The 71,005-nt window shown below is 39.6% G+C and overlaps 5 protein-coding genes across 5 annotated transcripts in view; all 5 read left to right on the forward strand.

Annotated features, from left to right (window-relative positions):
• The window catches only part of LOC307074723 (myosin heavy chain, fast skeletal muscle-like), a gene marked incomplete at both ends in the record, with an annotated part of 9,847 nt that extends 9,769 nt beyond the window's left edge, over positions 1-78 (forward strand). The window contains one exon of the mRNA XM_079734996.1: positions 58-78. Within this exon, the coding sequence (XP_079591122.1) occupies positions 58-78 (21 nt within the window). The remainder of the gene's footprint in view (positions 1-57) is intronic.
• Positions 79-5,425: 5,347 nt separating this feature from the next.
• Positions 5,426-15,347, forward strand: LOC307074725 (myosin heavy chain, fast skeletal muscle-like; the record flags this gene model as incomplete). The annotated part of the gene is made up of 39 exons (XM_079734999.1): positions 5,426-5,632; positions 5,746-5,889; positions 5,996-6,152; positions 6,245-6,272; positions 6,376-6,490; positions 6,579-6,671; positions 6,760-6,823; positions 6,918-7,016; positions 7,339-7,442; positions 7,538-7,676; positions 7,799-7,917; positions 8,030-8,179; positions 8,324-8,494; positions 8,628-8,928; positions 9,069-9,139; positions 9,267-9,354; positions 9,479-9,596; positions 9,687-9,810; positions 9,890-10,026; positions 10,116-10,371; positions 10,458-10,700; positions 10,806-10,982; positions 11,090-11,235; positions 11,328-11,418; positions 11,563-11,952; positions 12,053-12,179; positions 12,312-12,430; positions 12,514-12,710; positions 12,796-12,979; positions 13,075-13,240; positions 13,325-13,449; positions 13,539-13,847; positions 13,965-14,168; positions 14,250-14,375; positions 14,455-14,625; positions 14,705-14,809; positions 14,907-15,002; positions 15,084-15,215; positions 15,327-15,347. The coding sequence occupies 39 exons, from the start codon at positions 5,426-5,428 to the stop codon at positions 15,345-15,347; spliced, it is 5,814 nt and encodes a 1,937-aa protein (XP_079591125.1).
• A 13,707-nt stretch (positions 15,348-29,054) lies between these two features.
• On the forward strand, positions 29,055-39,023 carry LOC307074726 (myosin heavy chain, fast skeletal muscle-like; the record flags this gene model as incomplete). Its single annotated transcript, XM_079735000.1, has 39 exons — positions 29,055-29,261; positions 29,375-29,518; positions 29,625-29,781; positions 29,874-29,901; positions 30,005-30,119; positions 30,208-30,300; positions 30,388-30,451; positions 30,546-30,644; positions 30,967-31,070; positions 31,166-31,304; positions 31,427-31,545; positions 31,658-31,807; positions 31,952-32,122; positions 32,256-32,556; positions 32,697-32,767; positions 32,895-32,982; positions 33,107-33,224; positions 33,315-33,438; positions 33,518-33,654; positions 33,744-33,999; positions 34,086-34,328; positions 34,434-34,610; positions 34,718-34,863; positions 34,956-35,046; positions 35,191-35,580; positions 35,681-35,807; positions 35,940-36,058; positions 36,142-36,338; positions 36,424-36,607; positions 36,703-36,868; positions 36,953-37,077; positions 37,167-37,475; positions 37,593-37,796; positions 37,878-38,003; positions 38,081-38,251; positions 38,331-38,435; positions 38,532-38,627; positions 38,710-38,841; positions 39,003-39,023. The coding sequence occupies 39 exons, from the start codon at positions 29,055-29,057 to the stop codon at positions 39,021-39,023; spliced, it is 5,814 nt and encodes a 1,937-aa protein (XP_079591126.1).
• An 8,545-nt stretch (positions 39,024-47,568) lies between these two features.
• LOC307074727 (myosin heavy chain, fast skeletal muscle-like) lies at positions 47,569-57,338 on the forward strand (the record flags this gene model as incomplete). Its single annotated transcript, XM_079735001.1, has 39 exons — positions 47,569-47,775; positions 47,880-48,023; positions 48,119-48,275; positions 48,361-48,388; positions 48,486-48,600; positions 48,722-48,814; positions 48,906-48,969; positions 49,046-49,144; positions 49,438-49,541; positions 49,639-49,777; positions 49,902-50,020; positions 50,135-50,284; positions 50,401-50,571; positions 50,665-50,965; positions 51,106-51,176; positions 51,302-51,389; positions 51,512-51,629; positions 51,720-51,843; positions 51,923-52,059; positions 52,149-52,404; positions 52,493-52,735; positions 52,841-53,017; positions 53,125-53,270; positions 53,363-53,453; positions 53,544-53,933; positions 54,034-54,160; positions 54,293-54,411; positions 54,495-54,691; positions 54,777-54,960; positions 55,056-55,221; positions 55,306-55,430; positions 55,520-55,828; positions 55,944-56,147; positions 56,229-56,354; positions 56,432-56,602; positions 56,682-56,786; positions 56,883-56,978; positions 57,061-57,192; positions 57,318-57,338. The coding sequence occupies 39 exons, from the start codon at positions 47,569-47,571 to the stop codon at positions 57,336-57,338; spliced, it is 5,814 nt and encodes a 1,937-aa protein (XP_079591127.1).
• An 8,287-nt stretch (positions 57,339-65,625) lies between these two features.
• Positions 65,626-71,005, forward strand: part of LOC307074060 (myosin heavy chain, fast skeletal muscle-like) — a gene marked incomplete at both ends in the record, with an annotated part of 9,761 nt that continues 4,381 nt past the window's right edge. The window contains 22 exons of the mRNA XM_079734053.1: positions 65,626-65,832; positions 65,937-66,080; positions 66,176-66,332; positions 66,418-66,445; positions 66,543-66,657; positions 66,779-66,871; positions 66,963-67,026; positions 67,103-67,201; positions 67,495-67,598; positions 67,696-67,834; positions 67,959-68,077; positions 68,192-68,341; positions 68,458-68,628; positions 68,722-69,022; positions 69,163-69,233; positions 69,359-69,446; positions 69,569-69,686; positions 69,777-69,900; positions 69,980-70,116; positions 70,206-70,461; positions 70,550-70,792; positions 70,898-71,005. The exon at positions 70,898-71,005 is cut by the window's right edge and continues 69 nt beyond it. Coding sequence (XP_079590179.1) covers positions 65,626-65,832; positions 65,937-66,080; positions 66,176-66,332; positions 66,418-66,445; positions 66,543-66,657; positions 66,779-66,871; positions 66,963-67,026; positions 67,103-67,201; positions 67,495-67,598; positions 67,696-67,834; positions 67,959-68,077; positions 68,192-68,341; positions 68,458-68,628; positions 68,722-69,022; positions 69,163-69,233; positions 69,359-69,446; positions 69,569-69,686; positions 69,777-69,900; positions 69,980-70,116; positions 70,206-70,461; positions 70,550-70,792; positions 70,898-71,005 — 3,036 coding nt within the window. The remainder of the gene's footprint in view (positions 65,833-65,936; positions 66,081-66,175; positions 66,333-66,417; positions 66,446-66,542; positions 66,658-66,778; positions 66,872-66,962; positions 67,027-67,102; positions 67,202-67,494; positions 67,599-67,695; positions 67,835-67,958; positions 68,078-68,191; positions 68,342-68,457; positions 68,629-68,721; positions 69,023-69,162; positions 69,234-69,358; positions 69,447-69,568; positions 69,687-69,776; positions 69,901-69,979; positions 70,117-70,205; positions 70,462-70,549; positions 70,793-70,897) is intronic.

Below are 71,005 nucleotides of genomic sequence, written 5' to 3' on the forward strand. Positions count from 1 at the left end.
TCATACAAATGCCTTTTAAACATCCAAATCCTTCATTTGTTCTGTATTGCTCTTTAGGTGAAGGACAGTGCTGAATGATTCTGTTCCATGTGAAACATTGCATATACAAGTCATTCAATATGACGCATTTGGGAATATAATTCAATAAACTATGCACCAACTGTCCATCTTGTAATGTGTAGTTATTTGTTTAGCTTTACTCCCTTTGTATTGGAGTACTTGAGAAACGCACAACTAATGCAAAAGTTTCCTTCCCTGGTGTTAACCCACGTATTCCCTGTTCATGATTTGGGTTCTAATACTAAAAAGCTCACACTACACGATTGCAGCCAGATTTTCCAGAGAAAGAAGGACAAGAAAGACACGATTTTGAAATAACAGACAAAAAAACAGCTTGGAGTAATATCTTAGACAACAAAGATAGCTAGGATAAGATGCTACACACAATAAGTGTGTACATTAAGTGCCAGGACCTACAACAAACAATAAGTAGGATGTTGGGAGGGGATGGCTATGCAGATTATCGGTGAACTCTGAACAGATGAGTCTTGAGTCTATTGCAGAAGCTTTTGAGCGACTCTGTTCACCACTCTCCACCACTGCGATTCCAAAACAGAGAGGAGTTGTGATTTTGATGATTGACTTTTGCTTGCTATTAGCGATGGCAGTACCAGAAGTCCAGCTCACGTGTTTTTCTGACGTAGTTTTGAGCCCAGACAGACTCATCGCAAATGTATCCTCGTGAGACAGCTTGTATTGTGTGACCCCCCTGTCGGCTATAAGTCATTTATTTTGAACCCCACAACAACTTCAAGATACCGGATTACAAGACAGAGAGTCATGTAATGTGTGCAGTGCAGCGATAGCATACATACATATTAAAAAAGCCTCTGGCCAATTGGCAACCCACTGCTAACAAAGGGGCAGCAGTGAAGACACTGCAAAACTACAACAATACCCAATAAATATACATCTCTATTAAAGCAGCTAAAAATTATTCTCTTTGCTATAAAGCTTCTCACTCTTCAAAGTAAAGAATCAGACCACATGTATTTACAACTGGTTTGTGTAGCAGGGCGAGTGCCTTGCGGTCATTGGCTGCTAACCATTGGATTCTGGCCTGGTTTAGTGGTCATCGGCACTTACACATGGGCCCAGCTGGCCCATGTTCAGACAAGAGGGGGCTGTGCTCTGGGTCAGAGCTGTTGCTGTGTTATGCGTAGCTGTGGTAGAATGATAATTGTTGGCTTTTGTCACCAGAAGAATGTGAAGAGGAGATGCATGCAGCGCTCAACTATTGTTCATCTTAGGCTTTCTTTCTTTCTTTCTTTATTATTCTGTACACATTTTGTGACCCTACTCCTTCCCAAACTTTTTTTTTTTCACTTTTAAAATGTCAATATTAACTTGGAATAGCGTGCTACCATTCATAGTTTTTAAATATTTAATATTTAATACTTTTAAGATATTCTATTTTTAAAATATTATTTTTTACAATGGGAGGATGGCGAAGCCATCCGCCCATTCTCTGACACTTTAACCTCTTCAGACTTTGTAACCAATTTTTAACTATTAACCTTTGTTAAAACATTATACAAATCAACAATTTAATCTTCAAATATTTTTTTAGTTACCGGTCTATCAAAAGCAAAATTTACCGAACAACATCCTGAGGCTCAACAATGCGTTGCAGAGCCCTGAGAGATATCTAGCAGGATTAGTATCTGGACCTGTCAGGGAGTCCAAATCCTGCAGTGTGAAGCGACTGTCAATGACAGTAGAAACCTTCATCCAACGAGAGCGCGAGGAAAACATTGGGAGGAATCGATTGCTACCAGAAGTGATCTGACGACTACGAAGGTCTTGTAGTGTAGGGGCAATAAAAAATGAGTGCTGAGGATCCTACTATTGTCAATCTTAGAATAGTATTCATGAGATTGCAAATATGTAGATTGCTACTCTAAAAACATACCATCCAGCAGAATGTCTGGATGGTATGAGGCTTAGTTATGGTATGGCCCAAGGCTTAGTTATGGTATGGCCCCAAGCTTGTCTGGCTTGCAAGACTTTCATCATCCCAGCCACCCTCAGCCTACACACTTCCTCTTCTCAAGTAATTGGCCTTAAACTTGGTCAGAATAAAAACCTTCCAACAGGACAGAAACATATGGCAGAACAATAGGGAAAGTTAGTCAGGGATGAGGGTAGCATACACAAATCTTAAAACAGCCTCTGGCAACGCAATGCTGCAAGATGGAAAGCAGTGAAGAGACCACACAACTACAACAAATAAACTGTGTTCTCTTTCCTATAACGCTACACACTCTCCTCTGAAGGTCCGGAATCAGACCACATGTATTTATAACTGTTGTGTAGCAGGGCACGGGGGAGAGTGCCTGGCGTTCATTGGCTGCTCAACAAGCATTTTGGCCTGGTTAAGTGGTAATGGCATTTACATGTGCACCTCATACTCTAAGGGCTGAGGAGTGCAGGCACATGTTCGGGAATACGGGGGGAAGACTCAGGGTTAGCTGGGGTAGACATGAGAACTGTTGGACATACATCAACATAGATAAGTGAGAGGAAAAGTAGACTTTTTTTAATAATAATCTGAATAGACAATAGTTGATTTAATACTGGGCTTAGGCCTTGATCAAAAACAAGTGGTGCATTGAAATCGTATCTCCAGAGATCACACAGAGTTCTCTACATTCTTTGGTGGATTATAAATAAGGCATCTGCAATGAAGTTAAATATCTAAGACAATTTTAGATATGATGTGTTGAAATGCTGTATGTATATGGGTGCCAATATAAATATAATTGCTTTGACTGGTTACACATGCAAATAAAGTCTCTTCAATCTTAATGTCCTTTCTGACAGCCAAATAGGAACCAATGTGCCACTGGTGTATTTATGTGAGGTCAAGCTAGCGGATACAGTGTAACATAAACAACTTTCCATTATGAAGACATCAAACATAAAGTACAACAACAAGTAATTTCAAATAATTGAATAAGAGGTTGATCACAAAGTAGAATTATTTTGGATATAGATATATGCCAAAAAACAAGTGGACATCCTGTTGGTTGTTCATGTCAACTTTTGCACATTAGATGTAATATGTGTTCAGTTTAAAAGCAGTTGTAAAAAAATATATAAATACATTTGACACTATTCCTTGTTCCTATTCCACTATTCCTATTCCCAAGTTGAAATACTCTAACCATGCCTATAGCGGTTATCTGGTAGAAGTTGCAATGTGGACTTAAATTAGGATATTTATAGAATCTCAAACATCTTTTATTCTGTAAAATAAATTAAATGATACTAAAGATAGTTTTGGAACAGCTATGCACGTATCTAATAATATAGGGATAGGGACCATGAGCGTCTTTGCATCTGTGCCTTTTGGCACAGCAATTAGTATGGCTATTGAAAAAGAGGTTATGCAAAAGTTTTCACTACATTTCAGAACTAAAGCAATGTTACACGAATACAAGTTTGCATATACATAATTCATGACAGAGTCCAAAGGCCACATATTGCTCTCTGTCTATCCACCAATGCTCCAAATCAATCCTCCTTGCAACAATAAAAAAGTATTATTCGGCTGTACTTCAAAAGTCATGTAGATTAACACATACGTATGATGTATACAAGCACTTAAAACATCTGTTAGGATATTAGCCATAACAAAAATGTGGAGTCTTTTTTATTTTCCTCATCATGATCAAAAACAGTTCTAATTGTATTCTCTGGCATTCTGCCAGCCACACCCTTCAACCCTGTTCCTTATGCAGTGTGTTGGGCAGCCTCCAGGGATTTGATACATGATGCATCTGAGGTCAGGCTCTTTTCTTCATTGCACATGATACAAACACCCACCCACTCACCCTTTTTTTTTTTGCTCCATAACATAGATGATATTATTGCTATATATACAAATATGCTTTGAAGAAAAGAAAAGATTAGTCACAAAGGTTGATGAAATAATAACATTAAACCTAGTAGCAATGAAAGCAGTAATAGAAATGCACTCCAAAAAAGATATTAATACATGCAACCCTATACCGCCCAGTACAAGGGCCTGATTGAATCGTATGCCATGGCATTATGTCATTAAATTTGTTACACTCTAACCAAGCCAAAAAAACAATCCTTGCTTAGAGTTGCAATTTAGCATGTATAGGTATTAAACTTTGATGTGAATTATTTATAGATTTTTTGAAACTGGTAGTTATGTAAATTATCACAGTCTGCAAGGAAACAAAATACAATATATTATATATTAACACATTATAGTATGCAAATGCAAATATGAATAACATATTTTAAGTTTAGAATGCACAATAAACAACAATTATATAGTATTCTATATAAAAAATAAAATAAATCATAATAGTAACTGTTGGAAATGTATTGAAGTTGGAGTTAAATTATTGAAATATGTCAATATCATACATAAACTTTATATACATCAGTACCATGAATGTTTAAGTATCAACTGATGAGTGACACATCTGTTGGTAATCACGATATGTGCCAATGAACGCATTAAATGCAAAGCTAAATAAAACAGCCATTTGAAGATCTGCCCTTATTTAGTTTCTGCCTGGACTGCAGAACCACCTCTATATAAGATGCCAGAAGAGGAGATGGAAAGACTGCAGGGGATTTCAGGTTATTGCAACTGGTGGTAAGTCAGACTGATTCTTCAGCTGCTGTGTAGTGGAGACCATTGAATTAGAGTGGAGATCATACATGCTTTTTCTATGCAGGTTATTTTCATTTATTGTAAATGTTCCTATTTACCTATCTCTTATGAAAAGAATCATGAAGAATAGTTTCCATTTAGATTTGTTTTATATACAATTTAGGATCTTAAATTACTACCTACTGTTCTTTACATTTCTATATCTTGTTTCACTTCATTATTATTTTAGTCATTAGAGTGGACATTTGTAGGTGTTTTTTTATCTACATCATATAAATTCTTGATTTTTTATTGTTTTGTTTTTTTAACATGATGAAATATTGATATACTTCTGTATAGATCTATGTTATAGGTAAATACACATAATCAATTGCATCTTTCCTTGCACTGTTATGTTTAAATTGAATTGTGATGTATTGAAAAATAAATGTTCTTTCAATTTATCCAACAAACTCATTTCAAATCGACAGCTAAATAAATGTATGATTTTAGTCATTCAAATTATACTCTGTTACTTGTACACATGACCTAGTAACGTCAAAGATGTTCTATTTTAAAGGAACAATTTCTTCTGCGGTTAAAGGGAAGAAGACGGTAAGAATAATTTAATATCAAATCAACGAGCAAGATCTCAAAACCCTCTTGACGCCATCTATACAGGTAAAATAAATAATTTGTTTGCTTGTTTTCAAGAAATAAGTCTCCATCATGAGTACGGACGCAGAGATGGCCGTTTACGGCAAGGCTGCAGTTTACCTCCGGAAGCCAGAAAAGGAGAGGATTGCGGCCCAGAGCGCGCCATTCGATGCGAAGGCTGCTGCTTATGTGACTGATGTTAAGGAACTGTACGTCAAGTGTACCATCACTAAGAGAGACGCTGGCAAAGTCACCGTCACAGTTTTGGCTACAAAGGAGGTAGGTAGAGGTTGATCATGGCAGAGGCTAATCTGTTGGTATCAACAGTACGAAAGGGAAAATAGCAGTAGATGCACTGGTAAGAAAACAAAAAATGGGTTTCCATATTTTAGGAGAGGACAGTCAAGGAGGACGATGTCACACCCATGAACCCTCCCAAGTACGACAAAATTGAGGACATGGCCATGATGACCCATCTCAATGAAGCCTCTGTGTTGTATAACCTTGCAGAGCGTTATGCAGCATGGATGATCTACGTAAGTTATTCAACCTACTAAATTAAAATATATAATATATATATCTATAGTAATATGATAAATAAATTGCTTTGAAATTACATTCTCTCTGTCTGACCTCCTTCAGACCTACTCTGGGCTGTTCTGTGCCACTGTAAACCCCTACAAGTGGCTCCCAGTGTACGATCAGGAGGTTGTCAATGCCTACAGAGGCAAGAAGCGTATGGAGGCTCCACCCCACATCTTCTCTGTCTCTGACAACGCCTTCCAGAACATGCTCACTGGTTTGTCAATTCAAAGTTTCAAATCCCTATTCTCATCTAATTTTATTAATAAAAGCCTTACTCATGCAATGTTTGATAAATTTGGTTTACAGATAGGGAGAACCAGTCAGTCCTGATCACGTGAGTTTGATTCTGTCAACATGATATATAAATATAATAAAATGAATCATTGGAACATTGGAAAACATGTCAAAATGTACTTTATTCTTCTTTTCATACCCAGTGGAGAATCCGGTGCTGGAAAGACTGTGAACACCAAGCGTGTCATCCAGTACTTTGCCACCATCTCAGTGGGTGGAGGAGAAAAGAAGAAAGATGCAGGCGCTGGAAAGATACAGGTATGTTTAAAAATATATATTAAATCAATGAATCAATACATAGAGAAATTAAATAATAAGGTTCAAAAACGATTTGATTTGGTTATAGGGGTCACTGGAGGACCAGATTATTGCAGCCAATCCCCTGCTGGAGGCCTATGGTAATGCCAAGACTGTGAGAAATGACAACTCCTCCCGTTTTGTAAGTTTGAGATGAATTCCTCCCTAAAAACGTTACTTAGTTAGTTACTACTATTTTGAGGATGTTTAAAGTAATTATTTCCAAACAGGGTAAATTCATCAGAATTCATTTCCACGCAACTGGTAAACTGTCCAGTGCTGACATTGAGACATGTAAGTAAAAGATATGTGCATTGTTTAACCAAGATTAATAGTGGAATAGGTTTTGATTTATTAATGGGCCTTGCTTTTTCTTTTTGATTAATAGATCTGCTGGAGAAGTCCAGAGTGACATTCCAGCTTCCCGATGAGAGAGGCTATCACATCTTCTACCAGATGATGACCAACCACAAACCTGAGATCGTTGGTGAGATTTTGATATAGCACGAGATGTACTTAACATTCATGCCAGATGAATGGTTCCCCAGAGTCCCCATCATCTGTTTTAATATGACTTTATACGTACATATGACTTCTGAAGTTCATTTATTTTGAAAGGGTCTTTTTCTGACTCAAAGAAATGTTTTTGGGAAAAGACAATATCTGCAATGGAAAACTTTGGAAACATGCGTAGCATGTAAGTGCTAAACTATTTTTTCTTTTCTTTTTTTTTAAAGGTAGCAAAATATAGATTAGAAACAATACTGACAAAATCTGAGCAGAAAAATGACAGATATTTAATCCCTCAGAAATGACGCTCATCACCACCAACCCCTACGACTTCCCCATGTGCAGTCAGGGTCAGATCACTGTGGCCAGCATTGATGACAAAGAGGAGCTGGATGCAACTGATGTCAGTAGTTGTTTCTAACACTTAATATATTTACCATATATATTACTATATTTATGTTCTGAATTGTTTGTAATATTAGTTTTTTTTTCATACAGACTGCTATTGATATTTTGGGCTTCAACAATGAGGAGAAGATGGGCATCTTTAAGTTCACTGGTGCTGTGCTTCACCACGGTAACATGAAGTTCAAGCAGAAGCAGCGTGAGGAGCAGGCTGAGCCAGATGGCAATGAAGGTAACCATTAACATGTGTTAATCATTGCACTAGAAGTATATATATTGGTGCATATTTTCTTGTACTACATTGGAGTCATACCTATACTGAATAAAAACACATATTTCATGTTAACTTTGTAGAGGCCGACAAGATTTCCTATCTCCTGGGTCTGAACTCTGCTGATATGCTCAAGGCTCTTTGCTACCCAAGAGTGAAGGTCGGAAATGAGTACGTCACCAAGGGACAGACTGTACCTCAGGTAAGAAAAACACAATGTGTTTAAGAAATATGGGACAATTTGTGTTAAAATTACGCATAGTCTATTAAAAGACATACATTTTTGTTGATTTTGGATGAAAATGTAATTTCAGGTCAACAACTCAGTGAGTGCCCTGGCCAAGTCTATCTATGAGAGGATGTTCTTGTGGATGGTCATCCGTATCAACCAGATGCTGGACACCAAGCAAGCAAGACAGTTCTACATTGGTGTGCTGGACATTGCTGGTTTTGAGATTTTTGATGTAAGTTGTTCAATAAGTGGCAGCATTTCTGGATTTTCCTTCATTCAAACGGAACATTCAATAGCATTCAATTGAAGACAGCTAGTTATGGTCGGTTTATTAACAGCTAGTTATGGTCGGTTTATTATTTATGTCCCCATCTAGTACAACAGCATGGAGCAGCTGTGCATCAACTTCACCAATGAGAAACTGCAACAGTTCTTCAACCACCACATGTTCGTCCTGGAGCAAGAGGAGTACAAGAAGGAGGGTATTATCTGGGAGTTCATTGACTTTGGCATGGACTTGGCTGCCTGCATTGAGCTTATTGAGAAGGTACAATTGAACATTATAATATTATATTATATTACAGGATACTATATTTTATTAAAATAAGAATATTATATTCTTTGTGTGGCTAAAAAAGTTATTTTTCTTAATTTGTCATCAATCTCTTTTTTCTCTTAAGCCAATGGGCATTTTCTCCATCCTTGAAGAGGAGTGCATGTTCCCCAAGGCCTCAGATACTACCTTCAAAAACAAGCTGTATGACCAGCATCTTGGCAAGAACAGAGCATTTGAGAAGCCCAAGCCTGCAAAGGGCAAGGCTGAGGCCCACTTCTCCCTGGTGCACTACGCTGGTACCGTGGACTACAACATCAGTGGCTGGCTGGACAAGAACAAGGATCCCCTGAATGACTCTGTTGTGCAGCTGTACCAGAAGTCCTCAAACAAACTGCTGCCTGTCCTGTACCCACCTGTAGTTGAAGGTACAGCTCACATTTTATACCGGTTATTTTCTCATCAGGGATATTATAATAACCATTTAATTTCAGCCACTTATTGTGCTTCTTTATGAAATTGGAAAGATAAAAACTAAATGTGACCAATAACCGATAATTAAAAACAGAGACTGGCGGTGCAAAGAAGGGAGGCAAGAAGAAGGGTGGCTCCATGCAGACGGTGTCCTCACAGTTCAGGGTAAGAGTAAACACACAAATTAATGTAAAAACATTCTTAACTTAATTACTTATCTGTATATATATTTCTTTAATCCTTATTTCCGAAACAAGTTTTACTTAATTTATATTTTGTTTTATGTCTATAGGAGAACTTGGGTAAACTGATGACCAACTTGAGGAGCACCCATCCTCACTTTGTGCGTTGTCTGATTCCCAATGAGTCAAAGACTCCAGGTACAGTTACTACTAGTAAATTTTCATAGTGTTTGGTCACGATAATACATTTTATTGAGGGTTTATGGGCATTGCTAGGCCAAACTAATAATAGTAACAACATTTGATTTCACCAAAATAACAGGACTCATGGAGAACTTCCTGGTTATCCACCAGCTGAGGTGTAACGGTGTACTGGAGGGCATCAGAATCTGCAGAAAGGGCTTCCCCAGCAGAATCCTCTATGCTGACTTCAAGCAGAGGTATTTACTCAAGCAATTTTTAATGACAACTTTACAAATACCATTAAACATTTAAGTTAATGTAAAAAACATTACAATGATCTTCTTCAGGTACAAAGTACTGAATGCCAGTGTTATTCCTGAGGGTCAGTTTATTGACAACAAGAAGGCTTCTGAGAAACTCCTTGGGTCCATTGATGTGCCTCATGATGAGTACAAATTTGGACACACCAAGGTCTGTTTATTGCCGTCAAAAACTATGTTTAGGTTTGATTTAAAGTTAGTCGCTGACAAATGTATTTTTTTACCTTAAGGTGTTCTTCAAAGCTGGTCTTCTGGGTACTCTTGAAGAGATGCGAGATGAGAAACTGGCTGCTTTGGTCGGAATGATTCAGGCTCTCTGCAGAGGCTATGTCATGAGAAAGGAGTATGTGAAGATGACAGAGAGGAGGTATGCTCTTAAACATTGTGCTCAAAACTCAAACAGGTTTCTGGCTACTGAGTGCAACCTGTATATGATTTATTTATTTTATTTTATAGGGAAGCCATCTACACTATTCAGTACAACATCCGCTCATTCATGAATGTCAAACACTGGCCATGGATGAAGGTGTACTACAAGATCAAGCCTCTTCTGAAGAGTGCTGAAACCGAGAAGGAGCTTGCCAATATGAAGGATAACTATGAAAAGATGAAGACAGACCTGGCAGCTGCCCTGGCCAAGAAGAAGGAACTTGAGGAGAAGATGGTTTCTCTACTGCAGGAGAAGAATGATCTTGCACTACAAGTGGCTTCTGTAAGTAAAAATAATATTTTGATTTTACGTGGAATCATTGAGATACATGTGATCTGACATGTTTTACATATGTAAATAACATACAGGAAGGAGAGAATCTGAATGATGCTGAGGAGAGGTGTGAAGGACTTATCAAAGGTAAGATCCAGCTGGAGGCCAAACTCAAGGAGACTACTGAGAGACTGGAGGATGAGGAGGAAATCAATGCTGAGCTGACTGCCAAGAAGAGAAAGCTGGAGGATGAGTGCTCTGAGCTCAAGAAGGACATTGATGATCTGGAGCTTACCTTAGCCAAAGTGGAGAAGGAGAAACATGCCACTGAGAACAAGGTTTGTAAAAAAATGTCATTAACATTGTCCAAACCATTATAGAGTACAAGGGAAGGTTTCACTTTACTTATGAGCAAGTATGACATGTGATTTTGTTCTGTTCAGGTGAAGAACCTTACAGAGGAGATGGCCTCTCAGGATGAGAGTGTTGCTAAGCTGACAAAGGAGAAGAAAGCCCTCCAAGAGTCACATCAGCAGACTCTTGATGACCTGCAGGCAGAGGAAGACAAAGTCAACACTCTGACCAAGGCCAAGACCAAGCTTGAACAGCAAGTGGATGATGTGAGAACAGCTCATGGAAACATTCAATGAATATCAGTAATTCAGTTGATTGAATAAACAATATAACATTATATTGTTCTTAAATAATTTTAATTATTGACATCCAGCTTGAAGGTTCTCTGGAGCAAGAAAAGAAGCTCCGTATGGACCTTGAGAGATCCAAGAGAAAGCTTGAGGGTGATCTGAAACTGGCTCAGGAAACTGTCATGGACCTTGAGAACGACAAACAGCAGTCTGACGAGAAAATCAAGAAGTAAGACATTTGTATTTTAAGAATAACAATAGGGTTAAGTGCATATGATTTTTTTGAGATAGTTGAACATTTTTCCTATTAATTATTTGCAGGAAGGACTTTGAGATCAGCCAGCTTCTGAGCAAGATTGAGGATGAGCAGTCACTGGGTGCTCAGCTTCAGAAAAAGATCAAGGAGCTTCAGGTGTGAGAATTAGTCAAGTTAATTATTTTAAACTTTCTGAAATGATATACTTGGAGATTGATAAATATTATATATATATATATATATATATATATAATATATATATATAAATATTATATATATAAATATTTGTCTATTATTTAGGCCCGTATTGAGGAACTGGAGGAAGAGATTGAGGCTGAGCGTGCTGCCCGTGCCAAGGTTGAGAAGCAGAGAGCTGACCTCTCCAGGGAACTTGAAGAGATCAGTGAGAGGCTTGAGGAGGCTGGTGGAGCCACTTCTGCTCAGATTGAGATGAACAAGAAGCGTGAGGCTGAGTTCCAGAAGCTGCGTCGTGACCTTGAGGAGTCCACCCTGCAGCATGAAGCCACTGCTGCTGCTCTGCGTAAGAAGCAGGCTGACAGTGTAGCAGAGCTGGGAGAGCAGATTGACAACCTCCAGCGTGTCAAGCAGAAGCTTGAGAAGGAGAAGAGCGAGTACAAGATGGAGATTGATGACCTCTCCAGCAACATGGAAAACGTTTCGAAAGCCAAGGTAAGTTATTCCTCAATGCCTTCATCTTCTTAATAAATAATAATAAATAAGCAGCAATCAATTAACATTGTTTTTAAATTGATACTTTTTTAATCGCCAGGGAAATCTGGAGAAGATATGCCGTACCCTTGAGGACCAACTCAGTGAAATCAAGGCTAAGAGTGATGAGAATGTTCGCCAGATAAATGACATCAGTGCTCAGAGAGCAAGGCTGTTGACAGAAAACGGTACATAGGTCATTTGTATTCGTCATTAATGTATTTAATCAGGAGCCTGAAGAGACGCTTTTATATATATAATTGGATCAACCTTTTCTATTTTACAACTTAATCAATATTTCCTGTTCCACCTCCAACTAGGCGAGTTTGGACGTCAGCTTGAGGAGAAGGAAGCTCTCGTCTCCCAGCTTACCAGAGGCAAGCAGGCTTATACTCAGCAGATTGAGGAGCTGAAGAGGCAAAATGAAGAGGAAGTTAAGGTAAGTCATTTGTTTTTTAAAGTCTGAGGGTACGAGGATTGAAATTATTCTTGAATTGACATGCTCTCTGTCCATTTTTGCAGGCCAAGAATGCTCTTGCTCATGGTGTGCAATCAGCCCGCCATGACTGTGACCTTCTGAGGGAGCAGTTTGAGGAGGAGCAGGAGGCCAAGGCTGAGCTGCAGCGTGGAATGTCCAAGGCCAACGGTGAGGTGGCTCAGTGGAGGAGCAAGTATGAAACTGATGCTATCCAGCGCACTGAGGAGCTTGAGGAGTCCAAGTGAGTCAAAAGTGTTATACTTTAGCTAAGGTAGACATTCTATTTAATGAATGCACACAAGTGAAGCCATATTATGCTTTAACAGGAAAAAGCTTGCCCAGCGCCTTCAGGAGGCTGAGGAACAGATTGAGGCTGTGAACTCCAAGTGTGCCTCTCTGGAGAAGACCAAACAGAGACTCCAGGGTGAGGTGGAGGACCTCATGGTTGATGTGGAGAGGGCTAATGGACTGGCTGCAAACCTTGACAAGAAGCAGAGGAACTTTGACAAGGTTTGTACTTGTTATTATAGTTTATATATATTAATTGTCCTCTGATACTTCTTCAATTGCCAAACATGTACCACTTAATTAACAATTTTGTACAGGTTTTGGCCGACTGGAAGCAGAAATATGAGGAGGGCCAGGCAGAGCTTGAAGGAACTCAGAAAGAGGCTCGTTCTCTCAGCACTGAGCTGTTCAAGATTAAGAACTCATATGAAGAAACTTTGGATCAGCTGGAGACCCTGAAGCGGGAAAACAAGAACCTCCAACGTGAGTTAATGCTCAGTGATATTCACAGTACCTGTGGATAAGAAATGTAAACCATACTTTAAAAAACATGAAATTGCTTTGCAGAGGAGATTTCCGATCTGACTGAACAAATTGGTGAGACTGGAAAGAGCATCCATGAGTTGGAGAAATCCAAGAAGCAGGTGGAGACTGAGAAGTCTGAGATCCAGACAGCCCTAGAGGAAGCTGAGGTAAGGATGATGAAATAAGCAACCATTATTATAAAACTTTGTATCAAGTTTTTAATAAATGTGCCTAATACATCTGTGTCCTACATCAGGGAACTCTGGAGCATGAAGAGTCCAAGATTCTGCGTGTCCAGCTGGAGCTGAACCAGATTAAGGGTGAGGTTGACAGGAAGCTGGCTGAGAAGGATGAGGAGATGGAGCAGATCAAGAGGAACAGCCAGAGGGTCATTGACTCCATGCAGAGCACACTGGACTCTGAGGTCAGGAGCAGGAATGATGCCCTGAGGATCAAGAAGAAGATGGAGGGAGATCTGAATGAGATGGAGATCCAGCTGAGTCATGCCAACCGCCAGGCTGCTGAGGCCCAGAAGCAGCTCAGGAATGTTCAGGGACAACTGAAGGTATGACACAAAACATAATTTGAGATTCCGATATGTATACCACCATTTATAGTTTAAGTCATATTTTTTAGCTACACATTATTTCATGTATAAAAATAAATGTTCACCCTTATTTAGGATGCCCAACTGCACCTTGACGATGCCACCAGAGCTGCAGAAGACCTGAAGGAGCAGGCTGCCATGGTGGACCGTAGGAACGGTCTCATGGTGGCTGAAATTGAGGAGCTGAGGGCAGCTCTTGAACAGACAGAGAGAGGCCGCAAAGTGGCTGAGCAAGAGCTGGTGGACGCCAGCGAGCGTGTTGGACTGCTGCACTCTCAGGTAAACGACATTCTAATTTTATCATTCCAGTACAAGAACACATACTTGTTTTGAAATACATTTTATAATCTTTTGTTTCAGAACACAAGTTTGTTGAACTCAAAGAAGAAGCTTGAGAGTGACTTGGTCCAAGTCCAGGGTGAGGTGGACGACACCGTCCAGGAAGCCAGGAATGCTGAAGATAAGGCCAAGAAGGCCATCACCGATGTAGGTCTACATTTGTTTGTTAATTGATGTTATGACAACTTAATGGAACTCTTAATGAATATATTACTTGACCTTGTAGGCTGCCATGATGGCTGAGGAGCTGAAGAAAGAGCAGGACACTAGCTCTCACCTTGAGAGGATGAAGAAGAACCTGGAGGTCACAGTGAAAGACCTGCAGCATCGCCTGGATGAAGCTGAGAACCTGGCCATGAAGGGTGGCAAGAAGCAGCTCCAGAAACTGGAGTCCAGAGTAAGATGATAATAAGCCTGCATTTAAAAAAAATATTCCAAAGTCAGGAAAAGACTCATTAATTAAATTTTCTCTAAAGGTTCGTGATCTGGAGGCAGAGGTTGATAATGAACAGAGACGTGGCGCAGATGCAGTAAAAGGTGTCCGCAAATATGAGAGGAGAGTCAAGGAACTCACCTACCAGGTATGTCAAACTTACATCTCCAAATATTTGCAATAGGATTTTGACAAAAATCTAAAGGACACATGATGTTGATTTTATACTTTCAAATGTGGATCAGACTGAGGAGGATAAGAAGAATGGTGCTAGACTCCAGGATCTTGTGGACAAGCTGCAACTGAAGGTGAAGGCTTACAAGAGGCAGGCTGAGGAAGCGGTAAGTAGAAACTACATAACAAAATCAGGTTATTGCATCAATTTCAGTACTTATTATGAACAAAATATAACGTTTCTATAGGAGGAGCAGGCCAACTCTTACCTGTCCAAGTGCAGAAAGGTTCAACATGAGCTGGAGGAGGCTGAGGAACGTGCTGACATTGCTGAGACTCAGGTCAACAAGTTGAGGGCCAAGAGCCGTGACTCTGGAAAGGTAATTGGACGGCAAAATACAGTTCAGATTATTGCACAAATATATATCTTAGAATCTACAAAAAATATATATAAATATATAATTCCTACATTTGTTTTGTTTTTCTCTTAGGGAAAGGACAGTGCTGAATAATTCATTTCCATTTGAAAAATTGCACATTGTAGTCGTTTAATATGACAAGAATTGTGAATAGCATACAATAAACTATGCATCGACTGTCAATCTTGTGATGTGTATTTATTTGTTTGGCTTTACTTACTTTGCTCTAAACAGGGTTGATCCTTACTAGAGATGGATCTCATAGGTCAATGGTTGTAGGCCGAAAGGTTTAACATAAAAATAATAATACATACTTTCAAGCATATGGATGTCAATTTAGTGAATGATAAAGTAGAGCAATGCTTTGGAATTAATGCAAAAGTTTGGTGTACAGTATTTTAGTTGAAGTACTTTCCATCCCTCGGGGTTACCAACGTTTTCACTGCTTATGAATACTAGGGTTACTAGAATACTAAAAAGCTAACACTACACAATTTAAGCCTGATTTTCAAGTGAAAAAAAGAAAGACAAGATTTTGAAGTCAAAAAAGTAGCTTGGAGGCAAACAGTAGCATGTGCCCAAAAGTGATTATTGTGTAGTAAGAGGCACTGAGGTACATTGCAGAGCCCCGAGAGATATCGAGCAGTTTTAATATCTGGACCTGCAGTGTTGGGAGTAACGCATTGCAAAAGTAATGCAATTACTGTAATCCATTACTTTTTGCTGTAACGCGGTAATGTAAGGCATAACAAAAAAAAAAGGTGGTAACGCTTTATATTAAGTTCCTTGTAATAAGCCTTTGTTATAGGTAATAAGACACTTATTATATGCTTATTAGCATTAATTGTTGGTAATAAGACTATCTATAAGTGTTAATAATAACATAATAAACATGTTTATAGTGAGATTATAAGACTTTTATAAGCACTTATATACTGCTCTCCCTGAGCAGTTTAACAGCAAGTCAAACTCAGGTATAGCACACTTGAGCCAGGATAAGAGCGTCTTGCTTCCTTTATTTCCTCTTTTATATTGTGGAATACCATGAGTGAAACTGTAACAGAAACAACACAAAACCTTAGTTTCCCTTACAGCACAAGCTGCTTATAAACAGAATTGAATGAAGCTAGAAAGAATAGCAATAGGCTAATACACTATCATTTTTAACGTAGGCTCACACTTTACATTAGCTCATTATCTAGTTAACCGAACATCACATTTTTTACAGTGCTAGACATCTTCATTACATATTCATCTTCATTCATACAAAGTACTTCATTATAAACTTACAGCCATTGCTTTCATGAGCGTGAGAAAGGAAGAGAAAATTCACCAAGTTACCGACTGTCTTTCTTACTACTGGCTGCTACGTTTGCAACAAGTATAAACATCACGTAGCCTACTTTGACACTTCAAAATAAAAGTCCAGTTTTCATCATGTAAATATTACTGTGTGTGTGAGTGTGTTTTCTTTCACATATATCCTTACCATAAGTTTTAATTACTACATTCATTAAATCATTTAAGTGCATTTAAGTTTGAACATGAATACTATTCTGAGGGCAGAACACTCCCTGTCTGGCTTGTAATGCCACTAACTTCAAACCATTCTTTTTAAACTCTTATTTTTTTTTCAGTCCATTTCTATTCAGTCTTTTCTAGGAGAAGGACAACATCCAAGATGGGCCGCAGGTAAGTCTTTGAGGTGCCTTGGGACCAGTGTTGGGCAAGCTCCTTTAAATTAGTAACTTAGTTACTAATTTACAGTTACTAGTTACTTCTTTCAAAAGTAACTCAGTTACTTTAAGTTACTCGTTACTTTCAAGGTAACTAGTTACTAGGGTAAGTAACTTTTTTTTTCTGAATTATCTTATTAATGGGTTAATGTGGCAAAGGACCTCCCTAACTGGATAGTTAGGGAGGCTGCCAGTCCTCTGGCTTGCTTACATGTAAGTCCTATCCTACCACAAGCGCAATGCGCCACATAGTGACTTGAACGTGCCATAGCAGTGTAGTAGTGTGAGTGCAAATTAATGAAATATTTCCATTGTTTCCAACTGTTTCCAACCCTCTACAAATGCACACACCAATTATTTTGGGGTTGATGTGGCATAGTGTTCGACAAAACAACTGTAAAATTTGATCATTGTACCCAGTATCACTACGATGAAGCAGTGGATCAACAAAACACAACATACAGTATGTTTTGAAACTTTTGATAGGCATATTTATTGTAGCCATTGAAACAGGTCCAAAGTATAGTTTTGGCAGTGCAAAAATTAAACTGTGCCTCAGGCCATTTAGCAACTGTAGGAATCAATAGTGCAAAACTGATACAATAGATGTTTACAATGTAAACACAGTGAGGTTAATCCCTTCTTTGTAAGTTAACCTTAACTCAAAACAGCTAAACTCCACCAACTGGAGACCTCATCATCAATAATGATGGGCAAACTTAAAAGTATTTTCAGCCTCACAAAGAGAAACTAAATAAATAAAAAGTACTTTCAGCCTCACAAACATAGTTAATGTTTAACAAAAATAATATTTCCTCCACTCTGGCCGTTTAGATAAATAAAACAACTGATGAAATCAATAATGGTGGATAAAGTGCTTTAGTAGTCTATGTTAGTATGTCTATGTCTATATCAGTCTTTGTCCATACATCTCCATCATTTGTTTAGCTGTGTCTGGGTTATAGACTGTGCAACAGGCTTTGTAAAATCAAGCTTTTGCTATTTGGCTGGAGTGGCTTCTCCTTTAGCGTCGGCGGAGCTGACGTTAGCAGCAGCATCACCTGTGTTACCTTCAGGGTCTTTTTCAACTAGCTTGGTAGATGCCCGTTGTTTCTGAAGATGTTTAATCAGATTAGAATTGCTAGTTTTTGATGTGGCTAGAGTTTATGAACCTCCACATAGATGACAGGTCACCAAAATATTCCTTATGTCTTTTACCGTCAGAAAGGAAAAATAATGTGCATATTTCCATGAGAAATACAAAGCCTTGACCGTCGTCGACTGCCGCCATTGTATTAATTCATTTACTTGCGCGTCGCTGCGTCACATGACTCACGTCCGCTTCACGTCCACCACGGAAACTGTAGTCCTGGGTTATGCACGTGAAGTAACGAGTAACGAGCCTGTTTAAATCGCAATAACGATAAACGCGTTAGTGATTTTGACAAAGTAATTAGTTACAGTGCTCGTTACCGCAAAAGTAACGTAGTTACTGTAACGCGTTACTTAATAACGCGTTAGTCCCAACACTGCTTGGGACAATGTCTTCACTTCAACTTTGCGGACCTTTCCGTTGCCACTCGGAAAGGTTGATGTGACCAGAGCCATTGGCCACTCGTTTCTTGGTGCTTGAGTTTGCTTTAACAGCACAATGTCCCCAGGTTGAAGGTTGCGATGTGTACAGTGCCACTTACGTCTTGGATGGATAGTGCTCAGGTACTCATTTCTCCAACGGCTCCAGAATTCATTGGCAAGCGCTTGCACCTGTCTCCACTGGCCTTTCAGGAGGTATTTTCCAGTGAAGTCACCCGGTGGAGCGAGCAGGCCTGGCTTTTGTGTCAGGAGCATGGCAGGAGACAACAGGACAGGAGAGGAGGGATCCGATGAGATGGGGACCAGCGGCCTTGCGTTGATTATGGCAGACACCTCTACCATCAGCGTGCATAGAACCTCATATGACAGGTAAGTATGTTTGTTTTGCAGAAGCGTAGTCCAATGTTCTGCGTGTCACCCCAATCATTCGCTCCCACACACCTCCCATGTGGGACGCGTGCGGGGGGTTAAACTCCCATGTGCAGTCCTTGCTGTGGAGATAATTCAGGATGCGGTTCTGCTTTTCATCAGGAGGCCTCATTCCCCTATTGCACTGGCAGCAATGAAGTTGGTCCCCCTGTCTGACCTGAGCTGCTTTGCTGGACCTCTAACTGCAAAGAATCTACACAGTGCATTGATACAGCTGGCTGTGTCCATAGACTCAATTACTTAGATGTGTACTCCCCTGGTACACATACATGTGAACAGAATGGCCCACCTTTTGCTTTAGGCTAAACCTCCTCGAGTGCGTCGGGTCACCACTGTCCACGGTCCAAACACGTCCAGCCCCACGTAGCTGAAGGGTGGAGAGGTGTCGAGCCGCTCAGGAGGGAGGTCAGCCATCTTTTGCACTTCCAGTTTCCCTCTAAGCTTACGCCATGTCACACAGTGATGGAGGATAGAGATGACCAGGCTTTTTGCCCACGACAATCCACAGTCCAGCCGCTCTGATGGCCCCCTCTGTGAACTGTCGCCCCTGGTGCTTCACTTGTATGTGATGGTGTTCTTCAAGCAGTTTAGTGACATTTTAATGGGATGTTTTACCTCTGATTCCAGGGAGGAATGTCTGAGACACCCTCCTAGCCTTAGCAGCACCGTCACTGATGTAGGGGTCAAGGGTCAGGACTGGACTTGAATTGGGAATTTCTCTCTTTGCTTGAAGAGCAGCAAGTTCGCCTGGAAACGAGTCTCTTTGAACAGTCTATTATGAGTCTCCTTGCTGCTGGGAGTTCTTCAGGAGTGTGAGGCCTACTACACTGATGTCATGCTTTACATGCATGCTGTGAAGTGTCTGAGATGGAGCTTGACTTGTGAGAATGCCCTTGATGTATCAGAAAGCAGACGGCTCACAGCAAGGAGTTCCATGTGGAAAAACGCTTGAATCTTCCAGAGGTGAGCGGCTTGGCTTCGATGTGAGTGGCTAAAACAGTCACTTGCGGTCTGACATCCACATCCGTTTCAGGCTCTATCAGTTTAAAGTACTCATGCGTGTCTGGCTTTGGAGGCCTGTAGAGGAAGTCCAGCCCCTTGAACCACATAGTGTCCATCAGCTGTGATGCAGCTACTGACCAGGTGGCTAAGTCAGCTGGATTCTTTTCTGAGGGCACGTAATGCCACTGCTCATGAGATGTTGTCTGGCATATGCGATGCACACGATTGTGTACGTATACAAAGAAGCGCTTTGAGTCATTAAAGATGTATCTGAGGACCACCTTGCTGTCACAGTATAACTTAATAGTGTGTGGCTTGTGGTCCAGTTCATCCAAAATCAGCTCCGCCAGCTCAACAGCCAGGACGGCCCCACAGAGCTCGAGGCGTGGGATTGTGGGCTCTGGCTGCGGTGACAGTTTAGCTTTTCCCATCACAAATCCAACTTCACAACAGCCCTCTTTAGTGACAGCTCTCAAGTAAGCAACCGCCCCTATAGCCCAGTTGGAGGTGTCAGAAAAAAGGCAAAGTTCTGTGTACATGCGTTTTGAGAGTGACATTGGTACATAGCAGCAGGGCACATGGAGGCTGCTCAGCTCCTTGAGCGATGATTTCCACATTTCCCATGTGCTCACCTTTTCAACAGGCAGAGGAGCGTCCCAGTCCTGGACTCCACTGGACAGATCTCGCAGTAGCAGCCGGCTTCTGATCGTCACCGGGGCTGCCAGGCCCAGCAGGTCGAAGACGCTGTTGACTATTGACATCACCCCGCGACGGGTGTAAGGCTTGTCAGTGACGGCTACCTTAAAGGTGAACATGTCTGTGTTGATGTCCCAGCATAAGCCTAGCCCCTCTGCACAGGCAGAGTCTCGTCGTCCAGGCCCAAGTCTCTGATGCCAGAGGCCAGTTCCTCGGGTTCGAAGGCTCTCATCACAGCGACACTGTTCGATGCAATTTTGTGCAGTTTCAGGTTGGACTCTGTGAGTGACGCACAGGTACATTTGAGCAGGTCTATGGCTGCAGAGTCTGGGCATTGACACGAGCCCATCATCAACATAAAAGTGTCTTAGAACAAACTGCTTTGTGTCCGCACCATACCTTGCATTGCCAGTGGCAACCGCTGGCGATTAGATGTGTACGCACATGCGATACTCTTGAATCTCCTTGGAGAGGTCATTGTCTTTATGCCACAGGAATCGGAGTTAGTCTCTGTGTTCACGGCTCACCAGGAATCCATAAAACATCTGCTGGATGTCTGCAGTGACTGTGATGAGGTCCTTCCTGAAACACAGCAGCACACCCAGGAAAGTGTTGTTCATGTCGGGGCCTGTGAGCAGCACTGAGTTGAGGGAGAGGCCATGCAGTTGGGCGCTTGAGTCAAACACAACTCGTATTTGCCCAGGCTTCTGGGGGTGATATACCCCAGAAAAGGGCAAGTTCCAGTGCTCCTGTGCATCATCGATGGGTGGTGCGACTTCTGCATGCTTGTTTTCTAACAGCTTTCCCATGAAGGAGGAGAACTGCTGCTTCATCTCAGCGTTTCTGCTCAGAGTGCGCCGTAGAGAGCTGAGACGGGACAACGCTTGCTCTCTGTTGCTTGGGAGCAGAGGACAAGGTGACTTGAATGGTAGGGGAGCTACCCAGTTGTTCTTTTCATCTTGCTGAATTTCTTTCTCCATAATTTTCAAAAAGAGTTCATCTTTTGTGAAGTCACATACAAGACATGTAGTGTTTCTCATTGTGTTTTGAACCCCATTCATATTTTACGATCTCAGAGGTCCCATGGGGGTCTACCGGAAGGGGCGGACTTACGAGCTCTATAGAGCTCGTAAGTCCTTGGGTTTCAATGGAGAGTGGAGAATGGGTTTCAATGGAGAGAAAGTAATTATTTTATAATTGTTGATGTCAAAGTTTGACCGTTTATTGTGCAATTGTTAAAGGCTGTAGAGAAAACACAATGAGAAAGACTACACGTCTCGTATGTGACGTCACGCTCCCTGTGACTGGCGTGGACAAGACCGACAATCTCCCCATCGGCATAACTGAAAATCTACACATGCCCCAACTTATAATGGTTTTCACCTCTTTTGATGCTGTTATCCTCCCCTTGGAAAAAAGCGGTGAAGTGGAGTAGAGAGATCGCCATGTCTGTACCAGAGTGGTGGTGATTAATATCATTCGGGTCGAGAGCACAAGAGGCTGTAGTTCAAAAAGCGGCCTCACACAAAACCTAACATTATTATTATTATTATTATTTTTGTTTTCTTTGTATGAAAAATTATAATTTAAATCCACAAACAACATATGTGTAATCCAGGGCATATAAAGACTGGGACCAGAAAATAATTACTTTCCCTCCATTGAAACCCATTCTAATTTTCCTAGCGGTCCAGAGGTCCCATGGGGATCTCCAGGAAGGGGCGGACTTACGAGCTCTGTAAGTCTGCACATGTTGAGCGAGTGTGATCTGTTTTGTGCCTCATATAATATATTGAAGACTTTTATTTTGAAGGTCATTTTAAACCGGAAGTTCTGTTTATGCAAGTGGATGATGGCTTGACGCATATGCTTGATGAAGTGTTTGACGAACTTTGGAGAAAATATCGGCATCGTCACCAGCACCCCAGACCAACAGCTGACAGGCGAAAGACAGAAAGAAGCACAGAAAACATCGATAAGAGGAAGAGGTCCGAACTGGAGGATGACTCTCTGGTAAGTTTAAGATTGTAATGCTATAGTAACGGGAGCTGGTTCTAGCTAGCTAGCAGTTTGCTAGCGAGCTTTTTTGGCTTACATGACTTTCTTTCAGAGGCTTTGATCTATCATGTGAAACTAGGTAAACAAACGTATCTTATACTAACAGTTGTGTCATGAATCCATGTCTAAGCGGCTTAATGCTTATTATAACCTGTCTGCTAACTGTCTATTGTGGTCAATGTTCTTTGTGTTTCTTTAAACAGTAACAAGAAAGACCAGCCAGAAGAATTCTCAACCATCCCCTGAGGCCATGGAGAAGCCGGACTCGGATTCGTCTAGTCCCTTTTATTTAAATGTTGTTGTTCAAGCATACGTTCTGAAGTTTTTAAAATTAAAAAAATATATATTTTTCAAAAGAGCTGTCTTAAAGTGTGTTTTTGTGCTTCACCGCCATAGCATTGTATTTACTGTATGCGTTTTTTATTTGAACTTTCATCAACCTTGATAACATATAGTACTCATTAACTGTTAATAAGTGTATATTAAAGGACTTATTAACCTTAATTAGCATTGTTCCCGCTTTAGATCCCGTCACTGCAAAATGCATGATTAGCAGTTTAATAAAGGGCTTATTAACCTTAATAAGCATAAAAAACATTTATTAACAACTATTAGAAACTCAGGGCGCACTCACACTAGGCCATCTGTACCGTGCCCAAGTCTGTTTCACACCTGTACCGTGCTCAAGTACGATTACCCCCCCCCCCCCCCCCCCAGACGTGGCCTGAGCACACCTCTCCGAAGTGTGCTCAGGCCACGGATTTGAACTGTACTTGAGTACGGTTGGCATGCCCACACTAGCCAAAAAATCTAGACTTGAGCACGGTATAGGTTTGAAACGGACTTGGGCACGGTACAGATGGCCTAGTGTGAGTGCACACTCATAAGACCATTATTAATGTTATGAAGCAATCAATATATAGTTAACAAGTTTCTTATAATTGCTTATATAAGTCTTATAATCTCACAATAAACATGTTTATTATATTATTAACACTTATTGATAGTTTTATTAACACAAATTAATGTTAATAAGCATATAATAAGGTCTTATTATATATTAACTAAGGCTTAGTGCAAGGACCTTAATATAAAGCGTGTGCTTTAGTCTATAGAGTTGCAGCATAACATGAAACAGCTCTAACCACTGATTTACAATTGGTCCATAAACTCAACCAAGTGTATATCGCTGTTCATCACGTAAAATGTAGATATTTCTTTATACTTTAAACCGAATATCGTTATTTTTTAACATTGATTTGAATATATTGTTGAGGTCTTTGAATGTCGATGGTATTTGAATGTTTATTAAAAATAAACTTATCTCTGACTGAAGCTCCATGTTTCGCCCATCTTGTATATGTCTTATACTCATGCACAACACCTGTGTAGGACCAACAAGCCGTCACAATGCTTCATGGAGAACCCCTGCTGCCTAGAACAAACCAAATCCATGCGCACAAATTGGGAATCCAAGGGAACGGATTTACAAAACAGTTTGCACGGTTTCGGAATGCAAGGGAGCAGTTTAAAAACCTCTCCCTCGCTCCCATGTGTAAATCTGTTTGCACATGTGTAAATCTGTTTGCACAGATTTACACATCAATGTTTTTTTTCAATGATGTGACCCCAGAGGGGCTGCGTAAGTTCTCCTACGAGTTTGGAGAGGCACACAAAGAAAATAGCCTATATTAGAAATTCCTGAGTGCTACCACAGATCAGAAAGATCTACAGCTGCCTTAGTTTTAGTTGGATTAATCAAGATGTCACAATGGGCTTTGATCAATGTGTCAAAAAGAAAAAAATCGCATAATGATTAGAAGATATAGGCTGGAAATTTTAATGAAGAGCTACGCATCGAAATTTAACACATTTTAGGAGATAGGCCATCACTGAGCACAAACTGAAAAACTCAGAGGCCTACTTCGAGGGGGTTTCGAAATGTAATACCTCACCAGATGACGTTTATTACATTTTAATCCTTTTAAAGGCCTACGGCCTTTTAATGGACATATGGAAATGCAATCCTAAAAATAGCTATGAAAGCATATGCAACACTATTCCTTGGCAGGTTATTCCAGTTATTATAGTCTGATACCAGAAACCAGTCCAAAAAGGTATCTCTGGTCTCAGCTGCAATGTGAACCACAATTATTTATAGATAGATGCCCAAACTTCTTTTCATCCATCCAAGAAGGTAAATGATAGTGAAGATAGTTTAAAAACAGATATGAATTAGATATCTAGCTATTAAAAGAATAATACGCTGTAAATTAAGAATGGCAAACAGACAGGGACATTGAGCTTGTGTATCTGTGTATTTGGGTGATGACTGCAGTAAAGATGATAAGAAAGAGGCATTGTGAAAGGAAATTCCACGGAGTGAAGTAAAGCTTTGGAATGTGCATGACTTTTTAAATTGTGAACGTTGGATGCTTGAGAAATACAATGCACAATGTACAACTAATGCAAAAGTTTCCTCTAAAGCAACTGAGTTACCGGTTAAACGCTCAACACTTGGGTTTGAATACAAAAAGACTAGAGTTCACATTACACACTTCTAGACAGATTTTCCAGTGACATACATCATTTTGAAATCACAGAAAAAGCCCCAAGTTGGAGGCATATGGCATCACTTGAGGGAAGTGCAATCTGAGAGGCTCAACGATGCGTTGTAGAGCACTGAGGGATATCTAGCAGGTTTAATATCTGGACCTGTTGGGAATCCAAATCCTGCAATTTGAAGCAACTGTCAATGACAGTAGCAACCTTCATCCGACAAGAGCGCAGGACTAGGGCTAAAGGGAAACCTTGGGAGGAATCGTAACACCTACAAAAGAAAATTAGAAGACATGGCTATGAGAAGTACTCAGCAGAGTGTATGCATATAGATAAAATGTATACCTTTTTTATAATAATCTTTCGTTCCTTGTTTTTATCACTGCAAATCAGAAACAACTTGGATTACTTAATCCTTGTGTACATCCATTTTTGGAAGTTTCACATCTCGTGTGTGGTTTTGTGACTAAAAGTTTGTTTAGTCACACAGACGGACCAGTCCAAGTATGAGATTCCTCCTTCTAAGACATCCTGAAATATGACCCCTGCAAAACAAATATCCAATTAAAATACATCTCTATTAAAGAGGCTAAACAGTATTCTCTTTCCCATAACACTTCTCACTCTCCCCCCAATGTTCATTAATCAGACCACATGTATTTACAACTTGCATCTGCAATGAAGTTTAATATCTATGACAATTTTAGATATGATGTGTTGAAATGCTGTATGCGCATGGGTGCCAATATAAAAACAATTGCTTTTGACTGGTTACACACGCCAATAAAATCTCTTCAATCTTAATGTCCTTTCTGCCAGCCAAATAGGAAGCAATGTGCCACTGGTGTATTTATGTGAGGTCAAGCACTCAGATATCAAGCTAAACGATGTAGTGTACCAAAAACTACTTTATATTAGTAATAAATCAAACATAAAAGTACAATAAAAAGTATTTTTATACAATTGAATAAGGAGGTGATTACATACTAGAATTAATTTGTATATAGGCCTATGTATATATATCTATATCTATATCTATATCTATATCTATATCTATCTATATATATATATATATATATATATATATATATATATATATATATATATATATATATATTTATAGATATATGCCCAAAAACAAGTTAACATCCTATTCCCAAATTCCACATTTGTACATTGGATGTAATATGTGTTCAGTTTAAAATCCCAATCATTGTAGATAAAATAAATAATTTAAGGAACACTGAATGGAAACACAATCTTAAAAAAATTATAAATACATTCATCACTATTCCTTTGCATCATGTCATTATCGTTGATATATTCTAACCATGCCAAAAGTGAATATCTGGTAAAAGTTGCAATGTTGCAATATGGGCTTGAATTAGGATATTTATAGAATCTCAAACATATTTTTTATTCTGTAAAAGAAATTAATTGATACTAAAGATTTGTTTTGGAACAGATATGCATATGATATATCTATTAATGTAGGGATAGGGACGATGAGCGTCTGTGCATCTATGCGATTTGGCACAGAAATAAATAAATTAATTAATATGGCTATTGGTTATGCGAAAGGTTCCACTACATTTCAAAACCAATGTTTTACACAAATACATGTTTGCATCCATATCATTCATGACCTAGAGTCCCAATGCCACATATTACTCTCTTTCTATCCACCAATGCTCCAAATCAATCCTGCTTGCACCATTAAAACATTGTTATTTTGCTGTACTTGAAATGTCAATTAGATTAACACATACATACAATACATTCAAGCACTTAAAACATCTGTAAGGATTTTAGGCATAATAACAATGTTGAGTCTTTTTAATTTTCCTCATCATGATCAAAAACAGTTCTAATTTTATTCTCTGGCATTCTTCCAGCCACACCCTTCAACCCTGTTCCTTATGCAGTGTGTTGGGCAGCCTCCAGGGATTTGATACATGATGCATCTGAGGTCAGGCTCTTTAATTCATTGCACATGACACAAACACCCCCCCCCCCCCCCCCCCCCCCCCCACACACACACACACACACACACACAGACACACAAACACACAGACAGGATGAAAAGCTATATGCATCGATAGGACTATATTCATATTTTTACACTTGAATCAAAAATATGGAACTGATGAAATTTTCCCATGACTCCGCTTTTTTTGCTCATTAACATAGGTGATATTATCGCTATATATACACAACATATTTCACAACATTAGTAAACCCATTTTTTATATTCAAAGAAAAGATTAGTCACAAAGGTTGATGAAATAATAACATTAAACCTAGTAGCAATGAAAGCAGTAATAGAAGTGCACTCCAAAAAATATATTAATACATGCAACCCTATACCGCCCAGTACAAGGGCCTGATTGAATCGTATGCCATGGCATTATGTCATTAAATTTGTTACACTCTAACCAAGCCAAAAAAACAATCCTTGCTTAGAGTTGTAATTTAGCATGTATAGGTATTAAACTTTGATGTGAATTATTTATAGATTTTTTGAAACTGGTAGTTAGGGTTAGTTAGTAAATTATCACAGTCTGCAACGAAACAAAATACAGTATATTATATATTAACACATTATAGTATGCAAATGCAAATATGAATAACATATTTTAAGTTTAGAATGCACAATAAACAAAAATTATATAGTATTCTATATAAAAAATAAAATAAATCAGAATAGTAACTGTTGGAAATGTATTGAAGTTGGAGTTAAATTATTGAAATATGTCAATATCATACATAAACTTTATATACATCAGTACCATGAATGTTTAAGTATCAACTGATGAGTGACACATCTGTTGGTAATCACGATATGTGCCAATGAACGCATTAAATGCAAAGCTAAATAAAACAGCCATTTGAAGATCTGCCCTTATTTAGTTTCTGCCTGGACTGCAGAACCACCTCTATATAAGATGCCAGAAGAGGAGATGGAAAGACTGCAGGGGATTTCAGGTTATTGCAACTGGTGGTAAGTCAGACTGATTCTTCAGCTGCTGTGTAGTGGAGACCATTGAATTAGAGTGGAGATCATACATGCTTTTTCTATGCAGGTTATTTTCATTTATTGTAAATGTTCCTATTTACCTATCTCTTATGAAAAAAATCATGAAGAATAGTTTCCATTTAGATTTGTTTTATATACAATTTAGGATCTTAAATTACTACCTACTGTTCTTTACATTTCTATATCTTGTTTCACTTCATTATTATTTTAGTCATTAGAGTGGACATTTGTAGGTGTTTTTTTATCTACATCATATAAATTCTTGATTTTTTATTGTTTTGTTTTTTTAACATGATGAAATATTGATATACTTCTGTATAGATCTATGTTATAGGTAAATACACATAATCAATTGCATCTTTCCTTGCACTGTTATGTTTAAATTGAATTGTGATGTATTGAAAAATAAATGTTCTTTCAATTTATCCAACAAACTCATTTCAAATCGACAGCTAAATAAATGTATGATTTTAGTCATTCAAATTATACTCTGTTACTTGTACACATGACCTAGTAACGTCAAAGATGTTCTATTTTAAAGGAACAATTTCTTCTGCGGTTAAAGGGAAGAAGACGGTAAGAATAATTTAATATCAAATCAACGAGCAAGATCTCAAAACCCTCTTGACGCCATCTATACAGGTAAAATAAATAATTTGTTTGCTTGTTTTCAAGAAATAAGTCTCCATCATGAGTACGGACGCAGAGATGGCCGTTTACGGCAAGGCTGCAGTTTACCTCCGGAAGCCAGAAAAGGAGAGGATTGCGGCCCAGAGCGCGCCATTCGATGCGAAGGCTGCTGCTTATGTGACTGATGTTAAGGAACTGTACGTCAAGTGTACCATCACTAAGAGAGACGCTGGCAAAGTCACCGTCACAGTTTTGGCTACAAAGGAGGTAGGTAGAGGTTGATCATGGCAGAGGCTAATCTGTTGGTATCAACAGTACGAAAGGGAAAATAGCAGTAGATGCACTGGTAAGAAAACAAAAAATGGGTTTCCATATTTTAGGAGAGGACAGTCAAGGAGGACGATGTCACACCCATGAACCCTCCCAAGTACGACAAAATTGAGGACATGGCCATGATGACCCATCTCAATGAAGCCTCTGTGTTGTATAACCTTGCAGAGCGTTATGCAGCATGGATGATCTACGTAAGTTATTCAACCTACTAAATTAAAATATATAATATATATATCTATAGTAATATGATAAATAAATTGCTTTGAAATTACATTCTCTCTGTCTGACCTCCTTCAGACCTACTCTGGGCTGTTCTGTGCCACTGTAAACCCCTACAAGTGGCTCCCAGTGTACGATCAGGAGGTTGTCAATGCCTACAGAGGCAAGAAGCGTATGGAGGCTCCACCCCACATCTTCTCTGTCTCTGACAACGCCTTCCAGAACATGCTCACTGGTTTGTCAATTCAAAGTTTCAAATCCCTATTCTCATCTAATTTTATTAATAAAAGCCTTACTCATGCAATGTTTGATAAATTTGGTTTACAGATAGGGAGAACCAGTCAGTCCTGATCACGTGAGTTTGATTCTGTCAACATGATATATAAATATAATAAAATGAATCATTGGAACATTGGAAAACATGTCAAAATGTACTTTATTCTTCTTTTCATACCCAGTGGAGAATCCGGTGCTGGAAAGACTGTGAACACCAAGCGTGTCATCCAGTACTTTGCCACCATCTCAGTGGGTGGAGGAGAAAAGAAGAAAGATGCAGGCGCTGGAAAGATACAGGTATGTTTAAAAATATATATTAAATCAATGAATCAATACATAGAGAAATTAAATAATAAGGTTCAAAAACGATTTGATTTGGTTATAGGGGTCACTGGAGGACCAGATTATTGCAGCCAATCCCCTGCTGGAGGCCTATGGTAATGCCAAGACTGTGAGAAATGACAACTCCTCCCGTTTTGTAAGTTTGAGATGAATTCCTCCCTAAAAACGTTACTTAGTTAGTTACTACTATTTTGAGGATGTTTAAAGTAATTATTTCCAACAGGGTAAATTCATCAGAATTCATTTCCACGCAACTGGTAAACTGTCCAGTGCTGACATTGAGACATGTAAGTAAAAGATATGTGCATTGTTTAACCAAGATTAATGGTGGAATAGGTTTTGATTTATTAATGGGCCTTTCTTTTTCTTTTTGATTAATAGATCTGCTGGAGAAGTCCAGAGTGACATTCCAGCTTCCCGATGAGAGAGGCTATCACATCTTCTACCAGATGATGACCAACCACAAACCTGAGATCGTTGGTGAGATTTTGATATAGCACGAGATGTACTTAACATTCATGCCAGATGAATGGTTCCCCAGAGTCCCCATTATCTGTTTTAATATGACTTTATACGTACATATGACTTCTGAAGTTCATTTATTTTGAAAGGGTCTTTTTCTGACTCAAAGAAATGTTTTTGGGAAAAGACAATATCTGCAATGGAAAACTTTGGAAACATGCATAGCATGTAAGTGCTAAACTATTTTTTCTTTTCTTTTTTTTTAAAGGTAGCAAAATATAGATTAGAAACAATACTGACAAAATCTGAGCAGAAAAATGACAGATATTTAATCCCTCAGAAATGACGCTCATCACCACCAACCCCTACGACTTCCCCATGTGCAGTCAGGGTCAGATCACTGTGGCCAGCATTGATGACAAAGAGGAGCTGGATGCAACTGATGTCAGTAGTTGTTTCTAACACTTAATATATTAACCATATATATTACTATATTTATGTTCTGAATTGTTTGTAAGATTAGTTTTTTTTTCATACAGACTGCTATTGATATTTTGGGCTTCAACAATGAGGAGAAGATGGGCATCTTTAAGTTCACTGGTGCTGTGCTTCACCACGGTAACATGAAGTTCAAGCAGAAGCAGCGTGAGGAGCAGGCTGAGCCAGATGGCAATGAAGGTAACCATTAACATGTATTAATCAGTGCACTAGAAGTATATATATTGGTGCATATTTTCTTGTACTACATTGGAGTCATACCTATACTGAATAAAAACACATATTTCATGTTAACTTTGTAGAGGCCGACAAGATTTCCTATCTCCTGGGTCTGAACTCTGCTGATATGCTCAAGGCTCTTTGCTACCCAAGAGTGAAGGTCGGAAATGAGTACGTCACCAAGGGACAGACTGTACCTCAGGTAAGAAAAACACAATGTGTTTAAGAAATATGGGACAATTTGTGTTAAAATTACGCGTAGTCTATTAAAAGACATACATTTTTGTTGATTTTGGATGAAAATGTAATTTCAGGTCAACAACTCAGTGAGTGCCCTGGCCAAGTCTATCTATGAGAGGATGTTCTTGTGGATGGTCATCCGTATCAACCAGATGCTGGACACCAAGCAAGCAAGACAGTTCTACATTGGTGTGCTGGACATTGCTGGTTTTGAGATTTTTGATGTAAGTTGTTCAATAAGTGGCAGCATTTCTGGATTTTCCTTCATTCAAACGGAACATTCAATAGCATTCAATTGAAGACAGCTAGTTATGGTCGGTTTATTAACAGCTAGTTATGGTCGGTTTATTATTTATGTCCCCATCTAGTACAACAGCATGGAGCAGCTGTGCATCAACTTCACCAATGAGAAACTGCAACAGTTCTTCAACCACCACATGTTCGTCCTGGAGCAAGAGGAGTACAAGAAGGAGGGTATTATCTGGGAGTTCATTGACTTTGGCATGGACTTGGCTGCCTGCATTGAGCTTATTGAGAAGGTACAATTGAACATTATAATATTATATTATATTACAGGATACTATATTTTATTAAAATAAGAATATTATATTCTTTGTGTGGCTAAAAAAGTTATTTTTCTTAATTTGTCATCAATCTCTTTTTTCTCTTAAGCCAATGGGCATTTTCTCCATCCTTGAAGAGGAGTGCATGTTCCCCAAGGCCTCAGACACTACCTTCAAAAACAAGCTGTATGACCAGCATCTTGGCAAGAACAGAGCATTTGAGAAGCCCAAGCCTGCAAAGGGCAAGGCTGAGGCCCACTTCTCCCTGGTGCACTACGCTGGTACCGTGGACTACAACATCAGTGGCTGGCTGGACAAGAACAAGGATCCCCTGAATGACTCTGTTGTGCAGCTGTACCAGAAGTCCTCAAACAAACTGCTGCCTGTCCTGTACCCACCTGTAGTTGAAGGTACAGCTCACATTTTATACCGGTTATTTTCTCATCAGGGATATTATAATAACCATTTAATTTCAGCCACTTATTGTGCTTCTTTATGAAATTGGAAAGATAAAAACTAAATGTGACCAATAACCGATAATTAAAAACAGAGACTGGCGGTGCAAAGAAGGGAGGCAAGAAGAAGGGTGGCTCCATGCAGACGGTGTCCTCACAGTTCAGGGTAAGAGTAAACACACAAATTAATGTAAAAACATTCTTAACTTAATTACTTATCTGTATATATATTTCTTTAATCCTTATTTCCGAAACAAGTTTTACTTAATTTATATTTTGTTTTATGTCTATAGGAGAACTTGGGTAAACTGATGACCAACTTGAGGAGCACCCATCCTCACTTTGTGCGTTGTCTGATTCCCAATGAGTCAAAGACTCCAGGTACAGTTACTACTAGTAAATTTTCATAGTGTTTGGTCACGATTATACATTTTATTGAGGGTTTATGGGCATTGCTAGGCCAAACTAATAATAGTAACAACATTTGATTTCACCAAAATAACAGGACTCATGGAGAACTTCCTGGTTATCCACCAGCTGAGGTGTAACGGTGTACTGGAGGGCATCAGAATCTGCAGAAAGGGCTTCCCCAGCAGAATCCTCTATGCTGACTTCAAGCAGAGGTATTTACTCAAGCAATTTTTAATGACAACTTAACAAATACCATTAAACATTTAAGTTAATGTAAAAAACATTACAATGATCTTCTTCAGGTACAAAGTACTGAATGCCAGTGTTATTCCTGAGGGTCAGTTTATTGACAACAAGAAGGCTTCTGAGAAACTCCTTGGGTCCATTGATGTGCCTCATGATGAGTACAAATTTGGACACACCAAGGTCTGTTTATTGCCGTCAAAAACTATGTTTAGGTTTGATTTAAAGTTAGTCGCTGACAAATGTATTTTTTTACCTTAAGGTGTTCTTCAAAGCTGGTCTTCTGGGTACTCTTGAAGAGATGCGAGATGAGAAACTGGCTGCTTTGGTCGGAATGATTCAGGCTCTCTGCAGAGGCTATGTCATGAGAAAGGAGTATGTGAAGATGACAGAGAGGAGGTATGCTCTTAAACATTGTGCTCAAAACTCAAACAGGTTTCTGGCTACTGAGTGCAACCTGTATATGATTTATTTATTTTATTTTATAGGGAAGCCATCTACACTATTCAGTACAACATCCGCTCATTCATGAATGTCAAACACTGGCCATGGATGAAGGTGTACTACAAGATCAAGCCTCTTCTGAAGAGTGCTGAAACCGAGAAGGAGCTTGCCAATATGAAGGATAACTATGAAAAGATGAAGACAGACCTGGCAGCTGCCCTGGCCAAGAAGAAGGAACTTGAGGAGAAGATGGTTTCTCTACTGCAGGAGAAGAATGATCTTGCACTACAAGTGGCTTCTGTAAGTAAAAATAATATTTTGATTTTACGTGGAATCATTGAGATACATGTGATCTGACATGTTTTACATATGTAAATAACATACAGGAAGGAGAGAATCTGAATGATGCTGAGGAGAGGTGTGAAGGACTTATCAAAGGTAAGATCCAGCTGGAGGCCAAACTCAAGGAGACTACTGAGAGACTGGAGGATGAGGAGGAAATCAATGCTGAGCTGACTGCCAAGAAGAGAAAGCTGGAGGATGAGTGCTCTGAGCTCAAGAAGGACATTGATGATCTGGAGCTTACCTTAGCCAAAGTGGAGAAGGAGAAACATGCCACTGAGAACAAGGTTTGTAAAAAAATGTCATTAACATTGTCCAAACCATTATAGAGTACAAGGGAAGGTTTCACTTTACTTATGAGCAAGTATGACATGTGATTTTGTTCTGTTCAGGTGAAGAACCTTACAGAGGAGATGGCCTCTCAGGATGAGAGTGTTGCTAAGCTGACAAAGGAGAAGAAAGCCCTCCAAGAGTCACATCAGCAGACTCTTGATGACCTGCAGGCAGAGGAAGACAAAGTCAACACTCTGACCAAGGCCAAGACCAAGCTTGAACAGCAAGTGGATGATGTGAGAACAGCTCATGGAAACATTCAATGAATATCAGTAATTCAGTTGATTGAATAAACAATATAACATTATATTGTTCTTAAATAATTTTAATTATTGACATCCAGCTTGAAGGTTCTCTGGAGCAAGAAAAGAAGCTCCGTATGGACCTTGAGAGATCCAAGAGAAAGCTTGAGGGTGATCTGAAACTGGCTCAGGAAACTGTCATGGACCTTGAGAACGACAAACAGCAGTCTGACGAGAAAATCAAGAAGTAAGACATTTGTATTTTAAGAATAACAATAGGGTTAAGTGCATATGATTTTTTTGAGATAGTTGAACATTTTTCCTATTAATTATTTGCAGGAAGGACTTTGAGATCAGCCAGCTTCTGAGCAAGATTGAGGATGAGCAGTCACTGGGTGCTCAGCTTCAGAAAAAGATCAAGGAGCTTCAGGTGTGAGAATTAGTCAAGTTAATTATTTTAAACTTTCTGAAATGATATACTTGGAGATTGATAAATATTATATATATATATATATATATATATATAATATATATATATAAATATTATATATATAAATATTTGTCTATTATTTAGGCCCGTATTGAGGAACTGGAGGAAGAGATTGAGGCTGAGCGTGCTGCTCGTGCCAAGGTTGAGAAGCAGAGAGCTGACCTCTCCAGGGAACTTGAAGAAATCAGTGAGAGGCTTGAGGAGGCTGGTGGAGCCACTTCTGCTCAGATTGAGATGAACAAGAAGCGTGAGGCTGAGTTCCAGAAGCTGCGTCGTGACCTTGAGGAGTCCACCCTGCAGCATGAAGCCACTGCTGCTGCTCTGCGTAAGAAGCAGGCTGACAGTGTAGCAGAGCTGGGAGAGCAGATTGACAACCTCCAGCGTGTCAAGCAGAAGCTTGAGAAGGAGAAGAGCGAGTACAAGATGGAGATTGATGACCTCTCCAGCAACATGGAAAACGTTTCGAAAGCCAAGGTAAGTTATTCCTCAATGCCTTCATCTTCTTAATAAATAATAATAAATAAGCAGCAATCAATTAACATTGTTTTTAAATTGATACTTTTTTAATCGCCAGGGAAATCTGGAGAAGATATGCCGTACCCTTGAGGACCAACTCAGTGAAATCAAGGCTAAGAGTGATGAGAATGTTCGCCAGATAAATGACATCAGTGCTCAGAGAGCAAGGCTGTTGACAGAAAACGGTACATAGGTCATTTGTATTCGTCATTAATGTATTTAATCAGGAGCCTGAAGAGACGCTTTTATATATATAATTGGATCAACTTTTTCTATTTTACAACTTAATCAATATTTCCTGTTCCACCTCCAACTAGGCGAGTTTGGTCGTCAGCTTGAGGAGAAGGAAGCTCTTGTCTCCCAGCTTACCAGAGGCAAGCAGGCTTATACTCAACAGATTGAGGAGCTGAAGAGGCAAAATGAAGAGGAAGTTAAGGTAAGTCATTTGTTTTTTAAAGTCTGAGGGTACGAGGATTGAAATTATTCTTGAATTGACATGCTCTTTGTCCATTTTTGCAGGCCAAGAATGCTCTTGCTCATGGTGTGCAATCAGCCCGCCATGACTGTGACCTTCTGAGGGAGCAGTTTGAGGAGGAGCAGGAGGCCAAGGCTGAGCTGCAGCGTGGAATGTCCAAGGCCAACGGTGAGGTGGCTCAGTGGAGGAGCAAGTATGAAACTGATGCTATCCAGCGCACTGAGGAGCTTGAGGAGTCCAAGTGAGTCAAAAATGTTATACTTTAGCTAAGGTAGACATTTTATTTAATGAATGCACACAAGTGAAGCCATATTATTCTTTAACAGGAAAAAGCTTGCCCAGCGCCTTCAGGAGGCTGAGGAACAGATTGAGGCTGTGAACTCAAAGTGTGCCTCTCTGGAGAAGACCAAACAGAGACTCCAGGGTGAGGTGGAGGACCTCATGGTTGATGTGGAGAGGGCCAATGGACTGGCTGCAAACCTTGACAAGAAGCAGAGGAACTTTGACAAGGTTTGTACTTGTTACTATAGGTTATATATATTAATTGTCCTCTGATACTTCTTCAATTGCCAAACATGTACCACTTAATTAACAATTTTGTATAGGTTTTGGCCGACTGGAAGCAGAAATATGAGGAGGGCCAGGCAGAGCTTGAAGGAACTCAGAAAGAGGCTCGTTCTCTCAGCACTGAGCTGTTCAAGATTAAGAACTCATATGAAGAAACTTTGGATCAGCTGGAGACCCTGAAGCGGGAAAACAAGAACCTCCAACGTGAGTTAATGCTCAGTGATATTCACAGTACCTGTGGATAAGAAATGTAAACCATACTTTAAAAAACATGAAATTGCTTTGCAGAGGAGATTTCCGATCTGACTGAACAAATTGGTGAGACTGGAAAGAGCATCCATGAGTTGGAGAAATCCAAGAAGCAGGTGGAGACTGAGAAGTCTGAGATCCAGACAGCCCTAGAGGAAGCTGAGGTAAGGATGATGAAATAAGCAACCATTATTATAAAACTTTGTATCAAGTTTTTAATAAATGTGCCTAATACATCTGTGTCCTACATCAGGGAACTCTGGAGCATGAAGAGTCCAAGATTCTGCGTGTCCAGCTGGAGCTGAACCAGATTAAGGGTGAGGTTGACAGGAAGCTGGCTGAGAAGGATGAGGAGATGGAGCAGATCAAGAGGAACAGCCAGAGGGTCATTGACTCCATGCAGAGCACACTGGACTCTGAGGTCAGGAGCAGGAATGATGCCCTGAGGATCAAGAAGAAGATGGAGGGAGATCTGAATGAGATGGAGATCCAGCTGAGTCATGCCAACCGCCAGGCTGCTGAGGCCCAGAAGCAGCTCAGGAATGTTCAGGGACAACTGAAGGTATGACACAAAACATAATTTGAGATTCTGATATGTATACCACCATTTATAGTTTAAGTCTTAATTCTTTGTTTCACATTATTTCATGTATAAAAATTAATGTTCACCCTTATTTAGGATGCCCAACTGCACCTTGACGATGCCACCAGAGCTGCAGAAGACCTGAAGGAGCAGGCTGCCATGGTGGACCGTAGGAACGGTCTCATGGTGGCTGAAATTGAGGAGCTGAGGGCAGCTCTGGAACAGACAGAGAGAGGCCGCAAAGTGGCTGAGCAAGAGCTGGTGGACGCCAGCGAGCGTGTTGGACTGCTGCACTCTCAGGTAAACGACATTCTAATTTTATCATTCCAGTACAAGAACACATACTTGTTTTGAAATACATTTCATAATCATTTGTTTCAGAACACAAGTCTGTTGAACTCAAAGAAGAAGCTTGAGACTGACTTGGTCCAAGTCCAGGGTGAAGTGGACGACACTGTCCAGGAAGCCAGGAATGCTGAAGAGAAGGCCAAGAAGGCCATCACTGATGTAGGTCTACACTCGTTTGTTAACTGATTATTGCAACTTAATGGAACTCTTAATGAATATGTTACTTGACCTTTTAGGCTGCCATGATGGCTGAGGAGCTGAAGAAAGAGCAGGACACTAGCTCTCACCTGGAGAGAATGAAGAAGAACCTGGAGGTCACAGTGAAAGACCTGCAGCATCGCCTGGATGAGGCTGAGAACCTGGCCATGAAGGGTGGCAAGAAGCAGCTCCAGAAACTGGAGTCCAGAGTAAGGCAATAATCAGCCAGCATTTAAAAAATTAGTCCAATGTCAGGACAAGGTTTTTTTAATTACATTTTCTCTAAAGGTTCGTGATCTTGAGGCAGAGGTTGATAATGAACAGAGACGTGGCGCAGATGCTGTAAAAGGTGTCCGCAAATATGAGAGGAGAGTCAAGGAACTCACCTATCAGGTACGTCAAACTTACGTCTCCAAATATGTGCAATAGGATTTTGATCAAATCTAAAGGCCACATGATGTTGATTTTATACTTTCAAATGTGGATCAGACTGAGGAAGATAAGAAGAATGGTTCCAGACTCCAGGATCTTGTTGACAAGCTGCAGCTGAAGGTGAAGGCGTACAAGAGGCAGTCTGAGGAAGCGGTAAGTAGAAACTGCATAACAAAATCTGATTATTGCATCATTTTCAGTATTTATTATAAACAAAATATTAATGTTCCTGTAGGAGGAGCAGGCCAACTCTTACCTGTCCAAGTGCAGAAAGGTTCAACATGAGCTGGAGGAGGCTGAGGAACGTGCTGACATCGCTGAGACTCAGGTCAACAAGCTGAGGGCCAAGAGCCGTGACTCTGGAAAGGTAATTGGATGGCAAAATACAGTTCCAATGGTTGCCAAATATATATCTTGGAATATACAAAAAAATAATATATATATATATATATATATATATATATATATATATATATATATATATATATATATATATAATTCTTACATTTGTTTTGCTTTTTCTCTTAGGGAAAGGACAGTGCTGAATAATGTCTTTCCATTTGAAATATTGCACATTGTAGTCGCACAATATGACAAGAATTGTGAATAGCATACAATAAACTATGCATTCATTCATTCAGTCGCTGTTGTGATGTGTATTTATTTGTTTGGCTTGACTTACTTTGCTTCAAATAGGGTTTATCCTTACTAGAGCTGGATCTCATAGGTCATTGGTTGTAGGCCGAAAGGTTGAACATAAAAATACTTTTGGTCAAATAATACATACTATCAAGCACATGGATATCAATTTAGTGAATTTTAAAGTAGAGCAATGCTTTGGAATTAATGCAAAAGTTTGGTGTACAGTATTTTAGTTTAAGTACTTTCCATCCCTCTGGGTAACCAACATTTCACTGCTTATGAATACTGGGGTTACTAGAACACTAAAAAGCTAACACTACACGATTTAAGCCAGATTTTCAAATGAAAGAATGAAAGACAAGATTTTGAAATCACAGTCAAAAAAGTGGCTTGGAGGCAAACAGTAGCATGTGCCCAAGTGTGATTATCGTGTAGTAAGAGGCACTGCGATACATTGCAGAGCCCCGAGAGATATCAAGCAGCTTTAAAGGTCCCATTGCATGAAAACTTCACTTTATGAGGGTTTCGTACATTAATATGTGTTCTCCTAGCCTGCCTCTGGTCCCCAGTAGCTGGAAATGGTGTGAGGTGTAAAACGAGCACTAGCTATGCTGCTCTGCCTTTGAAAAAACAAAGCTCAGACGCACCTTTTTGGATTTACATGTTACCTCCCCTTCCTCTACTTTGCCCAATGCGCTACGACCTTGCTAGCGCCACGTGTGTGTGTGTGTGTGTGTGTGTGTGTGTGTGTGTGTGTGTGTGTGTGTGTGAATACACACACTGTAACGCAAGTGTTAAACACTTTTTTGTTATTTGGATAGCCGTTCTGCTGTTGGTGATATGGCGCATAACATGTCAGGTTCTCTGACGTCTCTGGTATTTCCATAACGAGACTCGTAGTGGGGGTTATCTCAGCCATGGGTGAGATGGAATCGGGGGCAAAGGAACTTTGGCTTTGAACCACGACATGGAGAAGAAAGTGATTGACCGGCACCACTGCCAGTGGGCAGTGACGAGGCACCACCACCCCGCGGCGGCGATGATTATGATTGATATTCTCACGACACTCCTCCATTTCGCGGTTCAGTTTACTTCAGATTGATGTGGAAGTGGAAGAACCAGAGATGTCGAAGAACCCGATGAAGTCGTTTGAGATTCATAATTTCGTCTGGGGAACCACCGCCTCGGCGTTGCCCGCTGCCTGCTTCCGAGGCGGTGGTGCAGATGCAGTGGTGCAGAGGCGGTGGTGCAGAGGCGGTGGTGCAGAGGCGGTGGTGCCGAGGCGGTGGTGCCGAGGTAGCAGACAGCGGGGCTCCGGCGGAAGACAATGGCAGTCAACAATCACGGGCAACAATCCTTTTCTCCTCCATGTCGCGGTTCAGTCCACTTCAGAATGATGTGGAAGAGAAAGAACCAGAGACGTCGGAGAACCAAACGCAGTTGTTTGAGATTCATAATATAGTCTGGAGGCGCACACAGCTTTTGGACGTGATGATATATATCATATGATATAGATATCTGTGTATAATATGATATTATTTAGATATAGAGCTCCAGGACTCCCGCCGGAGCACCCGTGTTCTAGAAAAGCTTTGTACCCCTCACCAACACGAGCGCATGGTACCATGGCCGTAAGCTGCCCAGGGCCACAACCCCACCCTCCACCTTGACCCACCTCTAAACAACAGCACGTTTTTGGAAAGCTCATTGTGGGACTGGCTTGTAGTGGCTGTAATTCTGCACCAAGGCTGAATTTCTTGAACGTCATCAAACACTGTATTAAGGGCCCACTAACACCTATACATAAGCATCCATAATATAGCATTCCATTGGACCTTTAATATCTGGACTTGTCTGGGAGTTCAAATCCTGAGGATTGAAAGGTGTTTTAACCGGTTAGACATGGAGGAGTAGTCGTAACACCTACAGTGGTTAATCGGCAATCACGGCTAGGAAAAAGGATCTGCATACAATATTGTGTATACATACACGTATATATATGAATATATAATATATGTATTTTCCTTTTTGTTATTCGCCACATTGAGCCACATGGCTCAATGTGGCGAAGATCCAATTTTGGAAGCGCCATATCTCGCATGTTAGTTTGGAGACCAGTGAAGAGGCTGCAATGCTACAACAAATACCGAATAATTATACAACTCTATTAAAGCAGCTAATCAGTATTTTCTTTCCTATAATGCTATAACTCTCCTCTCAAAGACATGAATCAGACCACATGTATTTACAACTTGGGTGTAGCACGGCGTGTGCCTGGCGGTCATTGGCTGCTCACCATGGATTCTGGCCTGGTTTAGTGGTCATCTGCACTTACACATGGGCCCAGCTGGCCCATGTTGAGGCATGAGGGGGGTGTGCCCTGGGCCAAAGCGGTTTCTCTGGTATGGGTAGCTGTGGTAGACACATCTATACAGGATGAATGACTGAATGTGTTGGGTTATCATTTATACAGTATGAACGACGGAAAGAAGGGTTTATCATCTATACAGTATGAATGACTGAATGTAGAGGTTTTCATCTATACAGTATTCGTGACTGAATGTAGGCTTTAACTTTCACATTTGACTGTACTGTTACATAGGCTTTACAATCATGGTAGAGCCTTCTCGTGGGCTTTGTTTCTATAGAGTTGCAGCATAACATCAAGCAGCTCCAACCACTGATTTACAATTGGTCCATGAACTCAACCGAGTGTATATTGCTGTTCATCACATAAAATGTCGACATTTCTTTTCATTGTAAACCGAATATTGTTATTTTCTAACATTGCTTTGGGTATATTGTTGAGTTCTTTGAATGATGATGATGTTTGAATGTTTGTTCAAAATAAACTTATCTCTCACTGAAACACCATGTTTGGCACATCTTGAATATGTCTTATACTCATGCACGAGGTCTGTGTAGGACAAACAAGCCGTCACAATACTTCATGGGGAACCCCTGCTTCCTAGAACAAACCAAATCCATGCGCACAAATTAGGAATCCGAGGGAACGGAATTACAAAACAGTTTGCACGGTTTCGGAATCCGAGGGAGCGGTTTAAAACTGTCTGCACAGATTTACACGTCAATGTTTCTGTTTTCAATGATGTGACCCCAGAGGGGCTGCGTAAGTTCTCACACGAGTTTGAAGAGGCACACAAAGAAAAGAGCCTATATTACAATTACCTGAGTGCTACCACTGATCAGTAAGATCTACAGCTGGCTTGGTTGTAGTTGGATTAATCAAGATGTCACAATGGGCTTTGGTCCATAGTTTAAAATCAATCTGTCAAAACGAAGAAATCGCATAATTATTAGAAGACATAGGCTGGAAATTTGAATGAATAGCTCCGCATCAAAATATAACACATTTTAGGAGGTAGACCTTCACTGAGCACAAATTGAAGGACTCAGAGGCCTACTTGGAGGGGGTTACATAATGTAATACCTTGTCAGATGACGTTCATTACTTTTTAAAACTTTTTAATCGCCTTAATTTTTGCTAATTATATTGACTACCTTTTAACACCTTTTACAACTCTGCAGGCACCTTGACGTATGGCAATGCATTCTTAAAATATCTTAATAGCAAAATATTCTCTTTTATGTAATCATTCAAAATAAATCTTTATTAGCGTTGGTGAATGAGTCTTCATGGGAGAAATAGAGCAGCTTTAATGTCTGGACCCGTATGGGAGTCCAAATCCTGCGGATTGAAAGGTGTTGCAATTGTCAGGAGGGAAGACCTTCAGCCAATGAGAGTGCAAGACATTGGCGAGAGGAGAAATGGAGGAGTAGACGTCACACCTACATTGGATAATCAGCAAACATGGCTAGGATAAAGGCTCTGCATACAATATTATGTACTGTATATATACACGTATATATATATGAATATATAATATATGTATTTTACTATTTGTTATTCACTACAAATGACCTGGATGGCTAAATGTGGCGAGGATCCAATTTTAGAAGCGTCATATCTCGCGTGGTAGTTTGGAGTAAAGAGACTGCAATACTACAACAAATACAGAATAATTATACAACTCTATTAAAGCAGCGAAACAGTATTTTCTTTCCTATTATGCTTCTCACTCTCCTCTCAAAGTCATGAATCAGACCACATGTATTTACAACTGATGTGTAAGTGCCTGGTGTTCACAGGCTGCTCACCATGGATTCTGGCCAGGTTTAGTGGTCATCGGTAATTACAAATGGGCCCAGCTGGCACATGTTCAGGCATGAGGGGGCTGCACTCTGGGCCAGAGATGTGGCTCTTTATGGGTAGCTGTGGTAGACACATCTAAACATTATGAATGACTGAATGTAGGGGTTATCATCTATACAGTATGAATGAGTGAATGTAGGGTTTATCTTTCGCATTTGACTGTACTGTTACGTAGGCTTTACAATCATGTTACAGCCTTCTAGTGTGCTTTAGTCTAGAGTTGAAGCATGACATGAAGCAACTCCAACCGCTGATTTACAATCGTGTCCATAAACTCAACCGAGAGAATATTGCTGCATATCATGAATGTTGTAAAATGTAGATATTTCTGTTCATTGTAAACCAAATATTGTTATTTTTTAACATTGTTTTGAATATATTGTTGAGTTCTTTGAATGAGGATGATATTTTAATGTTTTTTTTATATAAAACTTATCTCTCACTGAAACACAATGTTTGGCTCATCTTGAATATGTCTTATTCTCATGCATGAGGCCTCTGTAGGACCAGTAAGCCGTCCCAATGCTTCATGGGGAACCCCTGGTTCGAAGAACATAAAGAAAAAGAGCCAAGCCTGTATTAGTAATAACTGAGTGCTTGCACAGAGCAGAAAGATCTACAGCTGCATTAGTTTTAGTTAGATTAATCATTATCTCACAATTGGCCTTGGTCCATAGTTTTTAATCAATATGTCAAAAAGTAAAAATTGTATAATGATTAGAAGACATAGGCTGGACATTTGAATGAAGAGCAACGCATCAAATTTTCAACCAAGTTGATCAACGAGCTAATTGACGACGGTTTCAGTGAGTGAACGAACACCAAGTCACATCATTGATATCACTCGGGTCCTACTCGCAACATATAAATAAATCCATGAATTTTAGGAGATAGGCCTGCACTTACCTACTTGGAGGGGGGTTCGAAAATGTAATACCTCGTCAGATGACACTTATTACTTTTAAATTTTTGCTCATTTCATTTACTACCATTTACTACCTTTTACAACCCAGCAGACACCCTGACATATGGAAATGCAATCTGAAAATATCAATGTAAGCAGATGCAACATTATTCCTTGGCAGGTTATTCCAGTTGATATAGTCTGATGCCAAGAAACCAATCCAAAAGGTATCTCTGGGCTCAGCTGCAATGTGAACCAGAATTATTTATAGATAGATGCCCAAACATCTTTTCATCCATCCAAGAAGGTACATGATAGTGAATATAGTTTAAAAACAGAAATGAATATGATATATAGCTATCAAAATTATAAATCAAGAATGGTAAACAGACAGGAGCAATGAGCTTGTGTATCTGTGCATGTGGGTGATGATGACTGCAGTAAAGATGATAAGAAAGTTGGGTTAGTTGGGCGATGTGAAAGGAAATTCAACGGATATAAGTAAAGCTTTAGAATGTGTATGTCTTTTTAATTTGTGAACATTGGATACTTGAGTAATACAATACAAAATGTAAAACTCATGCAAAAGTTTGCTCTAAAGCACTTGAGTTACCAGTTAAACGCTCAACGCTTAATTTGGGTTTGAATAGTAAAAGGTTAGAGTTCACGCTACACACTTCTAGACTGATTTTTCAGTCAGATACACCATTTTGAATTCAAAGAAGAAGCCCCAAGTTGGAGGCATATGGCATCAACTCAGGGATGTTCGTGAAGTGTGAACTGAAAATATGCAATCTGAGAGCCTCAACGATGCGTTGCAGAGCCCAGGGGAATTTCTAGCAGGTTTAATATCTGGTCCTGGTGGGAGTCCAAATCCTGCAATGTGAAACGACTGTCAATGACAGTGGCAACCTTAATCCAACGAGAGAGCAAGAATTATAATTTAATGCTTGAGAGGAATCGTAACACCTACAAAAGATAATTAGAAAACATGGCTGCGAGAAAGACTCAGCAGTATGTATATATATATATATATATATATATATATATAAATATAATTTAAAACACTGAAAATCAGAGACAACTTGGATTGTTTAATCCTTGTGGACATCCACTTTTGGAAGCTCCCCATCTAGTGTTTGTTTTTGTCACTAAACGTTTGTTTAGTCACAAAGACGGACCAGTCTGAGTATGAGATTCCTCCTTCCAAGACATCCTGAAATATGACCCCTTGCAAAACAAATATCCAATTAAAATACATGTCTATTAAAGAGGCTAAACAGTATTCTCTTTCCCATAACACTTCTCACTCTCCCCCCAATGTTCATTAATCAGACCTCATTTATTTACAACTGGCAGCTGCAGTGAAGTTCAATATCTACGACAATTTTAGATATGATGTGTTGAAATGCTCTATGTGTATAGATGCCAATATAAATATAATTGCTTTTGACTGGTTACACACCAATAAAGTCTCGTCAATCTTAATGTCCTTTCTGTCAGCCAAATAGGAAGCAATGTGCCACTGATGTATTTATGTTTGGTCAAGCACTCAGACATTAAGGTAAACGATAAACTGTAACAAAAATAACTTTCCATAAGTAAGACATCAAACAAAAGTACAATAAAAAGTATTTTCATACAATAGAATAAGGAGGTAAAAAAACAAGTAAACATCCTATTCCCTTGATGTCCCCTTTTGCACATTAGATTTAATGTCTTCAGTTTATAATCCCTATCATTGTAGATAAAATAAATAATTTAAGCAAAGCTGAATGGAAACACAATCTTAAAAAAATTATAAATACATTCATCACTATTCCTTGGCATCATGTCATTAAAGTTGATATACTCTAACCATGCCAAAAGTGGATATCTGGTGACAGTTGCAATGTTGCAATATGGACTTGAATTAGGATATTTATTGAATCTCAAACTACTTCTTCATCTTTTATTCTGTAAATTAAAGTAAATTATACTAAAGATAGTTTTGGAACGGATATGCACATGATATATCTAATAATATAGGGATAGGGATGATGAGCGTGTATCCTACACCTGCGGATACAAGTATACAAGCACTTAAAACATCTGTTAGGAATATGCATAACAAAAAGGTTAAGTCTTTTTTCATTTTCCCCATCAAGTCACATCAATTCTTTGCATGCAAATGATCAAAACCATTTTGCTGGCTGCCGTTTGCAGTGTGTTTGGCAGCCTCCAGGGTGATTTGATACACATTGCATCCCCCCCCCCCCCACACACACACACACACACAGGTTGAAAAGCAATATGCATCCATAAGACTTTATTCACCTTTGTACACTTGAGTCACAATTATGGAACTACCGATTTTTTCACATGGCTCCTCTATTTTTGCTCCATAACACATTTAATATTATTGTAACTTATATACAAATATGCTGTGCCAATGAACACATCCAATGCAAAGCTAAATAAAACAGCCATTAGAAGATCTGCCCTTATTTAGTTTCTGCCTGGACTGCAGAACAACCTCTATATAAGAGGCCACAAGAGGAGATGGATAGACTGCAGGGGATTTCAGTTATTACAACTGGTGGTAAGTAAGACTGATGCTTCAGCTGCTGTGTAGAGGAGATTACTGCATTGGATTGGAGAATCATACACACTTTTTTTCATTGAGGTTATTTTCGTTTATTGAAAATATTCCTATTTACCTACCTCTTAAAAGAAAATCATGAAGAATGCTTTTCATTTACATGTCTTTTGGATACCGTTTAGGATCATTGCTTATTAAAATGACTACCTAGTTTTGTTTACATTCAAATAGCTTTTTCCACTTAATCTTCTTGTTAGTTATATTTTAGAAGTCCTTAGAGTGGACATTTGTAGGTGTCTTTTATCTACATCTTTTCTGAATTTTTCTTTTTAATTATTTTGTTTTTTAAACATAATGAAACGTTGAAATAAGTATGTGTAAATATAAGTTATATTTAAATACACAGAAAAAATTGCATCTTTACTGGAACCGTTAAAATATTTTTTTAGATTTATCGAACAAACTCTTAATGTACGATTTAAGTCGGTGAAATTAGACTGTTACTTTTACACATGATTTAACAATAATAATAATAATAATAATAATAATAATAATAATACTGATCTTTATTTTAAAGGAAAAAAATCTTCTTCGATTAGAGGGAAGAAAAACGGTAAGAATAATTAAATATCTCATCAATGAACAACATCTCAAAACCTTCTTGAAGCCATTTATACATGTTGGTTAAAATAAATGAATTAATTTGTTTGTTTTCATGAAATAAGCCTCCATCATGAGTACGGACGCAGAGATGGCCATTTATGGCGAGGCTGCCATTTACCTCCGGAAGCCAGAGAAGGAGAGGATTGCGGCCCAGAGCGCGCCATTCGATGCGAAGGCTGCTGCATATGTGACTGATGTTAAGGAACTGTACGTCAAGTGTACCATCACTAAGAGAGACGCTGGCAAAGTCACCGTCACAGTTTTGGCTACAAAGGAGGTAGGTAGAGGTTGATCATAGCATGGGCTAAGTTGTTGGTATCAACAGTGCAAAAGTGAAAGTTGCATTGCTAAGAAAACTAAAAATGGGTTTCCATATTTCAGGAGAGGACAGTCAAGGAGGACGATGTCACACCCATGAACCCTCCCAAGTACGACAAAATTGAGGACATGGCCATGATGACCCATCTCAATGAAGCCTCTGTGTTGTATAACCTTGCAGAGCGTTATGCAGCATGGATGATCTACGTAAGATATGTAACATTCTAAATGAAAATACAAAATATATATATAATAATATAATATATAATTTACTTTGAAACTGTCACTGTGATCTCCTTCAGACCTACTCTGGGCTGTTCTGTGCCACTGTAAACCCCTACAAGTGGCTCCCAGTGTACGATCAGTCGGTTGTCAATGCCTACAGAGGCAAGAAGCGTATGGAGGCTCCACCCCACATCTTCTCTGTCTCTGACAACGCCTTCCAGAACATGCTCACTGGTATGCAAGTTCAAAGTCCTAATCTTATCTTGTTCTTAGTATTAAAGGCCATACTCATGCAATGTTTGATACATTTGTTTTATAGATAGAGAGAACCAGTCAGTCCTCATCACGTAAGTTTGATTCTGCAAACATGATATAGATATATTACAATGAATCCTACATCGGAAAACATGTCAAAATGTACTTTATTCTTCTTTTCATACCCAGTGGAGAATCCGGTGCTGGAAAGACGGTGAACACCAAGCGTGTCATCCAGTACTTTGCTACCATCTCAGTGGGTGGAGGAGAAAAGAAGAAAGATGCAGGCGCTGGAAAGATACAGGTATCTTTAAAAATATATATTAAATCAATGAATTAATACATAGAGAAATTACATCATAACAACATAAAAAATGTAAATATGATTCAATAAAAAGGTATTAACATTTTATATTTGATTAAAGGGGTCACTGGAGGACCAGATTATTGCAGCCAATCCCCTGCTGGAGGCCTATGGTAATGCCAAGACTGTGAGAAATGACAACTCCTCCCGTTTTGTAAGTATGAGAAGAATTCCTCCCTGAAGATGCTCCTTAGTTTTTGAACACTATTTTGAGGAAGTAAAAACGATTTATTTTTAAAAAACAGGGTAAATTCATCAGAATTCATTTCCACGCAACTGGCAAACTGTCCAGTGCTGACATTGAGACATGTAAGTAAAAGTCATGTGCATTGTTTAACCAAGATTTTTAGCGGAATAGGTTTTGATATATGAATGGGCCTTATAGATCTGCTGGAGAAGTCCAGAGTGACATTCCAGCTTCCCGATGAGAGAGGCTATCACATCTTCTACCAGATGATGACCAACCACAAGCCTGAGCTCATTGGTGAGATTTTTTGATAGTAAGAGATGTAAATTACATTAAGATGAGAATACAAATCATCCATTTTAACTTGATTTTATATGTAGATATGTCTTCTGAATTCAACAATGGGAAAGGAGCGTTTTTGGGGAAGTTTTGGGGGAAAAGATAGTATAGATAGGAAAACTATGGTAACACACATAGCATGTAAGTGCAAAGCAAGATGATCTTCTTTTTTTTTTAAAGGTAGCAGAATATAGATGAAAAACAAGATTTACAAAATGTGAGCAGAAAATGACATTTGTTCAATCCCTCAGAAATGACCCTCATCACCACCAACCCCTATGACTTCCCAATGTGCAGTCAGGGTCAGATCACTGTGGCCAGCATTGATGACAAAGAGGAGCTGGATGCAACTGATGTCAGTGGTTATTTGGAAAACACATATATTTATTTATTTTTCCACATGCCATATATGTTCCAAAATATTTTCAAAATGTGCCTTGTTTTCAACACAGGCTGCTATTGATATTCTGGGCTTCAACAATGAGGAGAAGATGGCAATCTTTAAGTTTACTGGTGCTGTGCTTCACCACGGTAACATGAAGTTCAAGCAGAAGCAGCGTGAGGAGCAGGCTGAGCCAGATGGCAATGAAGGTAACCATTAACATGTATGCATGAGTGCACTAGAGGGCATTATCGTGTACATTTGCTTGTTATACATTTTAAGACATTATTATACAGAACAATAAGACATTAATTTTTTATGTTAACTTTGTAGAGGCCGACAAGATTTCCTATCTACTGGGTCTGAACTCTGCTGATATGCTCAAGGCTCTTTGCTACCCAAGAGTGAAGGTCGGAAATGAGTATGTCACCAAGGGACAGACTGTTCCTCAGGTAAGAAAAACACAATGTGTTAACAAAATATGATACAATTTGTGGAAAACAGGATGCAATGGTCAATTATGAGATGAATATTTTTGATAATTTTAGAAGAAAATGTAATTTCAGGTCAACAACTCAGTGAGTGCCCTGGCCAAGTCTATCTATGAGAGGATGTTCTTGTGGATGGTCATCCGTATCAACCAGATGCTGGACACCAAGCAAGCAAGACAATTTTACATTGGTGTGCTGGACATTGCTGGTTTTGAGATTTTTGATGTAAGTTGATCAATAAGTGGCAGCATTTCTGATGGAATTTCCTTAATTCGTACGGAATATTCAATAGCATTTGTAGACAGCTAGTCATGGTTGGTTTATGAAATGTCCCCATCTAGTACAACAGCATGGAGCAGCTGTGCATCAACTTCACCAATGAGAAACTGCAACAGTTCTTCAACCACCACATGTTCGTCCTGGAGCAAGAGGAGTACAAGAAGGAGGGTATTATCTGGGAGTTCATTGACTTTGGCATGGACTTGGCTGCCTGCATTGAGCTTATTGAGAAGGTACATTTCAATATTATAAATATATATAATTTTTATTTGTGTGGCTAAAATGGTACTTTTCATAATTTCTCATCTATCCTTTTTTCTCCTAAGCCAATGGGCATCTTCTCGATCCTGGAAGAGGAGTGCATGTTCCCCAAGGCCTCAGACACTACCTTCAAGAACAAGCTGTATGACCAGCATCTTGGCAAGAACAGAGCATTTGAGAAGCCCAAGCCAGGAAAGGGCAAGGCTGAGGCCCACTTCTCCCTGGTGCACTATGCTGGTACCGTGGACTACAACATCAGTGGCTGGCTGGACAAGAACAAGGATCCCCTGAATGACTCTGTTATTCAGCTGTACCAGAAGTCCTCAAACAAACTGCTGCCTGTCCTGTACCCACCTGTAGTTGAAGGTAAGGCTCACATTTTGGAAAAGTAGTTTTTAGGGATAAGGGATATTCTGATAACCATTTATTCCCAGCCACTTGTTGTGCTTCTTGATAAAATTGGTATGTTAAAAAATAACTGAGTAATAACCAATAATTTAAACCAGAGACTGGGGGTGCAAAGAAGGGAGGCAAGAAGAAGGGTGGCTCCATGCAGACGGTGTCCTCACAGTTCAGGGTAAGGGTAAACACACAAAGTAATGTCAAGCATACGTAACTTAGTTACTTATATGTATATACCATTTTTGAATAGTTTTTGCCGAAACAAGTTTTACTGAATTCATTTATTTTTCATGTCTACAGGAGAACTTGGGCAAACTGATGACCAACTTGAGGAGCACCCATCCTCACTTTGTGCGTTGCCTGATTCCCAATGAGTCAAAAACTCCAGGTACATTGACTACTAGTAAATGTTCATAGTGTTTGCATCACAATACTACATTTTAGTCAGGGTTTACCAGCATTGCTATGCCAAACTAATAATATTAATAACAAGAATCTGACAAAACACAGGACTCATGGAGAACTTCCTGGTAATCCACCAGCTGAGGTGTAACGGTGTACTGGAGGGCATCAGAATCTGCAGAAAGGGCTTCCCCAGCAGAATCCTCTACGCTGACTTCAAGCAGAGGTATTTAATCAGGGATTTTTCAGTGACAACTTAACAAATGCCATTAAACATTAAAGTTTATGTTAAAAACATTACAATGGTTTTCTTCAGGTACAAAGTACTGAATGCCAGTGTAATTCCTGAGGGCCAGTTTATTGACAACAAGAAGGCATCTGAGAAACTCCTTGGGTCCATTGATGTGCCTCATGATGAGTACAAATTTGGACACACCAAGGTCTGTTTATTGCTGTCAAAAACTATGTTAATGTTTGATTTAAAGTTACTCGCTGACAAATGTATTTTCTTACATTAAGGTGTTCTTCAAAGCTGGTCTTCTGGGTACTCTTGAGGAGATGCGAGATGAGAAGCTGGCTGCTCTGGTCGGAATGATTCAGGCTCTCTGCAGAGGTTATGTCATGAGAAAGGAGTATGTGAAGATGACAGAGAGGCGGTATGTTTTTAAACATCGTGCTGAAAATTCAAAAAGGTTTCTGGCTCCTGAGTGAAACCTTTATATGATTGGTTTATTGTATTTTATAGGGAAGCCATCTACACTATTCAGTACAACGTTCGCTCATTCATGAATGTCAAGCACTGGCCATGGATGAAGGTGTACTACAAGATCAAGCCTCTTCTGAAGAGTGCTGAAACCGAGAAGGAGCTTGCCAATATGAAGGATAATTATGAAAAGATGAAGATAGACCTGGCAGCTGCCCTGGCCAAGAAGAAGGAACTTGAGGAGAAGATGGTTTCTCTACTGCAGGAGAAGAATGATCTTGCACTGCAAGTGGCTTCTGTAAGTAAAAAGAATATTTTGATTTTATGTGTGGAATCATTGAGATACATGTGATCTGACATGTTTTACATATGTAAATATCATACAGGAAGGAGAGAATCTGAATGATGCTGAGGAGAGGTGTGAAGGACTTATCAAAGGTAAGATCCAGCTGGAGGCCAAACTCAAGGAGACAACTGAGAGACTGGAGGATGAGGAGGAAATCAATGCTGAGCTGACTGCCAAGAAGAGGAAACTGGAGGATGAGTGCTCTGAGCTCAAGAAGGACATTGATGACCTGGAGCTTACCTTGGCCAAAGTGGAGAAGGAGAAACATGCCACTGAGAACAAGGTTTGTAAAAAAATGTCATTAACATTGTCCAAACCGTTATAGAGTACAAGGGAAGGTTTCACTTTACTTATGAGCAAGTATGACATGTGATTTTGTTCTGTTCAGGTGAAGAACCTTACAGAGGAGATGGCCTCTCAGGATGAGAGCGTTGCTAAGTTGACAAAGGAGAAGAAAGCCCTCCAAGAGTCACACCAGCAGACTCTTGATGACCTGCAGGCAGAGGAAGACAAAGTCAACACTCTGACCAAGGCCAAGACCAAGCTTGAACAGCAAGTGGATGATGTGAGAACAGCTTATGGAAACATTCAATGAATATCAGTAATGCAGTTGATTGAATAAACAATATAACATTATATTGTTCTTAAATAATTTTAATTATTGACATCCAGCTTGAAGGTTCTCTGGAGCAAGAAAAGAAGCTCCGTATGGACCTTGAGAGATCCAAGAGAAAGCTTGAGGGTGATCTGAAACTGGCACAGGAAACTGTCATGGACCTTGAGAACGACAAACAGCAGTCTGACGAGAAAATCAAGAAGTAAGACATTTGTATTTTAAGAATAACAATAGGGTTAAGTGCATATGATTTTTTTGAGATAGTTGAACATTTTTCCTATTAATTATTTGCAGGAAGGACTTTGAGATCAGCCAGCTTCTGAGCAAGATTGAGGATGAGCAGTCACTGGGTGCTCAGCTTCAGAAAAAGATCAAGGAGCTTCAGGTGCGAAAATTAATCAAGTTAATTATTTTAATATAAACTTTCTGAAATTATATACTTGGAGATTGAGCTAAATATTTGTGTATTATTTAGGCCCGTATTGAGGAACTGGAGGAAGAGATTGAGGCTGAGCGTGCTGCTCGTGCCAAGGTTGAGAAGCAGAGAGCTGATCTCTCCAGGGAACTTGAAGAGATCAGTGAGAGGCTTGAGGAGGCTGGTGGAGCCACTTCTGCTCAGATTGAGATGAACAAGAAGCGTGAGGCTGAGTTCCAGAAGCTGCGTCGTGACCTTGAGGAGTCCACCCTGCAGCATGAAGCCACTGCTGCTGCTCTGCGTAAGAAGCAGGCTGACAGTGTAGCAGAGCTGGGAGAGCAGATTGACAACCTCCAGCGTGTCAAGCAGAAGCTTGAGAAGGAGAAGAGCGAGTACAAGATGGAGATTGACGACCTCTCCAGCAACATGGAAAACGTTTCGAAAGCCAAGGTAAGTTATTCCTCAATGCCTTCATCTTATTAATAAATAATAATAAATAAGCAGCAATCAATTAACATTGTTTTTAAATTGATACTTTTTTAATCGCCAGGGAAATCTGGAGAAGATATGCCGTACCCTTGAGGACCAACTCAGTGAAATCAAGGCTAAGAGTGATGAGAATGTTCGCCAGATAAATGACATCAGTGCTCAGAGAGCAAGGCTGTTGACAGAAAACGGTACATAAGTCATTTTTATTCATCATTAATGTATTTAATCAGGAGCCTGAAGAGACGCTTTTATATAAATAATTGAATCAACATTTTCTATTTTACAACTTAATCAATATTTCCTGTTCCACCTCCATCTAGGCGAGTTTGGTCGTCAGCTTGAGGAGAAGGAAGCTCTTGTCTCCCAGCTTACCAGAGGCAAGCAGGCTTATACTCAACAGATTGAGGAGCTGAAGAGGCAAAATGAAGAGGAAGTTAAGGTAAGTCATTTGTTTTTTAAAGTCTGAGGGTACGAGGATTGAAATTATTCTTGAATTGACATGCTCTTTGTCCATTTTTGCAGGCCAAGAATGCTCTTGCTCATGGTGTGCAATCAGCCCGCCATGACTGTGACCTTCTGAGGGAGCAGTTTGAGGAGGAGCAGGAGGCCAAGGCTGAGCTGCAGCGTGGAATGTCCAAGGCCAACGGTGAGGTGGCTCAGTGGAGGACCAAGTATGAAACTGATGCTATCCAGCGCACTGAGGAGCTTGAGGAGTCCAAGTGAGTCAAAAATGTTATACTTTAGCTAAGGTAGACATTCTATTTAATGAATGCACACAAGTGAAGCCATATTATTCTTTAACAGGAAAAAGCTTGCCCAGCGCCTTCAGGAGGCTGAGGAACAGATTGAGGCTGTGAACTCAAAGTGTGCCTCTCTGGAGAAGACCAAACAGAGACTCCAGGGTGAGGTGGAGGACCTCATGGTTGATGTGGAGAGGGCCAATGGACTGGCTGCAAACCTTGACAAGAAGCAGAGGAACTTTGACAAGGTTTGTACTTGTTATTATATGTTATATATATTAATTGTCCTCTGATACTTCTTCAATTGCCAAACATGTACCACTTAATTAACAATTTTGTACAGGTTTTGGCCGACTGGAAGCAGAAATATGAGGAGGGCCAGGCAGAGCTTGAAGGAACTCAGAAAGAGGCTCGTTCTCTCAGCACTGAGCTGTTCAAGATTAAGAACTCATATGAAGAAACTTTGGATCAGCTGGAGACCCTGAAGCGGGAAAACAAGAACCTCCAACGTGAGTTAATGCTCAGTGATATTCACAGTACCTGTGGATAAGAAATGCAAACCATACTTATAAAAACATGAAATTGCTTTGCAGAGGAGATTTCCGATCTGACTGAACAAATTGGTGAGACTGGAAAGAGCATCCATGAGCTGGAGAAATCCAAGAAGCAGGTGGAGACTGAGAAGTCTGAGATCCAGACAGCCCTTGAGGAAGCTGAGGTAAGGATGATGAAATAAGCAACCATAATTATAAAATGTTGTATCAAGTTTTTAATAAATGTGCCTAATACATCTGTGTCTTACATCAGGGAACTCTGGAGCATGAAGAGTCCAAGATTCTGCGTGTCCAGCTGGAGCTGAACCAGATTAAAGGTGAGGTTGACAGGAAGCTGGCTGAGAAGGATGAAGAGATGGAGCAGATCAAGAGGAACAGCCAGAGGGTCATTGACTCTATGCAGAGCACACTGGACTCTGAGGTCAGGAGCAGGAATGATGCCCTGAGAATCAAGAAGAAGATGGAGGGAGACCTGAATGAGATGGAGATCCAGCTGAGTCATGCTAACCGCCAGGCTGCTGAGGCTCAGAAGCAGCTCAGGAATGTTCAGGGACAACTGAAGGTATGACACAAAACATAATTTGAGATTCCGATATGTATACCACCATTCATAGTTTAAGTCTTAATTCTTTTTTACATTATTTCATGAATAAAAATAAATGTTCACCCTTATTTAGGATGCCCAACTGCACCTTGACGATGCCACCAGAGCTGCAGAAGACCTGAAGGAGCAGGCTGCCATGGTGGACCGTAGGAACGGTCTCATGGTGGCTGAAATTGAGGAGCTGAGGGCAGCTCTGGAACAGACAGAGAGAGGCCGCAAAGTGGCTGAGCAAGAGCTGGTGGACGCCAGCGAGCGTGTTGGACTGCTGCACTCTCAGGTAAACGACATTCTAATTTTATCATTCGAGTACAAGAACACATACTTGTTTTGAAATACATTTTATAATCATTTGTTTCAGAACACAAGTCTGTTGAACTCAAAGAAGAAGCTTGAGACTGACTTGGTCCAAGTCCAGGGTGAAGTGGACGACACTGTCCAGGAAGCCAGGAATGCTGAAGAGAAGGCCAAGAAGGCCATCACTGATGTAGGTCTACACTCGTTTGTTAACTGATTATTGCAACTTAATGGAACTCTTAATGAATATGTTACTTGACCTTTTAGGCTGCCATGATGGCTGAGGAGCTGAAGAAAGAGCAGGACACTAGCTCTCACCTGGAGAGAATGAAGAAGAACCTGGAGGTCACAGTGAAAGACCTGCAGCATCGCCTGGATGAGGCTGAGAACCTGGCCATGAAGGGTGGCAAGAAGCAGCTCCAGAAACTGGAGTCCAGAGTAAGGCAATAATCAGCCAGCATTTAAAAAATTAGTCCAATGTCAGGACAAGGTTTTTTTAATTACATTTTCTCTAAAGGTTCGTGATCTTGAGGCAGAGGTTGATAATGAACAGAGACGTGGCGCAGATGCTGTAAAAGGTGTCCGCAAATATGAGAGGAGAGTCAAGGAACTCACCTACCAGGTACGTCAAACTTACGTCTCCAAATATGTGCAATAGGATTTTGATCAAATCTAAAGGCCACATGATGTTGATTTTATACTTTCAAATGTGGATCAGACTGAGGAAGATAAGAAGAATGGTGCCAGACTCCAGGATCTTGTTGACAAGCTGCAGCTGAAGGTGAAGGCATACAAGAGGCAGTCTGAGGAAGCGGTAAGTAGAAACTGCATAACAAAATCTGGTTATTGCATCATTTTCAGTATTTATTATAAACAAAATATTAATGTTCTTGTAGGAGGAGCAGGCCAACTCTTACCTGTCCAAGTGCAGAAAGGTTCAACATGAGCTGGAGGAGGCTGAGGAACGTGCTGACATCGCTGAAACTCAGGTCAACAAGCTGAGGGCCAAGAGCCGTGACTCTGGAAAGGTAATTGGATGGCAAAATACAGTTCCAATGGTTGCCAAATATATATCTTAGAATATACAAAAAAATAATATATATATATATATATATGTATATAATTCCTACATTTGTTTTGCTTTTTCTCTTAGGGAAAGGACAGTGCTGAATAATTCCTTTCCATTTGAAATATTGCACATTGTAGTCGCACAATATGACAAGAATTGTGAATAGCATACAATAAACTGTGCATTAATTGTCACTGTTGTGACGTGTATTTATTTGTTTGGCTTGACTTACTTTGCTTCAAATAGGGTTTATCCTTACTAGAGCTGGATCTCATAGGTCATTGGTTGTAGGCCGAAAGGTTAAACATAAAAATACTTTTTGTCAAATAATACATACTATCAAGCACATGGATATCAATCTAGTGAATTTTAAAGTAGAGCTATGCTTTGGAATTAATGCAAAAGTTTGGTGTACAGTATTTTAGTTTAAGTACTTTCCATCTCTCGGGGTAACCAGCATTTCACTGCTTATGAATACTGGGGTTACTAGAATACCAAAAATGCTAACACTACACGATTTAAGCCAGATTTTCAAATGAAAGACAAGATTTTGAAATCACAGTCAAAAAAGTTGCTTGGAGGCAAACAGTAGCATGTGCCCAAGAGTGATTATCGTGTAGTAAGAGGCACTGCGATATATTGCAGAGCCCCGAGAGATATCAAGCAGCTTAAAAGGTCCCATTGCATGAAGATTTCACTTTATGAGGGTTTCTTACATGTGTTCTCCTAGCCTGCCTCTGGTCCCCAGTAGCTGGAAATGGTGTGAGGTGTAAAACGAGCACTAGCTATGCTGCTCTGCCTTTGAAAAAACAAAGCTCAGACGCACCTTTTTGGATTTACATGTTACCTCCCCTTCCTCTACTTTGCCCAATGCGCTACGACCTTGCTAGCGCCACGTGTGTGTGTGTGTGTGTGTGTGTGTGTGTGTGTGTGTGTGTGTGTGTGTGTGTGTGTGTGAATACACACACTGTAACGCAAGTGTTAAACACTTTTTTGTTATTTGGATAACCGTTCTGCTGTTGGTAATATGGCGCATAACATGTCAGGTTCTCTGACGTCTCTGGTATTTCCATAACGAGACTCGTAGTGGGGGTTATCTCAGCCATGGGTGAGATGGAATTGGGGGGAAAGGAATTTTGGCTTCGAACCGCGACATGGAGGAGAAAGTGATTGACCGGCACCACTGCCAGCGGGCAGTGACGAGGCACCACCACCCCGCGGCGGCGATGATTATGATTGATATTCCCACGACACTCCTCCATTTCGCGGTTCAGTCTACTTCAGATTGATGTGGAAGTGGAAGAACCAGAGACGTCGGAGAACCCGACCAAGTCGTTTGAGATTCATAATTTCGTCTGGGGAACCACCGCCTCGGCGTTGCCCGCTGCCTGCTACCGAGGCGGTGGTGCAGATGCAGTGCTGCAGAGGCGGTGGTGCAGAGGCGGTGGTGCCGAGGCGGTGGTGCCGAGGCGGTGGTGCCGAGGCAGCGGACAGCGGGGCTCCGGCAGGAGACAATGGCAGTCAACAATCACGGGCAACAATCCTTTTCTCCTCCATGTCGCGGTTCAGTCCACTTCAGAATGATGTGGAAGAGAAAGAACCAGAGACGTCGGAGAACCAAACGCAGTTGTTTGAGATTCATAATATAGTCTGGAGGCGCACACAGCTTTTGGACGTGATGATATATATCATATGATATAGATATCTGTGTATAATATGACATTATTTAGATATAGAGCTCCAGGACTCCCGCCGGAGCACCCGTGTTCTAGAATATTTACAGAACACGGCCAAAAGCTTTGTGCCCCTCACCAACAGGAACGCATGGTACCGTGGCCGTAAGCTGCCCAGGGCCACAACCCCACCCTCCACCTTGAGCACCTTGAACACCTACAGTGGATAATCAGCAATCACGGCTAGGAAAAAGGATCTGCATACAATATTGTGTATACATACACATATATATTTGAATATATAATATATGTATTTTCCTTTTTGTTATTTGCTACTAACGACCTGGATGGCTCAATGTGGCGAAGATCCAATTTTGGAAGCGCCATATCTCGCATGTTAGTTTGGAGACCAGTGAAGAGGCTGCAATGCTACAACAAATACCGAATAATTATACAACTCTATTAAAGCAGCTAATCAGTATTTTCTTTCCTATAATGCTATAACTCTCCTCTCAAAGACATGAATCAGACCACATGTATTTACAACTTGGGTGTAGCAGGGCGTGTGCCTGGCGGTCATTGGCTGCTCACCATGGATACTGGCCAGGTTTAGTGGTCATCTGCACTTACACATGGGCCCAGCTGGCCCATGTTGAGGCATGAGGGGGGTGTGCCCTGGGCCAAAGCGGTTCCTCTGGTATGGGTAGCTGTGGTAGACACATCTATACAGTATGAATGACTGAATGTGTTGGGTTATCATTTATACAGTATGAACGACGGAAAGAAGGGTTTATCATCTATACAGTATGAATGACTGAATGTAGAGGTTTTCATCTATACAGTATTCGTGACTGAATGTAGGCTTTAACTTTCACATTTGACTGTACTGTTACATAGGCTTTACAATCATGGTAGAGCCTTCTCGTGGGCTTTGTTTCTATAGAGTTGCAGCATAACATCAAGCAACTCCAACCACTGATTTACAATTGGTCCATGAACTCAACCGAGTGTATATCGCTGTTCATCACATAAAATGTCGACATTTCTTTTCATTGTAAACCAAATATTGTTATTTTCTAAAATTGCTTTGGGTATATTGTTGAGTTCTTTGAATGATGATGATGTTTGAATGTTTGTTCAAAATAAACTTATCTCTCACTGAAACACCATGTTTGGCACATCTTGAACATGTCTTATACTCATGCACGAGGTCTGTGTAGGACAAACAAGCCGTCACAATACTTCATGGGGAACCCCTGCTTCCTAGAACAAACCAAATCCATGCGCACAAATTAGGAATCCGAAGGAACGGAATTACAAAACAGTTTGCACGGTTTCGGAATCCGAGGGAGCGGTTTAAAACTGTCTGCACAGATTTACATGTCAATGTTTCTGTTTTCAATGATGTGACCCCAGAGGGGCTGCGTAAGTTCTCACACAAGTTTGAAGAGGCACACAAAGAAAAGAGCCTATATTACAATTACCTGAGTGCTACCACTGATCAGTAAGATCTACAGCTGGCTTGGTTGTAGTTGGATTAATCAAGATGTCACAATGGGCTTTGGTCCATAGTTTAAAATCAATCTGTCAAAAAGAAGAAATCGCATAATTATTAGAAGACATAGGCTGGAAATTTGAATGAATAGCTAGGCATCAAAATATAACACATTTTAGGAGGTAGAGCTTCACTGAGCACAAATTGAAGGACTCAGAGGCCTACTTGGAGGGGGTTACATAATGTAATACCTTGTCAGATGACGTTCATTACTTTTTAAAACTTTTTAATCGCCTTAATTTTTGCTAATTATATTTACTACCTTTTAACACCTTTTACAACTCTGCAGGCATCTTGACGTATGGCAATGCATTCTTAAAATATCTTAATAGCAAAATATTCTCTCTTATGTAATCATTCAAGTAAATCTTTATTAGCGTTGGTGAATGAGTCTTCATGGGAGAAATAGAGCAGCTTTAATGTCTGGACCCGTCTGGGAGTCCAAATCCTCCGGATTGAAAGGTGTTGCAATTGTCAGGAGGGAAGACCTTCAGCCAATGAGAGTGCAAGACATTGGCGAGAGGAGAAATGGAGGAATAGACGTCACACCTACATTGGATAATCAGCAAACATGGCTAGGATAAAGGCTCTGCATACAATATTATGTACTGTATATATACACGTATATATATATGAATATATAATATATGTATTTTACTATTTGTTATTCACTACAAATGACCTGGATGGCTAAATGTGGCGAGGATCCAATTTTAGAAGCGTCATATCTCGCGTGGTAGTTTGGAGTAAAGAGACTGCAATACTACAACAAATACAGAATAATTATACAACTCTATTAAAGCAGCGAAACAGTATTTTCTTTCCTATTATGCTTCTCACTCTCCTCTCAAAGTCATGAATCAGACCACATGTATTTACAACTGATGTGTAAGTGCCTGGTGTTCACAGGCTGCTCACCATGGATTCTGGCCAGGTTTAGTGGTCATCGGTAATTACAAATGGGCCCAGCTGGCACATGTTCAGGCATGAGGGGGCTGCACTCTGGGCCAGAGATGTGGGTAGCTGTGGTAGACACATCTAAACATTATGAATGACTGAATGTAGGGGTTATCATCTATACAGTATGAATGAGTGAATGTAGGGTTTATCTTTCGCATTTGACTGTACTGTTACGTAGGCTTTACAATCATGTTACAGCCTTCTAGTGTGCTTTAGTCTAGAGTTGAAGCATGACATGAAGCAACTCCAACCGCTGATTTACAATCGTGTCCATAAACTCAACCGAGAGAATATTGCTGCATATCATGAATGTTGTAAAATGTAGATATTTCTGTTCATTGTAAACCAAATATTGTTATTTTTTAACATTGTTTTAAATATATTGTTGAGTTCTTTGAATGAGGATGATATTTTAATGTTTTTTTATATAAAACTTATCTCTCACTGAAACACAATGTTTGGCTCATCTTGAATATGTCTTATTCTCATGCATGAGGCCTCTGTAGGACCAGTAAGCCGTCCCAATGCTTTATGGGGAACCCCTGGTTCGAAGAACATAAAGAAAAAGAGCCAAGCCTGTATTAGTAATAACTGAGTGCTTGCACAGAGCAGAAAGATCTACAGCTGCATTAGTTTTAGTTAGATTAATCATTATCTCACAATTGGCCTTGGTCCATAGTTTTTAATCAATATGTCAAAAAGTAAAAATTGTATAATGATTAGAAGACATAGGCTGGACATTTGAATGAAGAGCTACGCATCAAATTTTTAACCAAGTTGATCAACGAGCTAATTGACGACGGTTTCAGCGAGTGAACGAACACCAAGTCACATCATTGATATCACTCGGGTCCTACTCGCAACATATAAATAAATCCATGAATTTTAGGAGATAGGCCTGCACTTACCTACTTGGAGGGGGGTTCGAAAATGTAATACCTCGTCAGATGACACTTAATACTTTAAAATTTTTGCTCATTTCATTTACTACCATTTACTACCTTTTACAACCCAGCAGACACCCTGACATATGGAAATGCAATCTGAAAATATCAATGTAAGCAGATGCAACATTATTCCTTGGCAGGTTATTCCAGTTAATATAGTCTGATGCCAAGAAACCAGTCCAAAAAGGTATCTCTGGGCTCAGCTGCAATGTGAACCAGATATTTATAGATAGATGCCCAAACATCTTTTCATCCATCCAAGAAGGTAAATGATAGTGAATATAGTTTAAAAACAGAAATGAATATGATATATAGCTATCAAAATTATAAATCAAGAATGGTTAACAGACAGGAGCAATGAGCTTGTGTATCTGTTCATGTGGGTGATGATGACTGCAGTAAAGATGATAAGAAAGTTGGGTTAGTTGGGCGATGTGAAAGGAAATTCAACGGATATAAGTAAAGCTTTAGAATGTGTATGACTTTTTAATTTGTGAACATTGGATACTTGAGTAACACAATACAAAATGTAAAAAAAAAGTTTGCTCTAAAGCACTTGAGTTACCAGTTAAACGCTCAACGCTTAAGTTGGGTTTGAATAGTAAAAGGTTAGAGTTCACGCTACACACTTCTAGACAGATTTTTCAGTCAGATACACCATTTTGAATTCAAAGAAGAAGCCCCAAGTTTGAGGCATATGGCATCAACTCAGGGATGTTCGTGAAGTGTGAACTGAAAATATGCAATCTGAGAGCCTCAACGATGCGTTGCAGAGCCCAGGGGAATTTCTAGCAGGTTTAATATCTGGTCCTGGTGGGAGTCCAAATCCTGCAATGTGAAACGACTGTCAATGACAGTAGCAACCTTAATCCAACGAGACAGCAAGAATTATAATTTAATGCTTGAGAGGAATCGTAACACCTATAAAAGATAATTAGAAAACATGGCTGCGAGAAAGACTCAGCAGTATGTATATATATATATATATAAATATAATTTAAAACACTGCAAATCAGAGACAACTTGGATTGTTTAATCCTTGTGGACATCCATTTTTGGAAGCTCCCCATCTAGTGTTTGCTTTTGTCACTAAACGTTTGTTTAGTCACAAAGACGGACCAGTCTGAGTATGAGATTCCTCCTTCTAAGACATCCTGAAATATGACCCCTTGCAAAACAAATATCCAATTAAAATACATGTCTATTAAAGAGGCTAAACAGTATTCTCTTTCCCATAACACTTCTCACTCTCCCCCCAATGTTCATTAATCAGACCTCATGTATTTACAACTGGCAGCTGCAGTGCAGTTCAATATCTACGACAAATTTAGATATGATGTGTTGAAATGCTGCATGTGTATAGATGCCAATATAAATATAATTGCTTTTGACTGGTTACACACACCAATAAAGTCTCGTCAATCTTAATGTCCTTTCTGCCAGCCAAATAGGAAGCAATGTGCCACTGATGTATTTATGTGAGGTCAAGCACTCAGACATCAAAGTAAACGATAAACTGTAACAAAAATAACTTTCCATAAGTAAGACATCAAACATAAAAGTACACTAAAAAGTATTTTCATACAATAGAATAAGGAGGTAAAAAAACAAGTAAACATCCTATTCCCTTGATGTCCCCTTTTGCACATTAGATTTAATGTCTTCAGTTTATAATCCCTATCATTGTAGATAAAATAAATAATTTAAGCAAAGCTGAATGGAAACACAATCTTAAAAAAATTATAAATACATTCATCACTATTCCTTGGCATCATGTCATTAAAGTTGATATACTCTAACCATGCCAAAAGTGGATATCTGGTGACAGTTGCAATGTTGCAATATGGACTTGAATTAGGATATTTATAGAATCTCAAACTACTTCTTCATCTTTTATTCTGTAAATTAAAGTAAATTATACTAAAGATAGTTTTGGAACGGATTTGCACATGATATATCTAATAATATAGGGATAGGGATGATGAGCGTGTATCCTACACCTGCGGATACAAGTATACAAGCACTTAAAACATCTGTTAGGATTACTCATAACAAAAACGTTAAGTCTTTTTTCAATTTACCCATCAAGTCACATCAATTCTTTGCATGCAAATGATCAAAACCATTTTGCTGGCTGCTGTATGCAGTGTGTTTGGCAGCCTCCAGGGTGATTTGATACACATTGCACCCCCCCCCCCCCTACACACACACACACACACACAGGTTGAAAAGCAATATGCATCCATAAGACTTTATTCACCTTTGTACACTTGAGTCACAATTATAGAACTACCGATTTTTTCACATGGCTCCTCTATTTTTGCTCCATAACACATTTAATATTATTGTAACTTATATACAAATATGCTGTGCCAATGAACACATCCAATGCAAAGCTAAATAAAACAGCCATTAGAAGATCTGCCCTTATTTAGTTTCTGCCTGGACTGCAGAACAACCTCTATATAAGAGGCCACAAGAGGAGATGGATAGACTGCAGGGGATTTCAGTTATTACAACTGGTGGTAAGTAAGACTGATGCTTCAGCTGCTGTGTAGAGGAGATTACTGCATTGGATTGGAGAATCATACACACTTTTTTTCATTGAGGTTATTTTCGTTTATTGAAAATATTCCTATTTATCTACCTCTTAAAAGAAAATCATGAAGAATGCTTTTCATTTACATGTCTTTTGGATACCGTTTAGGATCATTGCTTATTAAAATGACTACCTAGTTTTGTTTACATTCAAATAGCTTTTTCCACTTAATCTTCTTGTTAGTTATATTTTAGAAGTCCTTAGAGTGGACATTTGTAGGTGTCTTTTATCTACATCTTTTCTGAATTTTTCTTTTTAATTATTTTGTTTTTTAAACATAATGAAACGTTGAAATAAGTATGTGTAAATATAAGTTATAGTTAAATACACAGAAAAAATTGCATCTTTACTGGAACCGTTAAAATATTTTTTTAGATTTATCGAACAAACTCTTAATGTACGATTTAAGTCGGTGAAATTAGACTGTTACTTTTACACATGATTTAACAATAATAATAATAATAATAATAATAATAATAATAATACTGATCTTTATTTTAAAGGAAAAAAATCTTCTTCGATTAGAGGGAAGAAAACGGTAAGAATAATTAAATATCTCATCAATGAACAACATCTCAAAACCTTCTTGAAGCCATTTATACATGTTGGTTAAAATAAATGAATTAATTTGTTTGTTTTCATGAAATAAGCCTCCATCATGAGTACGGACGCAGAGATGGCCATTTATGGCGAGGCTGCCATTTACCTCCGGAAGCCAGAGAAGGAGAGGATTGCGGCCCAGAGCGCGCCATTCGATGCGAAGGCTGCTGCATATGTGACTGATGTTAAGGAACTGTACGTCAAGTGTACCATCACTAAGAGAGACGCTGGCAAAGTCACCGTCACAGTTTTGGCTACAAAGGAGGTAGGTAGAGGTTGATCATAGCATGGGCTAAGTTGTTGGTATCAACAGTGCAAAAGTGAAAGTTGCATTGCTAAGAAAACTAAAAATGGGTTTCCATATTTCAGGAGAGGACAGTCAAGGAGGACGATGTCACACCCATGAACCCTCCCAAGTACGACAAAATTGAGGACATGGCCATGATGACCCATCTCAATGAAGCCTCTGTGTTGTATAACCTTGCAGAGCGTTATGCAGCATGGATGATCTACGTAAGATATGTAACATTCTAAATGAAAATACAAAATATATATATAATAATATAATATATAATTTACTTTGAAACTGTCACTGTGATCTCCTTCAGACCTACTCTGGGCTGTTCTGTGCCACTGTAAACCCCTACAAGTGGCTCCCAGTGTACGATCAGTCGGTTGTCAATGCCTACAGAGGCAAGAAGCGTATGGAGGCTCCACCCCACATCTTCTCCGTCTCTGACAACGCCTTCCAGAACATGCTCACTGGTATGCAAGTTCAAAGTCCTAATCTTATCTTGTTCTTAGTATTAAAGGCCATACTCATGCAATGTTTGATACATTTGTTTTATAGATAGAGAGAACCAGTCAGTCCTCATCACGTAAGTTTGATTCTGCAAACATGATATAGATATATTACAATGAATCCTACATCGGAAAACATGTCAAAATGTACTTTATTCTTCTTTTCATACCCAGTGGAGAATCCGGTGCTGGAAAGACGGTGAACACCAAGCGTGTCATCCAGTACTTTGCTACCATCTCAGTGGGTGGAGGAGAAAAGAAGAAAGATGCAGGCGCTGGAAAGATACAGGTATCTTTAAAAATATATATTAAATCAATGAATTAATACATAGAGAAATTACATCATAACAACATAAAAAATGTAAATATGATTCAATAAAAAGGTATTAACATTTTATATTTGATTAAAGGGGTCACTGGAGGACCAGATTATTGCAGCCAATCCCCTGCTGGAGGCCTATGGTAATGCCAAGACTGTGAGAAATGACAACTCCTCCCGTTTTGTAAGTATGAGAAGAATTCCTCCCTGAAGATGCTCCTTAGTTTTTGAACACTATTTTGAGGAAGTAAAAACGATTTATTTTTAAAAAACAGGGTAAATTCATCAGAATTCATTTCCACGCAACTGGCAAACTGTCCAGTGCTGACATTGAGACATGTAAGTAAAAGTCATGTGCATTGTTTAACCAAGATTTTTAGCGGAATAGGTTTTGATATATGAATGGGCCTTATAGATCTGCTGGAGAAGTCCAGAGTGACATTCCAGCTTCCCGATGAGAGAGGCTATCACATCTTCTACCAGATGATGACCAACCACAAGCCTGAGCTCATTGGTGAGATTTTTTGATAGTAAGAGATGTAAATTACATTAAGATGAGAATACAAATCATCCATTTTAACTTGATTTTATATGTAGATATGTCTTCTGAATTCAACAATGGGAAAGGAGCGCTTTTGGGGAAGTTTTGGGGGAAAAGATAGTATAGATAGGAAAACTATGGTAACACACATAGCATGTAAGTGCAAAGCAAGATGATCTTCTTTTTTTTTTAAAGGTAGCAGAATATAGATGAAAAACAAGATTTACAAAATGTGAGCAGAAAATGACATTTGTTCAATCCCTCAGAAATGACCCTCATCACCACCAACCCCTATGACTTCCCAATGTGCAGTCAGGGTCAGATCACTGTGGCCAGCATTGATGACAAAGAGGAGCTGGATGCAACTGATGTCAGTGGTTATTTGGAAAACACATATATTTATTTATTTTTCCACATGCCATATATGTTCCAAAATATTTTCAAAATGTGCCTTGTTTTCAACACAGGCTGCTATTGATATTCTGGGCTTCAACAATGAGGAGAAGATGGCAATCTTTAAGTTTACTGGTGCTGTGCTTCACCACGGTAACATGAAGTTCAAGCAGAAGCAGCGTGAGGAGCAGGCTGAGCCAGATGGCAATGAAGGTAACCATTAACATGTATGCATGAGTGCACTAGAGGGCATTATCGTGTACATTTGCTTGTTATACATTTTAAGACATTATTATACAGAACAATAAGACATTAATTTTTTATGTTAACTTTGTAGAGGCCGACAAGATTTCCTATCTACTGGGTCTGAACTCTGCTGATATGCTCAAGGCTCTTTGCTACCCAAGAGTGAAGGTCGGAAATGAGTATGTCACCAAGGGACAGACTGTTCCTCAGGTAAGAAAAACACAATGTGTTAACAAAATATGATACAATTTGTGGAAAACAGGATGCAATGGTCAATTATGAGATGAATATTTTTGATAATTTTAGAAGAAAATGTAATTTCAGGTCAACAACTCAGTGAGTGCCCTGGCCAAGTCTATCTATGAGAGGATGTTCTTGTGGATGGTCATCCGTATCAACCAGATGCTGGACACCAAGCAAGCAAGACAATTTTACATTGGTGTGCTGGACATTGCTGGTTTTGAGATTTTTGATGTAAGTTGATCAATAAGTGGCAGCATTTCTGATGGAATTTCCTTAATTCGTACGGAATATTCAATAGCATTTGTAGACAGCTAGTCATGGTTGGTTTATGAAATGTCCCCATCTAGTACAACAGCATGGAGCAGCTGTGCATCAACTTCACCAATGAGAAACTGCAACAGTTCTTCAACCACCACATGTTCGTCCTGGAGCAAGAGGAGTACAAGAAGGAGGGTATTATCTGGGAGTTCATTGACTTTGGCATGGACTTGGCTGCCTGCATTGAGCTTATTGAGAAGGTACATTTGAATATTATAAATATAGATAATTTTTCTTTGTGTGGCTAAAATGGTACTTTTCATAATTTCTCATCTATCCTTTTTTCTCCTAAGCCAATGGGCATCTTCTCGATCCTGGAAGAGGAGTGCATGTTCCCCAAGGCCTCAGACACTACCTTCAAGAACAAGCTGTATGACCAGCATCTTGGCAAGAACAGAGCATTTGAGAAGCCCAAGCCAGGAAAGGGCAAGGCTGAGGCCCACTTCTCCCTGGTGCACTATGCTGGTACCGTGGACTACAACATCAGTGGCTGGCTGGACAAGAACAAGGATCCCCTGAATGACTCTGTTATTCAGCTGTACCAGAAGTCCTCAAACAAACTGCTGCCTGTCCTGTACCCACCTGTAGTTGAAGGTAAGGCTCACATTTTGGAAAAGTAGTTTTTAGGGATAAGGGATATTCTGATAACCATTTATTCCCAGCCACTTGTTGTGCTTCTTGATAAAATTGGTATGTTAAAAAATAACTGAGTAATAACCAATAATTTAAACCAGAGACTGGGGGTGCAAAGAAGGGAGGCAAGAAGAAGGGTGGCTCCATGCAGACGGTGTCCTCACAGTTCAGGGTAAGGGTAAACACACAAAGTAATGTCAAGCATACGTAACTTAGTTACTTATATGTATATACCATTTTTGAATAGTTTTTGCCGAAACAAGTTTTACTGAATTCATTTATTTTTCATGTCTACAGGAGAACTTGGGCAAACTGATGACCAACTTGAGGAGCACCCATCCTCACTTTGTGCGTTGCCTGATTCCCAATGAGTCAAAAACTCCAGGTACATTGACTACTAGTAAATGTTCATAGTGTTTGCATCACAATACTACATTTTAGTCAGGGTTTACCAGCATTGCTATGCCAAACTAATAATATTAATAACAAGAATCTGACAAAACACAGGACTCATGGAGAACTTCCTGGTAATCCACCAGCTGAGGTGTAACGGTGTACTGGAGGGCATCAGAATCTGCAGAAAGGGCTTCCCCAGCAGAATCCTCTACGCTGACTTCAAGCAGAGGTATTTAATCAGGGATTTTTCAGTGACAACTTAACAAATGCCATTAAACATTAAAGTTTATGTTAAAAACATTACAATGGTTTTCTTCAGGTACAAAGTACTGAATGCCAGTGTAATTCCTGAGGGCCAGTTTATTGACAACAAGAAGGCATCTGAGAAACTCCTTGGGTCCATTGATGTGCCTCATGATGAGTACAAATTTGGACACACCAAGGTCTGTTTATTGCTGTCAAAAACTATGTTAATGTTTGATTTAAAGTTACTCGCTGACAAATGTATTTTCTTACATTAAGGTGTTCTTCAAAGCTGGTCTTCTGGGTACTCTTGAGGAGATGCGAGATGAGAAGCTGGCTGCTCTGGTCGGAATGATTCAGGCTCTCTGCAGAGGTTATGTCATGAGAAAGGAGTATGTGAAGATGACAGAGAGGCGGTATGTTTTTAAACATCGTGCTGAAAATTCAAAAAGGTTTCTGGCTCCTGAGTGAAACCTTTATATGATTGGTTTATTGTATTTTATAGGGAAGCCATCTACACTATTCAGTACAACGTTCGCTCATTCATGAATGTCAAGCACTGGCCATGGATGAAGGTGTACTACAAGATCAAGCCTCTTCTGAAGAGTGCTGAAACCGAGAAGGAGCTTGCCAATATGAAGGATAATTATGAAAAGATGAAGATAGACCTGGCAGCTGCCCTGGCCAAGAAGAAGGAACTTGAGGAGAAGATGGTTTCTCTACTGCAGGAGAAGAATGATCTTGCACTGCAAGTGGCTTCTGTAAGTAAAAAGAATATTTTGATTTTATGTGTGGAATCATTGAGATACATGTGATCTGACATGTTTTACATATGTAAATATCATACAGGAAGGAGAGAATCTGAATGATGCTGAGGAGAGGTGTGAAGGACTTATCAAAGGTAAGATCCAGCTGGAGGCCAAACTCAAGGAGACAACTGAGAGACTGGAGGATGAGGAGGAAATCAATGCTGAGCTGACTGCCAAGAAGAGGAAACTGGAGGATGAGTGCTCTGAGCTCAAGAAGGACATTGATGACCTGGAGCTTACCTTGGCCAAAGTGGAGAAGGAGAAACATGCCACTGAGAACAAGGTTTGTAAAAAAATGTCATTAACATTGTCCAAACCGTTATAGAGTACAAGGGAAGGTTTCACTTTACTTATGAGCAAGTATGACATGTGATTTTGTTCTGTTCAGGTGAAGAACCTTACAGAGGAGATGGCCTCTCAGGATGAGAGCGTTGCTAAGTTGACAAAGGAGAAGAAAGCCCTCCAAGAGTCACACCAGCAGACTCTTGATGACCTG

This window comes from Pollachius pollachius (genome assembly GCF_949987615.1).
Source record: "Pollachius pollachius genome assembly, chromosome: 4".
NCBI classification, from domain to species: domain Eukaryota; kingdom Metazoa; phylum Chordata; class Actinopteri; order Gadiformes; family Gadidae; genus Pollachius; species Pollachius pollachius.